Source organism: Triticum aestivum, chromosome 4D, assembly GCF_018294505.1.
Source record: "Triticum aestivum cultivar Chinese Spring chromosome 4D, IWGSC CS RefSeq v2.1, whole genome shotgun sequence".
NCBI lineage: Eukaryota > Viridiplantae > Streptophyta > Magnoliopsida > Poales > Poaceae > Triticum > Triticum aestivum.
In genome coordinates this window covers 511,034,283-511,106,371 of record NC_057805.1, presented here as the reverse complement: position 1 = coordinate 511,106,371, position 72,089 = coordinate 511,034,283, and the positions used below count along the sequence as shown (strand labels likewise).

Genomic DNA, 72,089 nt, shown 5'->3' with positions numbered 1-72,089 from the left:
ACGACATCGCCGAGGGATTAGGGATGTAGTGAGGACCCCCCCTCCCCCCCTCCCCCCCACCCATTGGTGAAGAAGGCATGCGGCGGCGAGCACGCCGATACTGAAGGATGCCGTTACCTATATATTTATAAGATGAAATCATGTACAAATACAAGGTTTACAAGGTATACGAGAAGTTATAAACTAATACAAATACGAAGTCTTAACAATCAAGATTGGCCTGGAGGATTCACTGCTTGTCCTCGCCCGGTTTATGTAAATGTATCGTACTTTTATTTATTCGGTTTGCATGAAACTCATTTGGTTTACGTAAAATTCCTCTGTTTGGTTCATTTTTATGTTTGAAATGCATGCAGGCGTTTCGGGTATAGTAACGAATGGCCGGCTCCCGTATGTGTGTTTGCAGACGCGTCCGTGGACAGATAGTGACATCATTGATCTACCACTGGCTTTATATTTTTTATTAAAACTACGTGCATATTACTTCTTACACGTATATTACCCCATAAAGTTTGATCTTGTTTGGAAAAAGAACTAAGAATGCAGATTTATCCGGTAAAAATAAACATAAAAATATATTTATCCATATATGTGGGTACTTGGCGATCCCAAACTATTTGCACTTACAACCAAATCTGAGGTTCCCAGATTATTTTTGCTTAATTTTTTTGGCGCGTTCTTTACCGCGCAAAGATTTCCCGCGTCTCATTTTTTTTATCTCCATATATGTGTCCGGATAATTTTACTCGCCACCATCTCCCCCACCTCCCATTTATCCAACTTCCCGATTCCAATCTACGCCGGCATCACCACCATGCGCGCTGCCCATCCCCGCACCCCGCGCGCCGCCCATTCCCGCACCCCGCACAGTGTAAGCCTCGCCCTCATGGGGTGCCCTCCGCCCCTTGCTCCGCCCACCGGGGACTCTCGTTTTCCTCCATCGGCAAGCTCGCTAGTTGGAGCCGTCAACGCCGTCACGAAGCCATGCTCCTCCCGACATCGTCCTCGCGGTCACGAAGCCGCAACCACGCAGATCTCGTTCTTCACCCGAAGCTCCGCCGCACGTTCCGTCGGTACAACACCACGCAAGCAGGTCTTGTCTCCATCCAGCATCTTCAGCCTCAACCACGTCAAGCAGGTGATCCTTGATTCCCATAGCCCCTACAGTTTTATCATCAAATCAACCAAACTGGCCTCCTTCATTTATGCACCTAAAGTCTGAATGATCTTCTCCTTCGTCTCCTTACTTCCTTCCTGTAGGCAATGCACTCTAAGTGTTCGGTGAATTGTTTGCTTGCCTAGAATTCTATTCTGACATATGTGAGCAACTGTTTGGTCCAATCTAATTTTACATGGAAAAACTCAACAGTAGTAGAATTGATCTTAGATAGTCTGACGGAGGAAGGAGAGGGTGGAGGCGGCGGTGGTTTCGACCCGTGGTCTGACTCGACGAGGGAGGCGGCAGATCGATTCAGTCGAAGTGGTTGTCAGAGGTGCTGGGTGGTAGGAGCACCAGCCGACAGCGCTGGTGAACGATGATGGGGCCTCCTGACGAGGACGACGAGGTTGCTATTGACAACTGCAACGAGAGCTCGAAAGATCCGTCATCGGCGTTGTTCTTCCGCTTGAGGCAGTCATCGTCCACGTGGCCTCCTCGCCACCACTGGTGGACGCCGGTGAGGCCAGTCTTCCCTCCATGCACAGATACTCCCTCGCTCCCCTCGGCGCTGTCTCCCTTACCCTATCTCTCTTCCCGAACCTCTCTCAATTGTACACAAAGAGAGCCATGGTGGCAGCACAACAAAGTACAAAATTGGAGGCTAAATATAGGCAGATTTGTCCAATTCTCAGACTAGATTTAATGAATGAAGCTGCAGTTGATTACTTATCTGGGCACTATCAAATAGAAACACGATGTGATGAATGAAATCTCTTTGCTGATAAACTAATTACACTGGTTAGTTATTACACGTTAGGCTCAGGCTCGCTTCTCTCAGTTTCCTATCTAGATCTTAATTTGTGGAGTAAGGCTACTATCTGTGCTGCTGGCAGATGTGTGTGTGATGCTGGATGTATCTGTTCGGTGTTGTTGTCTTCTGCTGGTTCTGCTGCGGCTGCGATGTTCTACTAACTGCTGATGGTTATTTGTGAAATTGAAAACTCCATTTATCACAAGTTTACGCTTGCTTGCGTCTATTTTGTCAGTTCTTGATTCCTTGTATATATCCATTTGTTGCCGGAGAACATGGCAAGATTTCTCCTGTTTGCTTCGCATTTATTGATCGATCTGCAAGATGTGTCATAGCCTCATAGTAGTGGAACGAGGAACACACGGTTGGAGAATATGACATGGAGGATCTGGAACCTCACAAGGAAGAAGGAGGTGAGCTCTTTCTCTTGTATTGTAACCTCCTCGTGTGAGATTCTATTAGGTTAGGTTTCTGTAAATTATGTACATGCTTGTAACTTCATCAACGCACAGGAAAGATTTCAAGCCAATGAGTTGTGGCTGGTTCTTTTCAAATTGCCATGATTTTAACCAAAAATTAGTGTAGATTCTAATTTGTGTGGTAAGGGCATGACATTTTTTGTTTTACATGTTTATTTATAGCTTACATCTCTTATTGCAATTTGCAGGATGAGAATCGGGGCATGGATCTGTACTATGCCATATGGATTTATGATCTTATTCATGGAAACAGTGCAAAATAGCGAGTCGGTTATTATTTTGTCCCACTAAAGCTCCACGTGTTCCTGATTGCTTGGGATATGAGTTTCAGACTCTGTAGAAGAAATATGAAAGAGAATTAGGCTCGACTAGATATACATATTATACTCCTTGCATTGCCTTTCATTAAACAATTATTTATACGACATTGTGATGGGGTCAGGGAAATATTGAGGTCGCCAAATCATGATGTGCAGCGCTGAACTAATTCAATGCGAAGGGATTTGAGAGATGATGTCAGCGTCGCAGTGTCTGATCTGATCTCCAACAATCTACTGCTTATTTCTTCACCTGGTGCTTCTTTTTCTTGGTAGCTAATGGTATTGGTTGTTCCAATATTCTTAACCAAGCCTAACCACACCTTCTGTCTATACCATTGCCTCTTGTTGGTTCTTTCTCTAGAAATCTTAATTTCCAGATTACAATTAGAATGTGCGAAAATTACTGCCCTTGTTGGTTAGGATTCCTTGTTACGGACCTCCATTTCTTAATTAAGAGTAATTTTATCTTATTCTGTTATTTGAAGTGTAATATTGTGTTTCTTTCCTTCATAAAAAATTAGTATTGGATTGAACATGACTGCAAAGATTATTGTGTTTTCCAATGCATGAAAATTTGACGGAGATCAATTACCACTGTGTCTGAGCAAAAAGAATTTTCAGTCCTTCCACCAAATACATGTGGTTGTTAACAGGTAGCATGGCAGCCATGCAACATTTGTCCGGGACTTCAAATTCTACAAGAAAGGTGAATGGTTTATTTTGAGTGATTGAGACATGCAATTAGAGACAAAAAGATCATATACTATACTGCATGGTGTACTAATATGCAGAGACGTACCATGCATGTTTTTGTTTATAGAGATGCAATGTACCATGGAGTATGTGTTTATCCTTCTACTGATTGCATATATCCATCCATCAGCTAACAGTCCAATTACCAGTTATTTATTTATTTTGACAAAGTGGTCAGTTGAGTCTCTGTGTTGCTTTTGCACAACTCTGTCCTATTACTTCAGTTACCAATTTGCACGTACCAATACTTTATATTCCTGTACTTTGAGTATGATGGAATAACACCATGTAGTACAAGTAGGAAATTGGTTGGGGGCGTTTACTGCTTTTCTTCCAGTATTGAGTACCAAACATATTCAATGCATGCTAGCCTAATTTTGTACATTTTTCTAATCTAGAACCTCATATTTCTTTGTCACTGTACTGGAACTATACAAGGCTTCAACAGTCAGTGTATCAGAACATGAATTAATCCTAGACAACATATGCTATTGGTCTGGCAGCTTATTCTCAAGTTATGTCTAATTATGTGCTTTGATAATTTCAGATGGACTATGTCCTTAAGTTTCCCTTCTGTACCATGCTGGAAACGTCTAGACCACAAGAGGAATGTCAAATATTTTGATGCTAGAGGTTCTCACATCCTGAAGACAAAATACTTGTAAGATTCTTATTTTGTAAAAAGAGCTGTATTTCAAATCATTTTAATTAGATATCATACTAAAGTTTCAAAAAAATACTGAATTGAGCCATATGGTAACAACCCTTTTGCTTTGACTATTGAAGATTTCACATTTTCTCAATCTATCTATCAGGGTGAACTCTTGCATCTTCATAGGTCTGGGTATTCTGTTGTCTGGTCATGCAAACTTCCTTTGTCCTATAAGATTTAAGAAAAAATTGTTGCAACGAGTGGGTGAAAGAAAATAGGTTGGACCAGCTACAATTTGCATGGCAACAGCCCCCCCCCCCCCAAATTTTTGATGCTTGCATATGTTGGGCCAAAAATGGTGTGCTCAGAACCATTGTTGATGACTTCTTCAATGTTGGAAGATCAAAAGAACTACAAAACCCCATAGCATTGGTTGAGAAGTACAGTCCTTCAACTTGACGTCTTCTGTCCGCTCTTTCTCAATTCGTGTGTCTTGCACATTGCTAATGAGTCATGTTTCTTGTTTTGACAATGGTAGATTGCTATCATAGAACACCCCTTAAAAAACCTACTAATGTTTGCATGTGCAATATAGTATGGGCAAAATTCATGAAAAATTAGTCTGTCTGTATTAAGTGCAAATTGCAAACATACATATGTCCGAAAAAATTAAGTGCAATTTTCTTTTTGTATATAAGCTTTGGGTTCAATCTTGCTGTGTCCTTTCCCAGTGACAGTAGGGGCAGCAAGGCACATATTGTATTGTTGCCATCGAGGATAACAAGATGGGGTTTTTATCATATTGCATGAATTTATCCCTCTACATCATGTCATCTTGCTTAAGACGTTACTCTGTTTTCATGAACTTAATTCTCTAGATGCATGCTGGATAGCGGTCGATGAGTGGAGTAATAGTAGTAGATGCAGGCAGGAGTCAGTCTACTTGTTTCGGACGTGATGCCTATATACATGATCATACCTAGATATTCTCATAACTATACTCAATTCTGTCAATTGCTCAACAGTAATTCGTTCACCCACTGTAAAATACTCATGCTCTTGAGAGAAGCCACTAGTGAAATCTATGGCCCCCGGGTCTATCTTCATCATATTAATCTTCCAACACTTAGTTATTTCCTTTGCTTTTTACTTTGCTTTTATTTTACTTTGTATCTCTATCACAAAAATACAAAAATATTATCCTATCATATCTATCAGATCTCACTCTCGTAAGTGACGGTGAAGGGATTGACAACCCCTTATCGCGTTGGTTGCGAGGAGTTATTTGTTTTGTGTAGGTACGAGGGACTCGCGCGTAGCCTCCTACTGGATTGATACCTTGGTTCTCAAAAACTGAGGGAAATACTTACGCTACTTTGCTGCATCACCCTTTCCTCTTCAAGGGAAAGCCAACGCAGTGCTCAAGAGGTAGCAAGTGCAGGCCCGAGGGTCCCGCCGGTCGCGGATCGTCTTTGTTGGCGACGGCGACGAGGCTCCGGATGGTGGCCCTCCACTCGTCGAGCTTCTCCGCAGCAGGAGGGAAGTCGAGGAGCAGCTGCGCGCGCGCCAAAGCTTCTGCTGGCGTGGGTGGCAGCGACAGCTGCGTGGACCGTGGCGCGCTTCGACTTCTAACCACGTTAGAAGGAGCTCCATCACGTCCCAGCGGCTGCGCGCCATTTTTGCCAGCACTTCGGCGCGCATGCTGAACTCCTTCATCCCGCGGACGACGCACAGGGCTCTTCCCATGGCGGTGCCCAGGGTCACCAGCGTGGTGACGCTGCTCGTCGCGCACACCATGGGAAGAGCGCGCAGTGGTCGCAGGCGTGGGCGTCTTGGAGGTTGCTGCGCCGCCTGCGGGTGGCACAACGACACTCCAGGATGGCCCCGCGCCGCCCGCGGGGGGCCCAGCCCCATCTTTAGACTTGGTGACGTGCGGCCCGTCGCCTGGCGCGCGAACGGCGCCACTCACCAGGCTCTGACTGCCAGGGTGATGCTGGTGCTCGCGGACTGCGGCTCGGGTTCTGTCAGCGACCGGGTCGCTGCTCGCCCATACTGGCACGGGCCGTTCGGCCCCCGACAAGCCGATCGCCGTGGCCGTCTTCTTCTTGGGGGCCATGGCGATGAAGAAACGCTAGGCTAACTACTAGACCAGATTCTCACAATTGCGCCACCCCTGCGTGGCGCGCCAAAGATGTCGGTGGGAAACGACACCTATGGGATCACAAGAATCCCTACTATGGTTGCCGGGGCGCAGGGTTGCAAGAAGAGCAGGATTAGTAATCAGCACAAGGATCGTTTACCCAGGTTCGGGCCGCGAGGATGTGTAAAACCCTAGTCCTGCTTTGGTGGATGTATTGAGTGTTCTTGAGCCTTCCAACTAGCTACGGTGGCTGGGTCGTTCCAAAGAGCCGAATCCTTCTCCAGTACGCCATGGGCCTCCTTTTATAGTCGAAAGGGGCTACCATAGTGGCACACAGGAGGTGGAAAGGCGTACAGTGCTACGAGCTTATCGCTCGTATTACAGGACAAGACGCATTTAATGCATCGCTTAGGTGTCCCCTTGCTTTATTGGAGACGGGAACGAGGCCCGTCCAGTCCGTCGCCGCTCCTCCTTGCTTCGACACGCGCCCTGGTCAGCGATGCATGCGGCGCCACGTAGGCAGGCAGGCAGCTAAGGTGGCGCGGTGGCAAAGTCTTCACGAAGATCTGCATGCCGCCACGCAGGCGCTTACTGAGTTGGCCTGGGAGCTGCATGTTGCCACGCAGGTGCCTGCCCAGCTAGTTGGGCTGGCAGCTGCATGCGAACGGCGGTGGAGACTTGGCTGGTGCGGGCCTGGAGTTGGCCTTGCTGGCGCCCTTGGCGAGGGCGTTGCCGGGTGGCCCGGCAAGGGCCTCGCCGTGGCGTGCTGTTGTCCCCGGCAAGGATCTTGCCGGGGGTCTTGTGGCTCCCCTCGACAAGGATCTTGCCGAGGATCGTTGTCTTTTAATCCTCATCTAATCTTGAATATTCCTTGTCTTCACAAAGATCTGCATGCCACCATGGAGGTGCCTCCCGAGCCCCTGGCCCAACGTGGTTGATGGTGTTGGAGACCGTGGGCTCAAGGGTAGTGCGCTCCGCTGGTGTTGGACGAGCCGCCCCGACAAGGGCCTTGCCGGGGCCGCGGAGGCTGCCCCGGCTAGGGTCTTGCCGGGGGAACCTGCTTCGTCTCTCTGCTCTTTTGTGGTCTCGGCCTTGGTGTTGCTCTGGCTGTCTTGGGCTTCGGTTTTACCTCGGTTCACGTCCCCTGTTCTGCTTGGTGCGGTCGTGGGCGCGGCTCCGACTGTCCGTGCACAGGTAAAGGGGTACAAAGGTGCGCCCCTTCTTTTGTACACCGACATGTTGATATCCTTTGCGTCCAAGAAACCAAATGGAGGGGACAGAAGGCGAAGGATGTTGAGGATACCGGCTTCAAACTGTGGTACACGGGGACGGCTACAAACAGAAATGGCATAGGCATCTTGATCAACACGAGTCTCAAGTATGGAGTGGTAGACGTCAAGAGACGTGGGGACCAGATTATCCTGGTCAGGCTGGTAGTTGGGGACTTATTCTCAACGTTATCAGCGCGTATGCCCCGCAAGTAGACCACAATGAGAACACCAAGAGGGAGTTCTGGGAAGGCCTGGAGGACATGGTTAGGAGTGTACCGATTGGCGAGAAGCTCTTCATAGGAGGAGACCTCAATGGCCATGTGGGTACATCTAACACAGGTTTTGAAGGGGTGCATGGGGGCTTTGGCTATGGCATCAGGAATCAAGAAGGAGAAGATGTCTTAAGCTTTGCTCTAGCCTACGACATGATTGTAGCTAACACCCTCTTTAGAAAGAGAGAATCACATCTGGTGACTTTTAGTAGTGGCCAACACTCTAACCAGATTGATTTCATCCTCGTGAGAAAAGAAGATAGGCGCGCGTGCCTAGATTGTAAGGTGATACCTGGAGAGAGTGTTGTCCCTCAACATAAGTTGGTGGTTGCTGACTTTCGCTTTTGGATTTGTGTCCAGCGGGATAAGCGTGCCAAAGTCACCAGAACGAATTGGTGGAAGCTCAAGGGGGAGGTAGCTCAGGCGTTCAAGAAGAGGGTCATTAAGGAGGGCCCTTGGGAGGAAGGAGGGGCTGCGGACAATGTGTGAATGAAGATAGCAACATGCATTCGTAAGGTGTCCTTGGAGGAGTCTGGAGTGTCCAGGGGAAGGAGAGACAAGGATACTTGATGGTGGAATGATGACGTCGAGAAGGAGATTAAAGAGAAAAAGGATTGTTTCAGACCCCTATACTTGGATAGGAGTGCAGACAACATAGAGAAGTACAAGATGGTGAAGAAGGCCGCAAAGTGAGCTGTGAGTGAAGCAAGGGGTCGGGCTCATGAGGACCTCTACCAACGGTTAGGCACGAAGGAAGGCGAAAGGGACATCTATAAGATGGCCAAGATCCGAGAGAGGAAGACAAGGATATTGGCCAAGTCAAATGCATCAAGGACGGAGCAGACCAACTCCTGGCGAAGGACGAGAAGATTAAGCATATATGGCGGGAGTAATTCTACAAGTTGTTCAGTGGGGATAATGAGAGTTCTACCTTTGAACTTGATGACTGCTTTGATGAGATCAGCATGCGTTATGTGTGACGAATCCAGGTGTCTAAGGTCAAGGAGGCTTTAAAAAGGATGAAAGGAGGCAAGGCCATGGGCCCTGATTGTATCCCCATTGAGGTGTGAAAGGCCTCGGGGACATAGTGATAGTATGTCTAACCAATCTTTTCAACCTTATTTTTCGAGCAAATAAGATGCCAGAAAAATGGAGATGGAGTATATTAGTACCAGTCTTCAAAACAAGGGGGATGTTCAGAGTTGTACTAATTACCGTGGAATTAAGCTGATGAGCCATACAATGAAGTTATGGGAGAGAGTCATTAAGCACCGGTTAAGAAGAATGACAAGCGTGACCAAAAATCAGTTTGGCGTCATGCCTGGGAGGTCGACCATAGAAGTCATGTTCTTGGTACGACAACTTATGGAGAGAAATGGAGCAAAAGAAGGACTTGCATATGGTGTTCATTGACTTGGAGAAGGCCTATGATAAGATACCGCGGAATGTCATATGGTGGGCCTTGGAGAAACACAAAGTTCCAGCAAAGTACATTACCCTCATCAAGGACATGTACGATAATGTTGTGACAAGTGTTCGAACAAGTGATGTCGGCACTAATAACTTCCCGATTAAGATAGGACTGCATCAGGGGTTCATCTTTGAGCCCTTATCTTTTTGCTTTGGTGATGAATGAGGTCACAAGGGATATACAAGGAGATATCCCATGGTGTACGCTCTCTGCGGATGATGTGGTGCTAGTCAGACGGGGGTAAATAGGAAGTTAGAGTTATGGAGAGAAACCTTGGAATCGAATGGGTTTAGCCTTAGTAGAATTAAAAAAAAGTACATGATGTGCGGTTTCAGTACTACTAGGTGTACGGAGGAGGTTAGCCTTGATGGACAAGTGGTGTCTCAGAAGGACACCTTTCGATATTTAGGATCAATGCTGCGGAGAGATGGGGGTATTGATGAAGATGTGAACCATCGAATCAAAGCTGGATGGATAAAGTGACGCCAAACTTCTCACATTCTTTATGAGAAAAGAATGCCACAAAAGCTAAAAGACAAGTTCTACGAGACATATGTACTTGTGCAAGATTATTGCCTGTGAGTGCTGTGACCATGCCGATGCAAGCGGAGAGATACTCATTGAGAACGGCTGAGAAGTTGAAGAAGAGTACCAGTAGCACGAGGTCGTAGCCAAAGCGATCCCCGGAATCAACCGCGGCCACCCATTCGCCGAGATCGATGTACCCCACCGAGATCAGCAGGGTCGTCCCAAGGGTACGGGAAACATGATGCCGCCCGTCTCCACCAGCCAGGGACTCGATGCTGCGCACAGCTTCCATGGCGCGGTGTCGGCCGGCTGCAAAAGACCTTAGATGCAAACAGTCAGTCCAAATAGTTATCCATTGGGAAGTTGGTAGGGACTGCAGAGATAAAGATGAAAGTCTAAAGACTTTGAAGTTGCACACTCTTCTTTGAAGTTGCACGTAAAAGATGAAAGTCTCACAGCCACGCGCAGCATATATATCATCTAGTTATATTAGTACGTAATAGCTTGCTTTGAGTATCCAACATTTTTGTAGACAGGAAGACATCTCTACTCTATTTGCTTATGTGGCCAGCTAATAAGCGACTGTCCATTAGCACCTTGACTCAAAAAGTTCATTAAATCAAAATCACATCTCTAAAGACTTTGGATCAACATCTAATCATCTTTGAATCGAACTCACCACAGGATGCAGTTACATGTTATTTATGTCACACTTGCTAGCTACATCATAAGGCGGAGTGGTATTACATGAGCCTGATACATCAAATTTTCAAGCACCTGAACATTAGGAAATAAAAACAATAGAACAATAACCTGAAAAATACACAGGTGAACATGGTTTCACACGCACCCACATGAATAGTAAATTCAAAGTATACTAGAAAAAAAACTAAAATTTTGGGATATCAAACTTGGTTGACCATTCTAATCACGCGTGAATTTTCACGAAGAAATGATACCCGTGGTGATGAATTTGGTCTGGTTTAAATGAAATAAATTTGGTCCGGTTTAAATGTAATTAATTTGGTCTGGTTTAAATGAATCTGATATGCGTGAAAATTATTTGGTCTGTTCAAATACCGTTTGAAATTTATGTTGACACGGTTGGACGGCCGGCTCCTGTATCACTATCCGCGGACGCATCCGCACACGTATACCGTCTCTGTTTTAGGGGTCTGCCTTGGAGATACCTTAGATGAGTGTGATACAAAATTTCCATGTACCGGAAAAATATGAAATGACAAATAGAACAAGAGTGCGAAAATAAAGAAATGAACACGATTCCATCGCACCCATATGAGTAGTAAATTTGAAAAAATACTAGAAAATTCCAAAAAATCAGAATTATTGGGGTATCAAACTTGGTAGACCACTCTACTCACTTGTGAATTTTCGAAGAAATGAAACTGGTCAAAATACAATTGGAACCAGACAAATACAATTGGGACCATACTATTCATCAAATAGTGTTTTTAATATGGCTTTGATTTTGTCATTTTTGCCCTGGATAGCACATAAGTCACTTTTTGGTGAAACTTCATACGCGAGTACCGGTCGTGTATAAACCCATTTTTTTTATTTCATGTATTTATCTCTAATTTACTATTCATAAGGGTGTGTGTGGAACCATGTTCAACAAATTCCTTGCCAACATGAGTGTTCCTAAAAAAATAAGTATGAATTACCACATATTTCTGATAGTTTGAAACACCATTAGTGTTTATACCACATCTCGACCCAGGATGACTTGGTGGCACTAGCTGCAGCTAACTATCTAGCTATCATGTACTTGACAAAAGATGAGGTCAAACCAGAGTGTCCTCAGACATCACAGTAAATATGATGAAGTAGAAATAAATAATATGCGGTAGAGTATGGTACAGAACAAACCATTCACCAGATTTGATCAGAAGGGGCATGGGGGTAGGCTGGATCGAGTAGTACAGTTTTTGCCGCTAGCTAACTGGGAAACAACCATTTCGTATGGGAGTGCACGACAACTTATGTTTTCAGTAGGGTCTAGGGTGTATGGGACACATGCGATGTGACCCAGAAGGAACTTCGCAGTCTACTTGCTAACCTAACGACTTATATTTAGGAATGGAGGGACTAAGAAGTAGTGCATATTTCTGACAGTTTGAAACACCATTACTGCTTATACAACGTCTCGACACAGGATGACTTGGTGACACTAGCTCCAGCTAACTAGCCAGCTAGCATGTACTACTTGACAAAAGATGAAGTCAAACCAAAGAGTCCTCCGACATCACAGTAAATATCATGAAGAAGAAATACACAATATTTTGTAGAGTATGGTAACCAGTTCGCCGAGTTGCACAAAATAAACAATTCACCAGCTTTGATCAGAAGGGGCATGGGGGTACGCTAGGTAGGGTAGGAAAGAGTTGATGGCAATTCAGTTCCATGAATTCGACAAGATCCTCCGTTATCGTCTCGCCTTCTTCAGCCATCTTCTTCATCTGCTCCTTCATGGACATCAACCTAGCGTTAGCCAGTGCCACGTGTACAGTCGCCACGCTTTCCATCTCAGCAAAATGACTGTCAAGTAGTGCACGCAGTTCTGCATCCTGAAGCTTTCTTAGCTCTTCTAAGTGAGAAGTTAATTCTGCATACAGCATACGGTCTTGTATCGATGCCCCGATCTTAGCAAACTTAGATTCATAATACCCATGTACTTCCTACAGAGGCAAGTTAATTGGGCAAAAGAAGAACCTGTGAGATATAATCAATATCCAGCAAAAGGAATCTATTCAACATGTTACAACTGAGCATAGCAATTGAATTCTTAATGTCCCTTCAGCAACCAACCGAAGATAAGGCGGTTTACAGGACATTGGTTGGTTGAGTGGTTTTCGAATGGGGACGCAAACATAACAGATGAAGTCCCAACCATGATAGTTTGCATCACTACATATTAACACATAATGGGCTTAATATATAGAAAAACAAATGAAAAATTTATGTCAATGCCGCCAGTCATTCTGCAATTCTGCTTATGCCACTGCTTTTGTCTAATTATCAAAATGCCATTACTCCGTTGAAACTACATGCATCTTTGCCACTGACATCTCAATCTCATGTTGGCCATTATCTTCCATTTTACGAAACAGGCTTCTGTCCTGCTTTATAGATAGGTAAACGAATCTAATTGGTCGGCCGGCCAAAGCTTCGGCTGGTCGACTCGCTTGTCACGCGCGCAGCACTCGCGTACGCGAGCCACGTCGTCCCCGTGGGCCCACACAACTGCCAGTAAAGTATCTTTTCTCCCTTGCCAGATGTTTCGACACAGGAACCGTCCCCCTTCCCGATCCTTTCGTCCATCGCCGCTTCGCCACTGCTACTGCCGCTCCTTCACCCGGTCGCCCCTTCCCAAGAGCTACTGCACGGACGTGTCCCCCATGAAGCCTACCGTCATCATGTGTGCCACCGCGAGCGCCGCGGTGGTGGCTGAAAGAGGTCAACACGCAGAGCTACAACCAGCGCAAAAAGAAGCTACAATTGGGCGTTGCACCCGGCGATGCGCTGTTAGCGCCGATGCTCGAACCAAAGTAGTGTCCGACAGATCACCGGCCATGCGTGTAGTAAAATGGCGGCCGTCACATTGTTTTGTGCTTCAACCCGGCCATCGGAAATGCTGAACCCGCCATCGAAAAGATGCGACGACGGCGACCGGCGGGGATGCAATGGTTCTGGAACCAAGGAAGCCTGATTCTGGAACCAATGGTGTCTTTTTGCTACGGTGGCGGTAATTTTTGCTGGAACGATGATGGTTTTGCTCGCACCGGCGGTGGTTTTCGCTGTGATGGCCTTGATTTTTGCTGAAATTGTTGATTCAATTTTGCTGGAATTAGTGATTCGTTTTCGCTGTGAAGCGGGACAGACAATGCTTCGATGGCAACGGGGGGGGGGGGGGGGTGGAGTAACACACACAATTGCTGCAACTACAGGGGGCAAGCGCTACATCAGCGAGATAATGTGTGCTCTGATGGCCTCCAGCAGCAAGATAGAAACGGCAACAGCGGCGACCGAGAGCTGCAACTGACAGCGGAGGCTAGGAGCGCCATGACGATGGCGCTGCCGAGAACAAAGGCGACGATCACAGTCGATCCAACCGTAATGAAGGAGATGATAAGGCAAAATCCAACTGTGTTGGGATTGGGGCTCAAATCAAATGGCCATGCGGTGACCGTTTGAAATTTCGTCCGGTCGACCGGCGCCCAACGGCGATCAGTATATAAAGCACAAACCGAAGTACATGGCCGAACGATACTAGCTAGCAAGGAGGCCCTCATGCAGAGCAAATCATGGGATAACCGGACAACACAGACGCACGCGGCTACATTGCCGAGAACAAATACAGGAAGGCCTAGATAGAATGCCATGATACGTCCTAGACAACCTAAGCTCCATGATAACGCCTTCATGAGGGAAAATGGCACAAAGCGTCGCCACCACAAGGCACCAAGGACATCAACGACGAGCACAGACCTCTAGATCTATATCCGGGTGCCACCACTGTCAATAACAGAGTGTGATCCCGAGGCCCCCACCACTACACCTCTTGCCACCCACATGACCTTGAGGCATAGCCACCGCCACCACCAGGATGCCCGCCGGAGAGAGAAATATGCGGACCTCCACCCAGTGTAGCCTCCCCGGCATCCAAGACTCAAGCCACCACCAATCGTCCACAACCCAGCACACGAACCACAATAGGAAGAGAAAAGGTCACTTCCTTCTCATCCTCGCCCGTCATCAGCCACCAAGTCGACATACAAGCCTCCAGAGTAGGAAGCGTTGACACCCGCGGCTCCACCTAGCCCTGCTGGATGGGGGGAAACACTACCCAGTTACCGCCGATGGCCGTCATCGAGCAAACCCTCGGACATAGTCCACTAGCCATGGCTCGAGCGAGCTCACACAACGCCATGCTCATGGCTACCGACATCAATCCGACGACAACATAGTTTCACCAGGACACCTCACGTCTCCCAAGGGAGCCCGCACGCCATAACACCGGTGCAGCCTGCCCGAGCACGCCGGAGCACAACTTCACACCGCCACCATAGCATCCGCCCGCAGCCCGGTCTCACCCGTTGCACCCAATACCGGCGCTGCACACCCGCCCACACGCGCATCGGGATGCCGCCGTCCACCTCCAAGGACCATAATGGATATGGGTTGGATCACCGGCCACCATCGCATCGCTCCACACGTACTGCACCCACCGTCCCACCCAGGCGCATCCAGAGTAGAGCCTAGGCAGCTCCCATCGCCACCATCTAGATCTGGCAGAACCATATCGAGCCGCCATGGCCACCCACCACGCACCATCCAGGCAAGGGCGATGATGCCTCCACGTAGGAGGACATCACCAGCCAGGCCCGCCACCGTTGAGTGTTGTCGGGCCGCGACACATTCCTCCACAAGGAACACCGCCACTCTGCGCATCTCCCCGGAGACCACAACAGAGAACACGCGTGCCCCGCCAACACGTTCCCCGCCGCTACCATGGCTTCGCTGGCAACTCCTGAGGTGGCAGCAGCTAGAATTCCTCCATGTCGCTAGATTCGGGCGACGCTGGGGACAGTATAACATTTTTCTTATCTTCCATTTCTTCGTTAGTGCGACATGTATTGACGAAAATAACTCTACCCAGAGAGAGAGAGAGAGAGAGAGAGAGAGCGAGAGAGAGAGAGAGAGAGGTCGGGGCCAACAAAACAGAGCATCATGCTCGGGAGGGGTGCTTAGGTGATGGGGTCCATCACAAAATGGAAAAATTTACAAAAAAGGTGTACATTAATGGTGTTGTCCCAAAGTTTTGTGAAAGAGAAATTGAGCGAGCAACTAGACGAAGGTGGAGATCGACTACGCTGACGGCGGGGAAAAATGCCCCAATTTGGATACTAGTATGCAGGGAACATGACGATAGCAGGGTCATCTTCCTCGTGACTGGATGTGTGTACTGCTCTAAAGCAATGGCCTCAAAGCAACAGCAGTGCCAAAAAGCAAAGGCATTTTCGTAAATAGCTGAAATGGAAAGGCATAGTGAAAATTGCACAGGAGATTAGTATCACTGACATAATTTTCTCATCACTATTAGTGTCTAGTGTAAAAATTATGTTCACAAAGTATAACTTTTGTTGTTGAGACATACGGTATTGAAAAACAATCTGAACACTTTATCAACTAAAAGCTATCGTGGATCAAGCATACAGTTTGAGAACATTTATAATGCTGAATACATGTCATAACTATCCGGTCATATTTACTTTTAAGACATGGATTGATACAAGTGCTGTCGCCATGGCAAAGTCAATTTTTTTTAGGGTTGGCAAAGTCAAATGCTACAACCGACATAGCACAAGAGTGTGGGCCAGCAGTTAATGGATTAGAATAGGAGCTGATCCGGACTGGTGATAGAGGCAACTATTGTTTCTACTATAAGAGATACCAAATAAAGTAATGATCCACAATGCAATACCCTATGAGAGTACAACAGAAAAAAGAATCAGAACCTGACAAAATGGCGCATGGAGGTTGATTGGCATGGCTTCAAATCCTTCCCCGCATTGAGGGCACTGATTAGAAAGATAAATATTCGTGCATAAGATTAGCAATTTCATGTGCACATATCATCATGCATCGTGAAATCTGTTAATATGACGTATTTATCCAATAATGCATGTTACCTTTACACTCCCATTGTCAGAAAGCTGGTACTTGACCCACCTTATGAGGCATGACCAGCCGTAGACATGTCCACAAGGAATGCAACTGCATGTGGGAGATAGGAGATGATCTAGAGCAGCCGCATTTATGCGTACATGTGTAAAATCTAGCACCAAGAAAAATAGAAGAAAAAATGGCTGATCTTATCACGAAGACACAAAATACAACAAGCACCATGAAAGGTCCAACAAAGCTCTACCAGCGGCAGCTTTGGTGTCGTACACTAAGTGATCGCCTGCTGCCACCTCCTCAGAACCTCAACCCAACCTTCCTAAACTACATACACTGAGATCACCTAACCAAATTACGTCACGTGGATAATGAATTCATGATCTGCAATAATTCAACTAGAGGAAAGAGATTAAGCCAAAATTGAAACTATGCCCTATAGTAGTTGTCTAGTTGATGGTGAGAAAGAAACATTCTCACTAATCCATTGGCTACAGATAACCTATCATAAAATTAAATCTTAACTATTACTCAAAACACAAGTGGTGCTCTTTTCAATGAGGAAAACGTATCGCAAAAACAATGGAATGTTAAAGCTGGTGCATTATAAAAAATTCAAAGTACGTCCACTAGTAGTAGTAGTTACTGTGATGACCCACAAGCGATGGCTACTAGCGTATACTGTGATGTTCACATTTCAATCCCAACATGGGGAAGATATAACCAAAGTTGGACATCTCAAAATAGGCTTTCGCCCCACTTTAAATTTAAAGCAACATCCGAACAGAGTACAGAGCTGGATGATACAAGATGGTGAGGCAGCCCCCACAATACCGATCTTCGGATAACCGGATCACGCAACGCCACCGGAAAAGAAAATAGGAAGAACGGAATACAATGTCCCACTACGCCCTAACACACCTAAGTTCCATGACAAAGCCCTCAGGAGGAATAACGGCGCAAAGTGTCGCCGCTCCCGAGTCCAGAACGGACAAGGGTCTTCACCCGGAACCCTAACAAAGATAGGAGCACCTCGACAACGTCTTCAGGAAGAGAACGACGCCCTCGAGCATCACCATCGTTGGTGCCAAGGGGCAGAGCTTTCACTCGGTAGCTCCCCGTGCCACCACAAGGTCTTCAAGGAAAACTCGATGAGACCAGCTCCCTAGGTCCAGATCAAGGTGTCGTCCCTGCAAACGAACACCCGAGCCACCCACCACTGCACCTTTCACCGCCCACACGACCAAGAGGGATAACCACCACCACTAACATGGAGCCCACTGGAGATCCATACACGTGGACCTCCATCCGGAGCCGCCTCCCTGGCATCCATGTCCGAGAAACCGCCAATGACCCCCAACAAAGCAACCCAACCACGGTAGAAAGAGTGAATGGAGACTCCTTTCACTCCTAGCCTGGCATCAGTCCCGGAGCCTGGGTGGACAGGAGGTGTCCACGCCTGCATCCCCCATCAGTCCTCATGGACCGGGGGGAGGGGGGGGACAGGTCCCTGTGACTACCAATGGCCGTTGCCAAGCAAGCTCACAACCCATTGCCGCGAAAGCCAAGCTGGCCGACCATGTAGTAGTATTCCGACAGCCACCGACGACCACCGCACATGGAGAAGGACCTTGTCACTCGTGAGTACCACTCGGACCATGCCTAACCCAGCCTACCGGGAGCGAGACCTCCGACCCGCATCGGGTCCAAACTAGTCCACGTGAGCGCAAGCCCCAAATCCGAAACAGCCACCACCACATGAGTAGTCGGTGCCGGCCGTTCGGCACAAGGCCGGCGACATGCATCGCTAGCCCTTCAACAGGAGAAGGGGGGCGACCACCACTCCCCTACGCCACCAACAACGACCCGGCAGACACCACAACATCACCGCGCCTACCACTAGCCCGCAACCCCTGCCGCCACACCATCGGAGGCAGGCCACCACCACCAGAGCCATAACACCCATGCTGCCAGCACCGGCGGCCACCACGAGGCTCCCCTTGGATCTCAACGGGCGGATTTGGGTAGAGCCCCTACCGGCCGTCGCTCCCCAGGCCCGAACAACCGCCTAGCCAGGCCTCCACGCTTGAGACGGCCCGCTAAGAACCACCCCCAAGCTCGCATGTGCGCCTCCACGCCCTAGCCCAGCGTCGCGTCTCCGCCCTTGACCGTCGGCCCACGCCGAGCCTCTGCGCACGGAGAGGAGAAGAGGCCCCGGCACCGCCAGCACCGACCGGGCTTTGCTCGGCAGCACGGACCGGCGGCAGCCAGGGGGGATGGGGAGGTGGGAGAACAACTCCGGCGGCTAGAGTTTTCCCCCTCAGTCGATCGCGGGAGCGACGCGAGGGGGGAAGGGGAGAGCACCAAAGCAACACATCACTGAAGTTATTTCCACATGGGTCTCAATTTGAACACAAGATCATGGTCTCTTGGTAGACAAAGGGGCCGTTCAGTAGTATGTATCCAAAAAAATAAACCGATAGTTGAAAGTATCTTCCTCACCAGATGTGATGCACTCCAGTGGAGGTCCAAGGTTCCATACAGATAGAGCAGGTTGGCCTTGCTGCTGGCTTGGTCTCGACGCATTCACCACCTTCAGCTGCAGCCTCCATATTCATACTCGGCAACATCCCATTTGCTTCTTTGTTGGAGTCACTGACATTATAGTTCTCAGAGTTGGCACTGTCACCAAAGTGCCTGCTGTCCACTTCCTCAACCTCTCGTCTATATGAGCCATTGGTCACGCCACCCGAAACCAATGTGGTATGGTTCACCTCGTGGCCTCTGCTACCCTGTTCATTGACTTCCACAGCATGGTTATATGGTCCCTCTCTGACCACTATTTCGACATCTGCAAGCTCCATGTCTTCCATACCACGTGTTGACGAAGACGGGAACAAGCACGACATACGAATCATCAGGTGAGCGCAATTCTGCTCCAGGAAGTCTATCACATCCTTCGGTACCATCTTTTCTTGTTCAGCCATCTTCTTCAATCGCTCCTTCATTAACATCAAGTTAGCCTTAGCAATTGTCATTTGTTCATTCACTGTTCCCTCTATCTGAGCCATCCGTTCTGTAAACAATTGCCGCATCTCATTACATGTAGAATCACTGGATGGTTCCTCAACAACATTATAGTCTGGATGTTCCCTAATTACTGCAGCAAATATAGGCTCGTAGAACTCTTGAATTTCCTGCAGTGGCAGGTCAATTGAGCAAAAGATGAATTTGTGAGCTAAAATCAATATGAAACTAAAGGAACATCCTAACAATGATAGTAGTTGTCATAAAAAATCTTGTTTCATGCGGAAAATGTTACAGTTGATTATAAGTTTAGAGCACTGTTCTTCAGTGTCTGGTTACCAAATCAAAAAATGAAGTAATTTACTTTTTCATTACTACTAAGTACTAACTAGATAGGGAGAAATCTTCAAATGTAATATCAGGTATAAGGATGGGTTTAGAAGACATCCAACATGAAAAAAGATGAATCCAACCTCCTTTTCCAAAAAAACCCACAGAATGGTGAAAAGATCAACATGTCATTTTTAGACCAGAAAATGGTCAAAAGTGCTGCAACTATAAGTGTTGGAAAACAGTATCAACCCAAGCACGCCCGAGTCCTACGGCGGCTCAGTCAGCGCCAGCACCAGTCGCCACGGCCACCACAGCCCATGTTGTGCTGGCCCTTCGCGCCTAACGCGCTCTATTGTAAGTTGTAACTATCTGATATACATGTATATAATGCATTGCCCTATAATTATTATGTCTTCGGAGAATTCACAATTCTTCCATATGGGCAAAGAAAGATATGCTACTTTCCCACTAGGCTTAGCAGTGAATACTTGTATTTTCTGTAATAAATTTATTTGTATAACTATGCCCACATGCCACAAGCGAAATCCACCCTTGCTTAGAGGGACTGTATATATGGATGCATTGCTTAATTTTTTATTTCAAATGAAATACACCACTACTTCACCAACATGATTTTGTACCAAAGAGAAAGTAAATGATGTTTAGGTCAAAAGTTTTCATATGTAATCAGAAACCAAAGTGAGAGACCAAGGACTGAGAAAAGCATTGTTGGCCCTATTCTTCTCCATCGCAGATTAGGTTTCTGCTTCAAATCAAGTTACGTATACGTTACCTATATATTCCTGCTGTAAGCCGTACAGGATGAGTGGAAACTATTTTTAATTGCCTTGATTATGAAGATTCAAGACTGCTATCATGCATCCGTGTTTTTTTTTCGCAAAGCTTATTAACATAAAAATTTGGTGCCTCATGCTGATCTACTTTTGTTTGTTTCCTTGCCGGTTTCAATGAGAAAGTAGACTAATCAGATTGATGTTAGGAAAACTATCGTTTCTACTATTAGAGACGCACAAAACAGTGATGCAAAATATGAAAGTTTTAAGATATTTTACAGTGCTCCACCTTACCACACTAGAGGTAATGCAATATTTAAATATGAGCAGTTGATTGATAGGCCCAGTCCGCATAAGTAAAAGTATTATGGAAATTATCTACGCATTAATAAGTTGTACATGAAATAGCACAGTATTAATCAGAATGTCCTTCCATATCGAGTAATAGGTGACTGATACCATTAAAAATTGGTCGGGATTCAGGTTAAAATCACACAATTTAATGCACAACTTCTGAACTTTGTCCAAACAGATACAAATTTTATTACATTCTAGATATTTAATCCTCGATAATTAACAACAAATATCGAATAGCGCATACTTTTAAAGTTCATACGCATTGTTTCAATTTATTTATTTTTGAAACGGATTAAACTACAAATTAAGTCATATATTAAATAAACTATCAAATTTGAAGCTTAATACACGATAACGACGTTAGATTTCAACTTCTTACATAGAGAGAGATAAATCAACTTCCTACATCTAAAGTGTATATCTATAAACATGAACTCGGAACATCTCTATGGAGATGTACAATGGATGAAAGAAACAGAACCTCTGGACTGCAGCAACCCTCCAACATGTTCTCTGGTGTGTAGAGGTTGACGATAAGCATCTCCACAAATTCTTTGTCACACTGAGGGCACTGATTAGAAAGAACAACATTGATGCATAAGTTGAGCAATTCGATGTAGGTATCTTCAATTGAATCTGTTCAGTGAGTATGTGCAGAAACACTCATGGTACCTTGGCACTCTGCTCGCCAGAACGACGCAACAACTCCTCGAGACATGATCGGCCATACACATGGCCACAAGGAATGCAACTGCATGTATGTAGTAGATATATAGGAGATGATCAGTGATCCCTAATTCTCACTAGTCCCATAGTTGATACCTAACATATAGGTGCATCTAACATGGAAAAATGGGAACTAATATGCCTAAACATAAAACAGGAAAACCCCATCATCAGAGCAATGGTTCCCCACAAGAATAATAACAGATGCAGGCTTCTTCAGTATCCAATTAGCAGCCTCGTATGTATGGCCCCCAAACCCAACACAGAGACGATACTGCGCTACTGGCCCCCATTCCATTATAGAGACGATAGACACTGTGCTAATCCTAAAGGAGACCGACATGGCTGATGGCTGCCCGCGAGGCCGCGCGACAGAGAAGACAAAAATTAGCAACGATAATGCATGGGGCCGTCGGGGTGGAGGCCCTCGCTCACCAGATCCGATGTGGGCCGTAGCTGCTCCAAGGCACCATGCAGCCGGGGCAGATCATTGCCTGGACCTCACCGCCGGACGAATCGGCACCTCGGACGTCTCCCCTGTGCCTGCAGTGTCCGCGGCGTGAGGACGCGACGCGTCCACGTCGGCGGCCTCACCCATACGGAGCGAGGGCGGCGGGGACGACACTGGATGGAGCCGGAGTAGGAGCAACCGAGGATTTTCCGGGGTTTGGAATTCGGGAGGAGGGAGAGCGGGATGGGGATGAATAGGACAGGTGTCGTCTTTTGACTCCTGAGAGAAAGTAGTAGTCAACTCCCTCCTTCCTCACTAAGCTTTCGGCTAGAGTTGGGTAGGTGGGTATTAATTTCACTAAAGTACTACTCCCTCTTTATCACAAAATATAAGAATAATTTATATTTTTTGCAATCATTGACTCGTAGCTAGACGCGTCCAATAACCTACTACCCCCATTCTAAAATATAGTGCGCCCGCGCTTCCCGAGGTCCAATTTGGTCATAAATTTAACCAACGAGACCGACAGCGGCGGAAGAGAAAATTATATAATTAAAAACTTCTTTGAATACGAATTCATTGGTATAACTTTTACTCCCGTCGTAGTCGGTCTCGTTGTTTAAATTTATGGTCATAGTTGAAGTACGGGAATAGAAGAAGCACTATATTTTGAAACAGAGGGAGTATGTTTTTAAGAATAGGAGAGTTTTATTGCATCAAGCATCTCCAATAGATGATTTAAATGTATAAATAATCACTTTTTACATCACCAACACCTAAAAACGAAGTTCCAACAGATGATGTAGATGTAAAAAAAATACATGACCTATTGCAAAAGATGTAAAATACAACACTTGAAGATATAAATATACATGACCCGCTGCCGCTTGATGTAAAATAGCCAGCCGCACGCGAAGCCCTAGCTGCCATTGAGACACTTCCCACCGCTCGCCGCCCATTGGTCCATCCTCGACCCCGCTGAGTATCCCCACCACTAGTCCCGCCACCATAGTCGCCGACGACCAACCGATTTGGATCCGCCCGGCCACCAAATTTTTCGGGTGATTCCCCTGTGCGCAAGAGCTCCGGCGGCCGTATGGCTCTAACAGCTCACTGCCGCCTTACGTGGTAGCACACCCGTCATCGGAGCTAGCAGTGGCAGCCTGCGCGACCACCGCATCCCCGTCAAGCGGCGGTTCTTCGGTCCTTGCCGCTAGAGTTGCGTCGCTGCAAGCAGAGTCCTCCGATAGCCACTAGCCATCCAAAATCCGTTGAAGCAATCGTCGCCCACCCCCGACGGTCTACGTGACTAGCATCAAGGCTCCGACCAGCCGTCGGCCGGTTTCTTCCACCTCACACACAACGTGTTCGACAAAATTCCGGCAACCACGTAAACTAGGTGTTTATTTTTATCAGGCATGAAGATGTAGTTTGAAGGTGATTTCATTATTGTAGATGAGCTCGTGCCACTCCTCTTTCATGGGAGATTGCTCACACCACCCGTTTTTCCATAAAGGTAGTTTCGTCGCCGGCTCGGGATGTCCAGGATTTTGTTCATTCACATTTGCAATTCCGTGAAGCAACATGATCCAGCCTTTCAGCATTGTTCTGGTTTGCTTGGACACAACACTGAGGTCACTGTAGCTTTGTGCATGATGGTCTATGATGTTCCAGCAGACTACATTGACGGCAATTTGGCAATGTCAGCAAGCACTTCTATCTTGTATGTCAAACAATTTGTAAATACTATGATAGATGTGTTTAGTCCAGAGTACTTGAGCGCACCCAATGCTCAGGACACTCGAAGGAGTCTGCCTATTATGGTTGAGATGGATGGTGCGGAGGCAATGTTGATGCTCAGAGAACACTTGACAGATAGATCACAACATCGTACGGGGTAGGCGGAGAGGAGCGGATTAGCCGCTCTTGATGCTAGGGACATTTTTATACTCATTGTAGTCGCTCATGGTGTTAGTCGTGAGCTGACCGCGTATGGTCGTACGTTGTACCCTCGTACCGCGGTCTGCCTTATTGTCGGGTTGGAATTTGTTGTAAACTTGAATCTAGCTGAGAAGCCTCTTTGAGTAATGAGAATCTCATTTCCCCCTGCAAAAAAATTTATATATCATGTGTTGGAGATGGGTGTTTTCGATGATGTAAAAAGCATTTTTTGATAATATAAATTATATATCTAGCACTTTTACATCTCCAAATATACATCATTTATGATGCTCTAATAGGATTACATTCTAGTGGCAGAAAGTCTTCAATACACAAGGTGACCCCTAATGCAATCACACAGCAGTAGCTACTTGTGTACGACTATTATTAGCCGATTGATCTGCTATCCTATTTTGATCTCGACTAAATATCTGAGGAACAGACTCCCTATCCTTCATAAGTGCGTTAGGCTGGTCGTAATGAGAGTAATATAGGTAGTATCATGCATGCATGCCAACTAAGCAACTTCGATGAGATGACATAAAATTAAATGAAGTTAGAGAGTGTTGGGTATCATATCTTGATACCATATCATAATAAATGCTATGCTACTATGTGTCATGCATGGCAATAAATAAGGTAATGTATAAATCTAATATATGATACTATGCAATAGTGAGGTAGTATCACACTAGTATCATATACCAGTATATGATACTTATCATATACTAATATATGATACTAATACTAGTGTATGATACTCCCATTACGACCAGCCTCTCAACAACTAGGTATCCACAAACCGAGGAAAGGCTATTACTTGACAACGTCTGTTAACTTGAGCAGCGTTGCAAAAGCGTACATTTTGAGAACTTGTTTTGCTACCTATTTGGCTGACCAAAAATCCTAACTATTTATGAACTAAGCGGTGCATAAATGGTTATGTTAAGCCGTACATCTGGATTCAAATATTAAACTTGACATGGGTGCTCATTTTTTTTCTGAATCTATTTCAGACATTTTGATGTTATTCTTTGGCCATGTTTATTGCCGGTCAACCGATCCAAACCAAGATCGATGCATGAGCAAGGATAAATTAGTAGATGTTTCTATAAATTTTGGTGTATGAATAAAGTATCAAAGTTTTCTAAAAAAAATAGAGCAGTGTCCATAAAACATGCGTCGAGATAGCTAGGGTTTGGGAGAGCCAAAGGCCTGACTGGAGATTTATTCGGTCCCTTGCCTCCGACTTCCGTTATCCCATCTCGGCGCTCAGAGGTGAGGGCACCTCATATATGATAATTTGTGGTCTTTGATGGTGTTTCTAGGAATATAATTTCTCTCTCTACCATGATGGTGCCATGGAGCCCAAGAGGTTTGTGGCCTCATGGATATGTTTATTCAAATCTGATAAATTTATATTATTGTGTTGTATTTCTTTTATTGTTTGATTCGTTATGGAGTTGACCTTATTCTACACATCAACTCCCCCCCGCCCCCCACCCCCCTCGCATTAAGTACGCTGTTAGATGGGCCAGGCCCAGCGCACGAGGGAGAACATTCACCTCACCTGCTCTTTGTCTCAAAATAAAAAAACACCTGCTCTAGTGTAGGTACGCAGATTTTTTGATAAGTTTTTTATTTAATTATTTTTTAGAAATTTTACAAATAAATATATTAATAATAATTTTACTAAAAATGTCTGATATATACCTAGAAATTTGCTTAGTCAGCTTAAGAAAACTGACTGTGCATTTTAAATAAAATGGTCACAAATCTAAAAATATGTTCATATTAATCAACAAAATGTTCAGACATTCAAAAAAACATGTTTTCTCATACACTCACCCCTGTGAACGCACGCACGCACACCCTAGCTCTACTAGCACCTCCGAGAGACTGAGCCGACATATCATCTTGAGAATGACAAAGTCGCCACAATTGCCTTCGTAGTCAACGGGAATGTCGCCTCCCGTTGAACGCACATCGCCGGAAGGACTGAAACAAATTCAGAAAAATGCGAGCACCAATGTCAATTCTAAAACATAAACTCTAGAGGGCTGGGGTCACCATTGTCCTCCTAACCATCCATTCATAGGCTGGTTACGCCCTGTTTTAGACAGTTCACTAAATTGTATTTGCACAATTTTTAAAATAGTTTATAACATATAAAAATAATATTTGTACCACATTAACTTTTTATAGAACTTAAAAGATGTTCAAACATATATTCAAAAAAATTGTTCAACGTGTTTATTTAATAACAATTCAATGTGTTCATGTTGTATTGGCGGGGGGGGGGGGGGGTTGGGGTCAATGAACCTCATATGAGAAAAAAAAATAGCAATTCAGGAAGAAGTAAATAAAATCCGAATTTTTTCAAACAAACTTGACCAATGGCGTACTCATATAAAAAATTCGCCAAAGAAAAATTTCCATCAGAAATCTTGGCGAAACCTGACAAAAAGATTGATTAGTAACTCTAATATAGTGTTGATTTTATCTTTTTCACCAACAATACCATGAAAGTTATTTCTTCACAAAAAGTTGAAAAAACTGCCAAGCTTGATCAAGTTTGAGCCAAAAACTTTCATCATTTTTCATCCTTCTTTGTAATTACTATTTTTTGTAAGCGGTGTACCTACCACCAGGTTCCAAACGTTTCCCTCTGAGTTTGGCCTCAATATATTCACTGAAGAAACATTGACTGACCAATAGAACTGGCTCTGGTTTATCGAAGAATATTTTTGTGAAGAATGACAACGGATAACTATTCTTGTTTATTATTCTATTGAGAACCTCACATCAACAGGGGAATATACACTGAGAATGATAGAAAACAGATATATGCTCAACAGTAACTTCCATCTGCACAGTAATTTAGCTGACACATTATCACATTTTATCCTCATATTAATCGGCCTCGAGCATGATTCACTGGAATCTTGAACTTAAATTTCAATGCCAAGACTGTTGGGGTCTAACCCTAGCTAGCTCGAACTAGTTTTCAGAGACGGAGGTAGACGAAGCAAGAAACGGAGATAGATTGTTTTTCTGGCAACAAACCACGGCGCCGAACGCCCTTTTTCTCTGTTATATATATAGCTGGCCAAACCAGATCGTATCTGGACTCCTAACCATCTACGCATAACAACCTGGACTAACAAACCAAATCACGGCCGGCTTTGTAGCACACGGGACGCAGCGCCCAAGCTTCCTTTCGTACGCACGCACGTACGAGCGCCCAGGGACTCTGCTCGCCTACGCCGTCCTCTACTACGCGTTCTGACGCGTCCAGCCGCGACTGCTGCTAACTGACTACGACTCGATCATGAGCACAGACTCGACACGCACCCAACGCACGCACACACGCACGCTCGCCACGGCTTCAGGCATGACCAGCACGCACGCACACACTGGTCACCACCACCGCCGTGTCTTATTCCTAACAAAGACGTTAAAGGATCTTCTCTACATGGATGAGCAACCTATGCCAGGATCCCTTTTCACTGCTCAGGGTTCACCATACCCCATTCAGCTCAGCACTTGGCACACCATACATTTATCCAAATGGATGCTGGGACCAAACTGGTGTTCATAATTGACTGCATAGAGCTATGGAACCTGGTCACTGTGTCCACGTCATGTGAACTTAGAGATTTCCAGGAGCTCTGCCCAAATTTGCTTTGTTTGAATTTCTGCTTGCATGGACTTGTCGAATTCGACAATTATGTCAAGTCCGATTATCCTTGTCTGTGCAAACATCTGCTTCTACTTCAACATTTCTCTCAGCCGCCCTCTTCATTTGGATATTTCCTGCTAGCTGACTTTGTTTTACTGCGGTGGCAGTAGAGACCTTTGGTGTTGAGTCTCTAAAGTCAACCCTAACAACTGATTTTGACTCCTCGAGGATGGCAGACGTCAAGGGTCTCAGGACCTGCACTAGTTTCAGAACTTTCAGTGTTTGTTCAAAGCCGATTTATCCCCTGGAACAACATCAATAGCTAGAATACCTTTGAATTTCGTCAGGCGCTTCTCTTTGAGAGTGCACAGACAACTCCTGAGTTTCGGCTTCCCTACTTGATGACTTAAGTGGGGTAACAGCCAGGAAGAGTGCAAAAGCAATAGATGCACAAGACATTAGGATTAGTACAGTATGTGGAATTAGCACAGGGGTTTCAGTGTTCCCTTTCAGGCTGTTTGTCCAGTCGCTGTCGCCGAACAGGATCTCCGCCGCGAAGATGATATTTATAAACAACGTAAGACAAAATGCAAGGGAGGCTAATATTTCAACACGCAGAGATACCCTGTAGTTTCCCATTATCCAACTTGATGAGGCGATGCGGAAAACAGGAATAACAGATGAAGGCAGGGTAAACGCCTGGATTACTGGACACAGAATGATTAACTGATATACCCCTTCAGAGCCTGCTACCTTTGCAGAATAGATAGCAGGAATCATGGAAAGAAGCTTAAGTAGCACATGATGCGCAACCAGAGACAGGTTGGCGCCAAAGAAATGCTCTGTAACTACATGGCTAGCAATAACAGATGTCAGTGCGATGATGTGGCTCGAAAAGAGAAGAACCGCTAACAACACAAGTGGTGCCATGGAACTCGTAAATATCTGCAGAAAACAAGAATCCAAATAAACTAAAGACTTTTTTAAACACGCCATTAAAACACCAAAAGTCATGTTTGTGATCCGAAGAGTTGGATTGATACTGTGGAGACAGGACTCACAAACCTCGTTCATTAGCTCGACAGCATCGTGAAAGGTGTGGATCACATTGTGACTAGATTCCGCTGCTGCTGAGCTCAACAGAACATAGTTCACAAGAAAAACCCCAGTAAAAGTAAATAATATTGAAAAAAGGTGGTCATGAAACAGGGCACCCAGTGTATGAACATGAGCCCTCTGAACCTGCATATATGACATTCAAATTAACATGAAAGGATACCTCAAATAAGAAGGAATAAATAGTAAAGTGGGATCCACATCCCATCAGGTGTGCAAAGTGCAAAGACAGTGCTCTTGTCCCATCTTCCGGAAAAAGAAGTATGCATCACCTGATATGTTTCAAAATATCTCTGAACCACCATAACCAAAATTTTAATGGTTTTTTCAATCTTGAAATAGGTGTATTAACAACGTCATAAAAAGCAGAAAATAAACAATGCTAGTTTTGCTACCATCATTCATTATGAACAACTCCATATGACTCACCATGAGTACATGCATCACCATTTGCAGAAATAACATGACCTTTCTTAATGGAAAACTTTGACACTAGTGCACCTTCAGATGTAAATCAATATTCATGGACAATTAACAATGTATGAGCAAGAAACACCGTGAAATACCTGAACAATGGACGAATGGACATAAAAATTGTGTGACATTATGTTTGCGCCCATAAGTGCCATCAGTGAGTAAGCACTTTCTCCACTCAACTTAGGGAACATCACATTCACATGGAGAGGAATCTCTGGTTGGCTGATTAATAAACCAAGCACAAAACAAAGAATCGTAAATCCAGCTATGCATGCATTTAACGTTCCAGCCATCCTCTTGTCCTAGAATGAGCAGAAATAATATAGCATAAGCACACAATATTAGAGGAACTAGAACAAGTCAACATTTTAAGAATTAGTGGATGCATGGTTAGTAATAAACTTACCCTGGGGGATAAAAGATATGGCAATACATTAATTACAACACATGCAAAAATAATGGACGTGATAAAGTCATCCACATCAAACACAAGGTTGTATCCAACTGCTATGCCCAAAATCTGAAACAGCCAAAATAATAAATATTCAGAATTAGATGGGAATCCTCACATCCTCACAACTTAGTTAAAAAGTCAATACGCATAATATGGCAAAATAAATATGGTACAATAGGGTATTGACAAAAACAGTTATATTGAAGTTTGTGTGCATACGTACCATGGTTAGTTCGGAAGTAAACAAAGACATCCCTGCCTGGAGACCAAGGCCAACACATATGAACTGGCTGTACTCCTGGCTGGAAATCTTGAAATTCATGTAAAAACATTCCAAGTAAGAACAGATGGTGGTTGTAACTGAAAAGTATGCAAAATCCAAGGTAGTATCTTGCAAAAAGAACCTACAGAGTCTTTCTCTGCAAGAAAAATGCAACATCTTTTGTCACGTTGGGATATTTGAGAAGGATGGTGTTTTGGCTCCCAAGCTCATGTGCAAATAATTAAGTACATGACATCCGACTTTTTCTGGCAACAAGCATGTTTATGTGTCCTAAGAGCATCTACAACCGGACTACCCATAACCGCCCCAAACACCTGAGCGGGCTGCCCAGTCAGTGCCCGGACAAGTTTTGGCCACCCAACCGGGCTCTCCATAGCCGGGCCAAACACCTGGAATGACTTGCACCCGTCCATAGCTTGCAAAAACGTCTTATATTGTGGGGCGGAGGGAGTATTCATCTACGAGCATATGAGCTCAGGCTCCGAATTGAATTTCCATTTCATGAAGAAATTAAATTTGTGGTTCTCTGGATTAAAAAGAAAGAGAATATGTGGTCGCCGACCTTTTTTCTTGCAGTACCACAAATCGTTTATTCAAGAAAAACTGAATGTAATTAGAACACACGAACGTATTTGCTTTTTGCCAAGAATCAGGTTATTTATTAGTGGATTTTTATAAAATTTACTATTCATCCGGGGGTGTATGAGCTCAGACTCAGAACTGAATTTTTGTTTCCGTAAAGAAATTCATTTATTTTTTCTTAGAGCACCCCAAATATTATTTATTCACGAAACTTTGAAGGCAGTTAATTAGAACACGCGAACATAGTTGTTTGTTGCCAAATAAATTCTGTTTTTTAATTATTTATTATCTCTTCGATCCAAATTAATTGATACAGAGTTAGTACGACTATGGAGGGATTAGTAGGTTTTTAATTTTTTTTTTGCAATTGACCTGGGGACAGCCGGAGCATATCAGCTCGGGCTCAGAACTAACTTCCATATTTGAGACTGATCCCTTCTCGGAAACAAGAGTAGCAGGAATTAGGGAAAGAATTGGGTATGTACCTCTGCAAGATTCTTGCCGGTGACCATGCCGATGCAAGTAGAGAGATACTGATTCAGAACCGCCGAGAAGTTGAAGAAGAGCACCAGCAGCACGAGGTCGTACCCGAAGCGAGCCCCGGCATCAACCGCGGCCACCCACTTGCCGAGATCGATGTACCCCACCGAGATCAGCAGCGCCGTCCCGAGGGTACGGGAGACATGATGCCGGCCATCTCCGCCGGCGAGGGACTCGACGCCGTGCACAGCGTCCATCGCGTCCGCCGCGGCAGCACCAGCAAGTTGGATGGAACACCAGCAGAAGCAGAACCAGTCGAGCAAGTTCACAGGGATCGATATATATCTTCAAGCAGGTGGGAGGAGGCGTGTTCGGCTGAGAGGGTTCGAGGGTGATGGCGTGGGAGTCTGAGACGAGCGGGGAATGTAGTGCGGTGATCGGCGAGGAGAAAAATAAAGCAAGGGGATAAGGGCGGAGGCTGGACGACAAGCGGCGAGGGTATTTCCGGTACAAACCTGTGGAGCTTTTGCCGCTACAAACCTACAAGCCACGTGGGAAACAGCCATTTCGTATGGAGGTGGCTGACTAGTTTATGCTTTCGCTGGGGTTCAGGGTGAATGCCACACATGTGACGCAGAAAAAGCCTCCACCGCTATTTGGTAATTAACCTTCGGGAACGGGAGTTTACACGAGGAAGTGCTAGGAGGGATTAGGTGTGGGAAATACTATATGTTTTTACTCTCGTTTAGCTGATTTTTTCGCGAATACGCGAAAGGCTTGCGTATCATTGCATTGATAGAAGGAATGGAGTTTAAATGTTACTGCGGTAGTCTCGCAAGCACATACGCAACAGGCGGTGTGAGCAAGATGTGCAAAAGCGCGTAAGAAGGGTAGGCGCAACCCTAGTACAACAGCCTACGTCTCGTCGATTAGCTGACCAAGGCCCTTTGGCCCTTGCGCGAGCCCATGCTCTAGCGTACGAACCGAAGGCTTGTCCTGATTGAACACGCAACCATTGCGGTGCTTTCATAGAAGCTAGGCCACAATGGAGCGAGTTAGGGGAGTCGCGGATGGAAGTAGAGAAACAGTCGCGGAACTCGTTTTTCGGGCTGGGAGGGAGTATGTGGTGTGACACCAGGAGAGAATCTCATGCCATACTTGGCAGGAGAAGGAGCATCCAGCGAGGAGGTGCTGCATCATCTCAGGCTCTTGGTCACATAGCAGGCACGACGGCGCGTGCGGGAGCCCACGGCGAACCAATCTATCGGTAGTCCAGCAACGACCCTGGTAGGCGAGCCAAAGGAACATCTTGACACGCAGCGGCGCCCAAGATTTCCAGGTTAACCTCCACGAAGGCTCGATGGTCGAGCCAGAGAAGAGGGCCTGGTAACAGGACCTGGCGGAGTACGCGCCTGAGGTCATCCATCGCCAGGAGATGCGATCCGGAGTGTCAGAGAGGATGATGTCGTGTAGCTGGCTCCACAGTGAGATGTACTGGAGAAGCGCCTCAGGACCCAGGATTCCATGGATGACACGGATCCAGGAGCGGTCGTGGAGGCCATCGTGGACAGACAGGCCTTGCGCCGACGCTTGGGGACCAGGGCATGCAGGAGTGGGGCGGTCTCAGCAATGGAGGAGCCCTGAAGCGAATGATCATCCCGAAACCTGCAGGTGTTGCCATCGCCGATGATCTAGACTGTGGAGGCACGGACTATGGAGTGCACCTCGGGCGCGCACGGGATATGCAGATGCTGCCAAGGTCGTGAGGCATCGGTTTTGCGAAGCCACAGCCAACGCGCCTGGAGAGCGAAGCCAAATCGCTGAACATCAGGGATGCCCAAGCCCCCAAACGCGAGCGGTCGAAAAACACGACCCCAACTCATGAGACAATGCCCACCATTTGCTGTCTTGCGTCCATGCCAGAGGAAAACGTGGACCGGTTAATCTTCTTCAGGATGGGGGGCGGGGGGGGGGGGGGGGGTCAGCGCCATGGCTATCATGATGTGAGTTTGCATGGCGGAGAAGACGTGGCACAAGAGCGCAAGACGCTCACCACGGGAGAGCTTGGAAGCCCACCAGGGAGAAAGCTTTTTCTCCAGCTTTTTGATGTACGGTGATACGTCTCCAACGTATCTATAATTTTTTATTGTTCTATGCTATTATATTATCTGTTTTGGATGTTTTATATGCATTAGTATGCTATTTTATATTATTTTTGGGACTAACTTATTAACCCAGAGCGCAGTGCCAGTTTCTGTTTTTTCCTTATTTTTGAGTTTCGCAGAAAAGGAATATCAAATGGAGTCCAAACGGAATAAAACTATAGGATGACTTTCCTTGGACCAGAATACACACGTAGGACTTGGAAACCAAGTCGGAAGAGTCCCGAGGCGACGGCCAGGTTGTAGGACGCGCCCCGGGGGGGTGGGGGGGAGGGACGCCCCCCTGCCTTGTGGGTCCCTCGGAGCTCCTCTAACCTATTCTTTGGCCTATAAATTCCCAAATATTCCCAAACCATCAGAGGCGCCCACCAAAATACTTTTCCGCCACCGTAACCTTCTGTTCCCGTGAGATCCATCTTGGGGCCTTTTCCGGCACCCTGCCGGAGGGGGATTCGATCACGGAGGGCTTCTACATCAACCCTATTGCCCTTCCGATGAAGCATGAGTAGTTTACCACGGACCTACGGGTCCATAGCTAGTTGCTAGATGGCTTCTTCTCTCTCTTTGATTCTCAATACCATGTTCTCCTCGATGTTCTTGGAGATTTATCCGATGTAATCTTGTTTTGCGGTGTGTTTGTTGAGATTGATGAATTGTGAATTTATGATCAGCTTATCTATGAATATTATTTGAATCTTCTCTGAATTCTTATATGCATGATTTAATATCTTTGTATTTCTATTCGAATTATCGGTTTTGTTTTGCCAACTAGATTGGTTTTTCTTGCAGCGGGAGAGGTGCTTAGTTTTGGGTTCAATCTTGCGTGATTTCACCCAGTGACAAAGTAGGGGTAGCAAGACACATATTGTATTGTTGCCATCAAGGATAAAAAGATGGGGTTTTCATCATGTCATCTTACTTAAGGCGTTACTCCGTTCTTTATGAACCTAATACTCTAGATGCATGCTGGATAGCAGTCGATGTGTGGAGTAATGTAGTTGATGCAAGCAGGAGTCGGTCTACTTGACACGGACGTGATGCCTATATTCATAATCATTGCCTTGGATATCGGCATACCTTTGCGCTTTTCTATCAATTGCTCGACAGTAATTTGTTCACCCACCATATTATTTGCCTTCAAGAGAGAAGCCTCTAGTGAAACCTATAGCCCCGGTTCTATTTTCCTTCATATATTTTCATATCTCTATACCAAAAATACCTTGCTGCAACTTATTTACTTTTATTTACTTTTACATTCTAGTAATCTTTTATATATATATATATATATATATATATATATATATATATATATATATATATATATATATATATATATATATCTATCTATCTATCTCTATCAGGTCTCACCTTTTCAAGTGACCGTGAAGAGATTGACAACCCCTTTTTCGCATTGGGTGCAAGTGTTTGATTGTTTGTGTAGGTGCATATATTGGGGACTTGCATGTTTCTCCTACTGGATTGATACTTTGGTTCTTAACTAAGGGAAATACTTATCTCTACTTTGCTGCATCACCCTTTCCTCTTCAAAGGAAAAACCAACGCAAGCTCAAGAAGTAGCATACGGCTGCAACACGTTGGAAGAAACCTTCCGGATAGAAAGAGGGAGACCCAGATATTCGGCGGGGAAGTCCACCATGGGGCACAAGAAATTGGCCGCAATGGACTAGCGGTGCAAGGGAGGGCACCAAATCGGCTGGGCGGAGCATTTCGCCAAGTTTGTGTGCAGCTCGGATGCCATGCCAAAGTTTGTGTGCATTTCGCCAAACGTCATGAGGATCTCGCGAGCGGCCGCCAAGTCGGACGCGTCGGGGTGGCAGAAGAGCATGACATCGTCGACGTGTACGGAAAGGCTAGAGGCCATATGCCGATCGGAGAGCCTCTTCATGACACTGGGGTCCATGGCCTTGCGGAAGAGTTGATTCAGGACATCGATCACCATGACGAAAAGCATGGGCGAGATAGGGTCTCCTTGACGTAGGCCTTTACGATGGAAGATAGGCGGGGCTGGAGCACCATTGATGAGCACCCATGTGCTGGCCGTGGATAAAAGGATACTGATCCAGTTCCTCCAACGGTGCCCAAAACCAATATGCTGCATGACCTCGAGCAGGAACGGCCAGGAGACAGAATCGAACGCGCGCGTGATATTGAGCTTAAGGAGCACGCACGGATGGTGAAGGTTGTGTAGCTGCCGCGCGGTCTGCTCAACCAACATACAGTTGTTGTGGTTGTTGCGGCCTGCGATGAAGGTGCTCTAGTTGGTGGAGATCATCTCATGGAGCCGAGGGGCGAGCTGGAGGGATAAAACCTTGGCCACGAGCTTGTCGGTCAAGTGGATGAGGCTGATCGGGTGGTACTCGGAGAGGACGGCCGCTTTCGACGACTTGGGGAATAGAGTGATGAACGCCTCGTTCAGCTTATGGAAGCCCATGCCATTAAGCTCATGAAGCTTGTGAAAAGCCTCGATCATGTCGCCCTTGACCACATCCCACGCGGCACAAAGAAACTCAGCACTAAACTGGTCCGGACAGGGAGCCTTGCCCTTGGGCATGCAGAAGACCGCTTGCCACACCTCGTCACCTCCTCCATGGTGAAGGGAGCCTTGATGGAAGACAACTCAAAGGAGGGAGCGTTGATCGCGCCAAGAGCAATGGAGGTGGTCCTAGAGTCAGTTACACGAAGCGGGCTCGAGAAGTGCAAGAACGCAACATCCGAAATGCTCGCCGCGTCAGCAACACCGATCGAGTCGCTGACACGTAGCTCGAGGATGTGGTTCTTCTGATTACGATGGGAGGCGCGCAAGCAAAGGAACGCGACGTCCATGTCGCTGGCCTTGATCCAGGAGAGACGCACGCGCTGGCGGGCAATGGTCATGTCGAAGCTAGCAAGGCCAAGGTACGCCCGCTTCAGGCTGGATCGAAGCCAGGTTTCCAGGGGCGATAGATGCATGCAATCTTGTGCCGTGTCAAGGCGCACGATCAACTCACGGGAAGTGGAACTGGGTGGCAACATGGCCAATTCAACGCGAGCTCCAACATTGGAGGTGGCGCGCGGTGCACTTAAGGCGCGAGAAGAGGCGGCGGAAGGGATTCAGGTCCACCGGTGCGGCATGCCACGCTTCAGAGACTGCGTGGTGCAAGCTATCGAGGGTTGTCCAGAAGCGCTCGAAGTGGAAGCGCCTGGGCCCTGGGGAATGCCGGGTGCAATCCACGAGAAAAGGAGCATGGTCAGACGCGACGGAAGACATGCACCGTAGGAGACAGTGGGGGTGCGTAGTTTCCCATCCGGGGGAGCAGAGGACACGGTCGATGTGCACGAACGTGGGTGGGACCCTCTTGCTGGACCAAGTATAGCTCCGACCATGGAGGTAAATATCTCGGAGCTCCTAGTCAGCGAGGAAACGTCTGAAACGGCGCATCGGACGGTGGCGCAGCCTATCATTATTCTTGTCGGCAGCTGAGGGTATCATGTTGAAGTTGCCACCGACGAGCCAAGGCCCGATACGGGAGGCGCGGAATTCATGCAGCTCCTGCAAGAATTCATCCTTGGCCGCTTCGACCTGTAGCCGTAGATGCCCGTGAACCACCATTGGGTGACGCTGCCTGACATGGAGATGCAGGCGGACAGGTGGTGCACCCCGACGAAGGGTTAGAGAGAGAGATGTCGGCGGAGCACCAGGCGAGAATGATACCACCCCTCGTGCCGTCGGCCGGGAGGGAGAGGAAGTCAGCGAACTCGAGGCCTAAGGTATCTGTGATAAGGGACGACGAGACCACAAAAAGCTTAGTTTCCTGAAGGCAAACAAGCGTCGGGCGCACGGAGGCTATCACCGAGCGAACAACGGAACATTTAGCAGGGCAGTTGAGCCCATGCACATTCCAAAAGACTACCCGAAGGTTGCAATCCATAAAAACAGGGAGGTGACGCAGTAGAACGGGTGTAGTCAGACCGCGATGAGGCAGTCGGAGCCCGAAGAGGCACGTGCCTCGCCCATCTGTAGAAATCTGTCAGGGCCTGGACAGTGTCAGTAGCTAGCGGCTTGGCGAAATGCAAGGCGGACTTAGCCGAGATCTCCAGTACGAGCAGCTCATCGTCGCGAAGTATGCTGAGGCGGTGGAGAAGGGCACGCTTCGCTTTGGACTCAGAATCCAGCCCTCGGCCTACACCTAGGGCAAGAGGAGGCTGCGGTGGGGGTGAAATTGGGAGGCATCGCGTTGCAACGGCGGGTGGTGAGTGTAGCCAAGATTGGCACGATCGGAGCCTAGACCAGACTGGTGAAACTGTCAAGCTCGAGGGCGGGGGTTGGAGGTATTGTGCATGGGCTACTTGCGGGGGTCACGCTCCGCGCCAGGGAGTTGGATTCCAGTTACGAGCGATTAACGCACAGGGCAAGGGCGGCACCGCACAATAGTGGATCATGGTGGGGGCACACGTCCATCTCAGGCGTCAGGCCCGGGCGGCATGGTCCCCAGGTTGGAATCATCGTGTAAGGGTTCCTGTCGGGAAATTCCGAGGGCGTCGGGGAGATCCTGGACAGGGGACGCGGGACTGTAGGGCCTGGACGGCTGGGCAGGGAATCCGAAGCAAATAGTTTCTCTCATTGATATAGTACGATGGGAATTTGTTTCGGATACAGCATGAGCACGACTTAACATGATCCTATGAAAATAAATCCTGGGAATTGGATCCCTAAACTATCATTCCCCCTCCCACTTAAACTCCTGTTCTCTTCAACTAATCAATGGATTTTTAGTCTCATCACCCCTCAACTCCAATTTCCATCTCCACTTCTCTTACAACTCACCAATTCAAGCTCATGGTAGTATTTGAATATGGCAACCGTGTTTCAAAATTGTATTTCTTGTTAGGTATGCTTTTACCCAGATGAGCGAGGACATAGTGTACAGATAGGCCCTACACCCTGTAGTCGATGCCATGCTGTGATGACGTCACAAGTCCAAAACCGAAATCATGATCGATGTTGGCTCATTGTAAATCTGCACTGATAATTTGTTCTTTTAGTGGTTGATCATCATGGATTTCTATCGAACATTTCAGTTAAGACAAAGGCAGCTATATTTCTATGGGCAGTGCTAGCCACAAGTCGACCCGCTGAATCCTAAATTGCTCTCCTCCTACGCCGTAAATTACTCTTTTCCTTGGTCGTTGGATCTCAGCACACGCGCATGAAAAAGGGAACGGTGGCCGCTAGAACGTGCAGCAGAGAAGTAAACAGTGAAAGTCAACCCCCACGCCTGTCCTCTCACTCCATTCTGTCCCCTTTGCCATGCTCTCAGTACTCGCCGGCGAGCTTGCAGTATACGCCGCCTCGTCGCCGACCATGGGACGCATCGATGAGCTGGCAAGGATCACCTCTACCTTGATCACCAAGGAGTTCACTGGCGTCTAACTGCGGGACGGGCAGCGACATCGGCCCTCCACCGCCAGCGTCGTATGGAATGAGCGCCATCGCTGGCGATCACCCCCATAACCGTTCTAATGCCAATTGTTGGGGTTTTCTTCGGCCCTCCCTCGCGCCGGAGCTCTCTCTCTCTCTTTCACTCTCCGTGCTCTCGCTCGAAATATCAGAGGAAGAAGAAGGACATAAGATAGTGAACAGGGATGGTTTTCCGGCGCTCAAACGCCAGCCACTCGAAGGGCCAACTTTCTTCCCAGAGCACGAACTCTGTTGCCTCAGCGATGACAATGATCAGCTCGGGGCTTTTATACCTGGGTCTGCACTGGGCGTGATCCCCACGCCTCCTACGTACCCAGCCAGGCGCCCGATCAGACTGCTCCGCCCGCGGCCACCACATGCATAGCTCGCGGCGAGCCCGCAACGATCACGCCCACCTCGCGATTCACTAACCGCCTAGACCTAGTGCTGCACACTCCCTCTGGACGCGCACACACACGCACACCCCCGAGCTACATCACGCACGCACACATGCACGCTATCTGGACACGCCCAGATAATGGCCATACACTAGTTGGACAGAGCATGTACAATGCCCAGACACAGGCTTGATGCGACCACGGACCGCACCCGAGACGCCCAGTGTGCGCGCACACACACACTGCACATGCCCGTCGTGGCTTATTTGCTAACAGATCTCAGCACACCCACACGGAAAAGGGAACAGTGGCCACTCGAACATGCATCACAGAATTAAACTGTAAAAGTCAACCCCCACCGCTGTCCTCTCACTCCATCATGTGTAGTGCTTAGTCCCCTTCGCCGTCCTCTCAACACTCGCCGGCGAGCTTGCAGTATTCGTCGCCTTGGACGCCGGTCACAACACCCATCCACGAGCTGGCAAAAACATGTCGCCACGGTCGCAGTTTGTAGCACCATGGCTTGCCCCCGTAGTAGCTCCAATAGTCAGCAGTCGTAGCAGAAATGTTTGTTTGTCCCAGCAAAAAATGGCTCATGCTCGCCAATCATGCAAAAACGACATGCTGATCCCAGGAAGAAGACTCGCCGGTTGTAGCTCAGTATCATGTCGGTTGCAGCACCTTGGCTCGTCGCTGTGTAGACAACACCTCACTCCAGCATCGGGGGTTTCCAGTTGCAGCACCGGTCGCCATCGTCTGGTGCTGGTTGCAACACTCGTCATCGGGTGGCACTGTATCCAACAACGGCGGTTGGCAGTTGCAGCTCCGGTGGTTGCCGGTTGCAGCACCCATGGAAATCCCCATCGCAGGCGGTTGCAGCACCCGTGGAAATCCCCGTCGTAACTGCTTGTAGCATCCCATGGAAATCACCATCGCAGCTCGTGTGGTCGTGGCCCCATCCAGCGCCTCTCGTAGTACATGCTCGCCGTGGCGTGACGGGATGACCAGGACAGGCTCACGACGTCTCCGGGGAATATGTTCATGCTGATGTGCCCGAAGTGGGAAGGAAAGCTGAGGAGGTGGCTCATCCGCCATGACAAGGATGAGGGTGGGGCGAGTGCGATCATGAAATCAAGACGTTGCAGTGGACTTGCTAGAGTGCGAGGTGGGATGGGATTGCGCCGGGAAGAAGGTGCTCAGGAAGAAAGTTGCTCTGATGCTAGCGTGCGAGAGGAAATCTGGGGAAGAAGGTTCTCTAGATAAAAATGGATGTATGAGAAAGATCGAGAAGGGATAAGGCAAGCTTCTACTCCCACTTGGGTTCGGTGGGCCAGGTGTCGTAAGCTGAGTAGGTGGGGCGACACGCGCGTGAAGTGACCGGTGCTTCGCGAGACTGGTCGCCTGATCATGGTTACTATGATGAAGCATTTTTTTCTTTTAATATTGTTTCAAATCTCTAGTCCACAACGGGTAGATCTATAGGGCATACGCAAACACCTACTTCACAAGCAATATATTGATCAAATTCGAAATTGATTCACCCTCGGAAACACTCTGGTGTGAATTTTCTAGTTATACTTGAAATAAGTGAACACACTTCTAAGGGCAACTTCAATACGGCTCATGAAAGCACTCGCAAATGTCCGGACTGGATGGTCCAGGAACTTAAACTCATCTGCCGGGAGGCATCTAATTTGTCCAGACCGATCACCAAATTGGAGGAAGGTGTGGGGGAGTCCGGACGTCCTCCCGACCCAATGTTAGTTGGACCACATCTTCGCGCAACTCATGTGTTGCACTTGGCGTTTTCCTCTCAGTCCACCACGCTCACTGTCAGTCATAATGCACTATCCTAATTTGACGACTACTGCTGGATTGTCGACACCCCGCCCGATGTCTGCTGACATTTGGTGTTATCTGTTTGGTGCTCCCCATTGGAGTTGCCCTAAGCTTTTGAATCTCAAGAGCAAATTAGACTTGTTGGATTTCCATCTTGAAGGTGTTGCTATCAGAGAATTCTTTCGTACTTCATGTGTTTCCAAGGGTGATCGTGGTGTTGATGCTTGTTTGCTTGTTGTGTGTCTTTGGTCACCTCTACTCTCTTTATTTTCTAATTTTCCTTTTTCTGTCTGTGTGCATACTCAATGTCTCGACTAGCTCCAGACATTGTATCGTTGTGATGACGAGATGGAATTGGTATCATCTTGATTTTAATATATTACCCTTTGTTGAGAAAATATATTGCTTTCTCTTTCTTCAGCCACCACATCGCACATGTAAGTAACATCATGTTGCTAGCTGCATTTTGAGTATGGACCGCAACTTTAGACATAGTGGTACGCCATTATAGTTGTGTGCTTGACTGAAATTTATATATTAAAAGTTTGCTCACGATTGCAAGAACCCCCCCCCCCCTCCCGCGGCTCCCGCGTCGTCCTCCTAGGGCGACTCGGGGGCGACTAGGGTTTCCCCCCGCGCCGCCACCCCCTCCAGCCCCTCCTCCCCTTGCCGCCACCAGAGGTACGCCTGCCTAGGAGGCTGCCGATGAAGGTGGCGGCGAGGCTCTCCGTCGTTTCGTCCCTTGGCGAAGGACCCCGGACGCCGGGGCGGCGGCCCCGGACGGCGAGGCGGCGCTACCTTCGCGGCAGGTGGCGGGCGCGGGATGCGGCGGACGGCCTCCTCGGCTGCTTGGGCGGCGAGGAACCGGCAGGAGGTGGTCGTGGCGTGGGCTTCTTCCACTCCAGATCTGAAGGTCGGGTCTCTCTCCTCCTCTGCTCCACTCCCCCCTCTGGCCGTGTCAGATCTGTTGCTTTGGCAGGTGCCGGCGGGGTGTCGGTGGTATACGACTGCGTCTGGGGTAATCCCTTGGCCGGTTCTCCGGCCACGGCGGCGACCGCGCGCGCGCGTGGTTTTCTCCCTGGAGGCGCCGCTGAGGACCTGCTCTATCCACCCCCGTCCCAGATCCCGGGTGGAAGCTCAAATCCCGTCCCGGGGTTGGGCGGCGGCGGCGCCCTGCGCGCCGTTCTCTTCTTGGAGACGCCGCCTGGGGTTCTCTGGTTCTTCGGGAGAGTGGTAGTGAGATTGGAGAGCGCTCGTCGGCGGCGAGCCCAAGGGGTGATTTTTTTGTGTAGGGTGTGCGTTCCTGCAGGTGTATGCCTCGACGGAGTCTTGCTCTGCGGCGGCAAGGTCGTGGTTGTGCCATGTTCGGAGGGGGATAGGGTTCCCCGTCCTGTGGACAGCCGTGACGCCCACCGCAGATGCATCTCCCCTTGTGCGGTCAATGGAGCGACTCCTAGTGCTTCCACTTTTCGCCCCAGGTGCTCTGTTGTGCTTCTTCGACGATCCTCCTGGCAGCTTTCCTTCTGTTTCTCGGTGTCCAAGGAAGGGGGCAGTGCAGCGGATGTGGTGTGTCTTCGGTGTGGCGAGGACCGATCGTGTGCTTGCTCAGGTGTGTCGGCCGACGCTTGTTCTAGCTCTCGGGTGAGCTCCCAACGATCCAATGGTACGGCGCCTTCGAGCCTAGGCGAGAGGATAGGGTTCCTCTTCGGCGTTGGAAGACAAGTGTTTGTTTTTGTCCGATGCTACATGGTCAGGCGACCCTCGGTGCTTCCATGCTACTGATTGCTCCTCGATGCTTCTTTGTTCTCCTGTATCTGGTCCCGGGGTGCAGCGGGCTTCGACATTACTTGCAGGATTTTCTCGTGTGTTGTCTTGGTGTGCAGTAGTGTGCGTTGCGTTGTTAGCTGTTCAGTCAGCTCTCATGTATCTTTCGGTCGCTCATGCTTGGTGGCCTTGTGTAATCCTGGCCGGTTGATGGCTTTGTTAATTCAAAGCCGGGCTCTTCTTGAGCCTTCGTTCCAAAAAAAAAAATATAAATAAAATGAAGCAACTCAAAAGTAGAAGACTGAGGTAATAAACAGACCAATGGTTCACCTTAAAAGAAGCAAGTACTACATATTTTCGACTGTTTGAAATGCACTTAGTGTTCACACGACATCTCCACACAGGAAGACTTGCTGACCCTAGCGCCAGCTGCCATGTTCTTGACAAATGATGAGGTCAAACCAGAGTCCTAGTACATCACAGTACATGTGATGAAGTACAAATGCATAATGTGTGTTACAAAGCAGACTATCCATCAGCTTTGATCAGCAGGGTCATATGGGTAGCTTGGGTAGGGTAGGAAAGAGGCAAGGGCAATGGCAAGTCTGTTCCATGTATCCGATCAGATGCTCCGTTGTCACCGTGTCTTCTTCAGCCATCTTCTTCATCTGCTCCTTCATCAACACCAAGCTACCGTTAGCCTTTGCCACGTGTTCCATCATCACTCTTTCAACCTCAGAAATTTCAGGGCTAATTAGTGCACGCAGCTCATCCCGAAACTTCGCTTGTGCACTTAGCAGATCATACTGAGAATGATATTTTGCAAATAGCATACATTCTTCCCTCGATGCCTCAAACTCAGCCAACTTAGCTTCATAATACTCATGCACTTCCTGCACCGGCAGGTTAATTGAGATGAGAACTTGTGATATGTATAATCCACATCCAGAAAAAGAAAACCTCTTCTATATACACCAAATTATACAACTTCATAGCACTTGAATTTTTAATGTCCATCACCAACCAGATGAAAATCCTGTGGTTTATAGGACGTTGGTAGGTTGAGTCGTTCTAGAATGGGGGATGTAAACATAACATAACAAGTCCCAGCAATGATAGCCTCCATCACTATGTGTTAACAATAATGTGCTCAAAATTTAGAAGAAGAAAAATAATGTACGGCAACTCTATGTCAATGCCACTAGTCGCACCTGCAATTCTGCTTATGCCAATACTTAGGTCTAATTATGAAAATTTCATTACTCCATTGAAACTTCTTACATCTTCCGAGATTAGGGAGAAGACCAATAATGAAAAGAGAAGGTTGCCTTTTTGGCAAAAAAATACTAACACGTGGGGCCAGTAAACCGGTTTGAAGGATGGTAACGGCCCAAGAGCAAAGGCGGTGGCAAAAAGGAATGACATTTTCATAAATGGCTGAAAAGCAACATCGTCCTACTGTATCCAAGTATTAAAAGTATAACCTGAACACTTTCATGTCTCAACTATAAACTATCATTGAACATACAACTTGAGCACACCTACAATTCTAAGTACAGGTTTTTCTTTAAGATGCGCGTTGGGATATAAGTGATGTGGGTATAGGCAAACGAACAATCAACATAGCATGGAGTGTGAGGGACAGCTGTTAATGATTTAGAGACAATATAAACTGATGTGGACTGGTGATAGAGACAACTATTGTTTCTGCTATACGAGAAAACAAAGAAAGCAATAGTCCACAATGCAACACCCAGTGAAAGTACAACGGACAAAAGAATCAGAACCTGACACAATGGTGCATGGAGGTTGATAAGATTGCCTTCGAATTCTTCCGCACATTGAGGGCACTGGTTAATATGCATTCATAAGTTGAGAAATCTCAGGTTCCCATGATTTGATTCATGAATGTAAGTTAATATGAAGTACATACAGAATGTGGCATGTTACCTTGAGATTCTCATTCCTTGAAAGCTGATCCCTGAGCCACCTTATTAGGCACGACCAGCCGTAGACATGCCCACAAGGAATACAACTGCAAGTTGGAGATGGGAGATGATCTAGAGAACACAACCCTGTCTATGGATACTGTATAAAATCTAGTAACCCCAAGACAAGAAAAATGAAAAACCTCTGATCTGGTCACCAAATGAAGTAAGCACCATGAAAGGTCCAACAATGACTGCCCTCCTACACTATATGATCATTTGGTGCCACATCCTCAGCATCCTCAACCCATACCCGCCTAATATGCATACACAGTGATCACCTAACTCGATCATGTCAAATGGATAATGAATTCATGATCCAGAATAATTCAACAATGGATTGCAACTATGCCTATAACAATTGTCTAGTTGATGGCGAGAAGGAAACATTATTACTAATTCAATCGCTATAGCTAACCTATCATAAACTTAAATCTTAACATTACTCAAAACACAAGCTTTATTCCTCTCGGTGAGAAAAAAAAAGGATCAGAAACAATGGATTGTTAAAGCTGTTGCATGATGTTAAAAAATCAGCTGCATCCACTAGGAGTAGTTGTAATGATCCCCAAGTGGTGGCTACTGCATATATATATTGTCATGATAAAATTCGAATCCCAACATGGAGATGGTATTAATCAAAGCAGGACATAACTGAAGTTATTTCAGTGAGCTAGCATATGGGGCTCACTTTCAGCACAATATTAAGACGTCAGTTTAGTAGCATATACCCAAAAAAATCAACAGTGTAAACCATATTCCTCACCAGATGTGATGCTCGTCTGTGGAGGTCCACGGTTCCATGCAGATAGAGCAGGTTGGCCGTGCTGGTGCCTTAGCATCAATGCCTTTCCCCCCTTCAGCTGAAGCCTCCATGTTCGCACTCACCAGCATCCTATTTGCTTCTTTGTTGGAGATGTTCGCATTATATTCACCAAAGTAACTACTCTCTCTGTATGAGCCATCGGTCTGCTCGCCCGGACCAGATACAGTATGATTTAACTCATTGCCTCTGCCATCCCGTTCACTAGCTTCCACGGCATGGGGACATGGCCCCTCTCTGACCATAATTTCGACATTGGCAATCTCATCCCCTCCTTCCATACCAGGTGCTGGTAAGGACGAGAACACGCACGACACACAAATCATCAGCTGAGGGCAATTCTGCTCCATGAAGACTATCATATCCTTTGGCACCATCTTTTCTTGTTCAGCCATCTTCTTCAATCGCTCCTTCATTAACATCACGTTGGCCTTAGCCATTGTCACCTTTTTGTTTACTATTCTCTCCATCTGAGCAACCCGTTCTCTAAACCATTGTTGAATCTCAATACACGTTGCCCTTACTGCAACAAATATATGTTCGTAAAACGCTTTAATTTCCTGCAGTTCAGGTCAATTGAGCAAAAGAAGAATTTATGAGATGTAATCAACATTAAAACTAAAGAAGCCTCCTAACAACGATACTAGTTATAATAATAAAAACATTAAGGTGGATACTGCTACAGTTGATTATATGTTTATAACATTTTTTCCTATGCCTGGTTACCAATTCAATAGGACCTAATATAAAGTAATTTACTACATCGTTACTACTATGCACTCCCTCTGTAAATAAATATAAGAGTGTTTAGATCACTAAAGTAGTGACCTATACGCTCTTATATTTCTTTACAGAGGGAGTACTAACTAGTAAGGGTGAACATGTTCAAATGCAATATCATGCATAAGGATGGTTTTAGAAGACATCCAGAATGAAAAGGATGAACCTACGTGCTTCACTTTGTTAGTAAATCTAAATTCAACAGGTCGTATCCAAAAGATAAACTGAATGAGGTCGAAAGTCTCCAACATGATCGTATCCAAAAGATAAAATGAATCAGGCATATATACATGCATATAAACTGAATGATGATTAGGTCGAAAGTCTCATATATACATGTATTAACTAAAAAAATAGACAAAACACCACAACTTCTCCAACATGATCGTATCCAAAAGATAAACTGAATGATGTTTAGGTCGAAAGTCTCCATATATATGAGAAAAGGCATGTATATATGCCTGATTCTTCTCTATCGCAGATTATGTTTCCTCTTTGACTCAAATCTGATACATGCTACCTATTGTAAGCCGTAAGGCCGGGATGAGGTGACAACTACTTGTTGATCCCCTAGATTATGAAAGGATCCTATCATGCATCCTTGTTTTCTCAGAAGGGTTATGGACATAAAAATTTGGTGTCTCATGTTGACCATTTTTTTTCTTGTCGGATTTTAGCAGCAATGAGACTAACCAGGGTGATGGTAGAGAAAACTAATGTTTCTACTATTGGAAAGCCACAAAAGATAGCACGTAATGTGAAAAGGTTCTAAGAGATTTTGCAGCGCTCCACCTTACCACACTAAAGCTAAGGCAATATTAAAATCTGAGCAATTGATTGATAGGCCATTGTTAAAATTTAATGGCCATTAATGGTCAACTTCTGAACATGGTCCAAATTGATGATTTTTCATTATGTTTAGGTACTTACTCATGGATAATTAACTGTAAATTTCAAACAACTAATATTCAGAAGTACATAGGTAATGTTTCAATTTATTTTTTTGAAATAGATTATCTACATATCCAGATTAAATTGCTAAATAAGTCAGATATTGAATTAACCAGCAAATTCTAAAATTAATACTAACTTTCAAAGTACCAAATATATGTGTTTCTTTAATATGTAAAGGTTTAAATTGGAATGGGGTATCATTTTGCTGCCAAATTGTACTCATGCAAGACCCGAATTGTGAGAAAGAAATAGGGAGAAATGGATGCTATTGATTCTAGTGAATTATTTGTTGCCGTGCCTATTATCTTGATTCTATGTAATTTTTCGCTATTAGTGGGGGTTGAATATGAAAAGATACTATTATTGCTTATAGAATTGAACCAAAAGGTCCGGTTATCTCATAAAAGGTAGGAAAAATATCATCATATATATAGATCAACATAAACCAACATCCTACATCTAAAGTGGATGTCTTTAAAAACAAACTCGACACATCTATAGATGTACAGCCGATGAAAGAAACAGAACCTCAGGACTGCAGCAACCCTCCAAAATGTTTTCTGGTGCGTAGAGGTTGATTATAAGCTTCTCCTCGAATTGTTTGCCACACTGAGGGCACTGGTTAGAAATAAATATCAACAGTCATGGATAAGTTGAGAATTTCCATTCAGATATCGGATATATATCTTTGATATAGTCTGTTCGCTGAGTATATGCAGACCCACTCACAGTACCTTGGCACTATTCTGGCCAGAACGACCCAGCAACTTCTCCATACAAGATCTGCCGTACACATGCCCACAAGGAATGCAACTGCATTTAGAGATAGATGATGATTAGTATTCCAAAAGTATCACTAGTCTCATATAGTTAGAATACAAGCCATGCATATGTATGTAGCGTGAGTGCATCTATTTGACATGAATAATAGAAACTAATATGCGATGCTATAGCGGAAGCTAAACCATTTAACGGATTTTGAAAAGAAAATATGGACCATAAACAAGGAATTTTTAGATGAAACATAGATCCACAAGCTCATAAATATTTATTGTGGTCGGGTGTTCAGTGAAGGGCCAGAGTCCTGATTAGAGCCCTCGTTCCAAGATGCACCTTCCAGCGAAGCAGACATCTCTAAGACACCGAATTAATTGATGGTCCGAGAGGTGCGAACTGGCAAGGGCCACGACGTTCACGCTGGTTCACTGATTAGGTCTTGACTCGAGCTGCCGCGTGATGGAGAACGGCACGGCTTCTTTTCTGGCGATTTGACAAGCAAATTTTCAAATAGCAGCGCTAAGCTCCTCCGACTGATATGGATTTTAGCGGAGGTTATCAGCCCTTTTGCGCTTGTGCTGCAATAGCCGTAGAATTTACGTCATTGTAGCGAAAACTCATCTAGAAGGCTATTGTGGCGCCCACTACTTTTTCTTCAAGCATAGAAGAGAAAGAATAGAATAGCATTGTTAAAATTCTGAAGGGAAAGTTTTTGAGGTCCTGAGATTAGAGAAAATATAGTATTTGGCCCTCCCAAATATCTGTATTTTCTGATTCGCCCCCAAGAAGATCTTGGCTAGCTCGGCCACTGCAGGGGACTATAGAAAGGGAATGCAATCCTCTTCAATATCAGATTAGCAGTGGTGTATGGACCTTGCAAAATCAGATCTCATGCCATATCTAATTAGCCAGTGCAAAACAAATACGTTACTCTGTGCTGATAAGCCCCAATCCAAAAGGAAGCCAGCGTGATGGTACTAGGACCATGTCCCCCGCAGAAAAACCATGAAACCCTAGGCCCCAACAGAGACGCAACATCACCGCCCGAAAAAAGAAGCAGCAGCGAAATTGCACTAGGCTGTGGGAGTGGAGGCCCTCGCTCGCTCACCACATGCGATGAGGGCCGTTGCTGCTCCAGGGCTCCGTGCAGGCGGCGCAGATGGTCGCCGGCGACGGCGTCGCCTTGGCCTCACCGACGGACGATGCTTGGTTTGACTCGACAGCTCCGACGTATCCTGCTGCGCCGGTGGTGTCCGCGGCGTGCGGACGCGGCGCCTTGACGTCGGCGATCTGCTCCCTACCAGATGTGGGCGGCGGGGACGACATTGGAGGGAGGCAGAGGAGTAACGGAGACGAGGGTTTTTTGGGGGGAGGTCGAATTCGGGAGGAGGGGGTGTGGAGTGGGGTTTCTTCTTTTGATGGGAAGGACTGGAGTGGGGTTAGGTCAACTCCACGGGGCCGGCTCCATATCGGCTCATACGTGTGCGTTCCTGTGGGCTTATTTTTCAGACCAAAAATCCTTTTCAATGGGCTCCCTGCTCCTATATTATGTGGATGGCCCATTCCCCTAATTTGAAGAAATTAATTCTCAAAAATTGAAGAAACAAGGGACTTTGTCCACCGCCATGTAGGACTGGGCCTATATGCACGTGAGATTTCCCGTGTCTCTCTCATCTTCATTCTAAGCCTGACCCAGATCCCTCCTACCGCACGCCCTCGCCGCAGTGTTTCCCTACTCACAACTGCATTGGCTTTGTCACTGCCACGTTGCCCCCCCCCCCCCCCCCCCGCCCCCCCCTCCGGGTTCATTATCTGGATTCGTCTGACCCAACTATGCCGGCTCAAGCCCTCTCACCATGATCCGATCTCACCAACAATGTCCCGATCCCACTGGATACGTCCCAAAGTAGTCCTCCACTGCTACCCTCACCACACACACCACATGTTTAGTCACTTTCGGGCTCTGATCCTCCTCGAGTTCGTCCGTCTGGTTGTAGTCGACGGAGCTCCGATGTAGATTCCTGCCATCTCTTTGGGACGGTGAGGTTAGGATTTCTCGTCTTGTGGCGAGATTTGGTGTCAGATACTTCAGATCTATGCAAGGGTTCACGGGCGACTACTGCGGCTCCAAGGCGCTGGCCCTTAGGGGCCACGTGCATGAAGACTTCCCATTTGTTATGGACAAGGTCAAGCCGGCTCCAGTTGGGGAGCAGCGACAGCGGCGCATCGACGGCTCGTTCTGGCGACAGTAATGGTTGTTTGGGGTCTTGGAATCTCAATATAATTTTTATTATGTTCGAGATACTTTGTACTTCTTCTAAACTCTGATAATAGATCTGAATCATTTTCACACAAAAAAGGGAGTCGATTGCTGAACATATATCTAATTCTTTCAGTACACCATATACATTTTAGTGTACATATGAAACATTTTTTTTGGAACAGGTTACACATTTTTCGAATATACAATGTACATATTCTTTTAATAGATGTTTTGAAAACTTTTTTGAATAAAAGAAATACATTTTTGACATGCACGTTGAACATTTTTTATGGTGATAAACTTCTTTCTGTAAATAAATGCTTAACTTGTTTTCAAACATATGTTTTTAATGTCTACTTTTTCTGGACACATTTGAATATTTTATGTATACATTAGGAACAATTTTTTATACATGCTTATTATTTCCTAGTACATGATTAAAATTCTCTAAGTCTTATATTATTTTATGTAAAGTTTTTTATAAAGATTGTACATTTTTTGTATACATTAGGTACATTTTTATATGCTTTGAAATATGTAAAAAGACATGATTAAATTTATGAAAATCTATAACATTTGGCTTCTCCCTTCTGCATACACATTGTAAAAACTTTTAACATATCAGGAACATTTTTTCTATACACGTTTAATATTTTTTAAATACATGGGTGACATTTTTTTAATATATAAGTTCTGATGTATACTATTCTGAAGCACAAACATTTTGCATACATCAGGAACAATTTTTATATACGCATTTCACATTTTCAAAATACATGATTACTATTTCTTTCATACACATTTTTTACATTTTCTAAATTGTGATTAACATTTTTTAACTACCATACAATATTTCAATACATAGTCGCCATTTTCTCTGTACGCATTTTAAGATTATTCAATGCTTGATAAAAAAATTCAAATAATAGATTTACATTTTTTTATACATGGTCAACATTCTTTTGTGCACATTCATTATTATTCCAATGCTTGATTAACATTTTTTCAAATGCAAGATTAAATATTTTCGTATACATAGTATACATTTCCTCTATGCACATATAGCATTTTTCAAATGCTTGACTAAAATTTTTCAAATACCTATTTAGACCTTTTTCAAAACTTGATTAACATTTTTCATAATAGATTATCAAATTTTCATCCACATTGTACTTTTTTGTAAACATGAGAAACATTTTCTCTATATACATTTAGCATTTTCAAATGCTTGGTCAAAACTTTTTAAATATTTTTATGAAAAGTATTCATTTAATATATTTATTTCGAATAATTGGATGTATAAAAGAGTTTTTAAAAAGCTGAAAAATAACAAATCCGAGGAAAAACCCGAGTCGGTCGCGTCTTGTGCACCTGGGCCGGCCCATCTCGCGCCTTCCTTTAGGCGAGGCTTCCCTAAGCGAGACAGTGTCAGGAGGCTTGTAGGAAGGATGTCGAGCGGGCATTTGGTATGCTCCAATCTATGTTTGCTGTTGTCCCGTACCCCGCTCAGATCTGGTCAAAATCACAAATGTGGGAAGTGATGACTAGCTGTGTCATCTTGCACAACATGATCATTGAGAGCGAGTAGGAAGAGCCAGTGTTTGACACTGAAGCATATTAAAGGAAGGGTCCTCTTGCAACTGTTGATCACTAGGTACCGGCATCATGGGCTGCCTTCCTCAATATGCGATCCGAGACCCACAAGTGCATCTAGAACTGCAGCACGATTTGGTCGAGCACCTATGGAGGCTCAAGGGCAAGACCTACACTACTAGGGAAAACCTTACACACAGAAGCTTATCAATAGCGCGGGCTAAAATGAGGCGCTACTCCTCATTAGCAGTAGCGCGTGTATACAAAGAATGCTACCACTATACATGCCACACCGTTGCCAACAGGCTAGATATAGTAGTAGCGCCCCTGTGGGAACCGCGCTACTGCTAACTAGATAGTAGTAGTGCCGGGTCGTGGCTCGCGCTACTACTAAGCCGGCCATATCCCCCCGCCCCGCCCGTTTCCTCACTCTCCCTGTCTCACAGTCAACATCGCGGCCGTTCTCCTCCTGCCATCGCCACCGTCGCCGCATTGCCGCCGCCGTCACCGAATTGCCGCCACCGTCGCCGCATTGATGCCGGCGTCGCTGCCATCCCCGGGCTCGGTAAGCCTCCTCCTTCTCCTCTTCCTCCTCCCTCCTCCGTCCTCTAGCAGCCCCTCCTCCGTCCTCTGCCCCACTCCTCCCTCCTCTAGCCGCCTCTCCTCCTCCCCTCATCCCTCCCCCTAATCCTTCCTCCTCTAGCCGCCCCTCACTACTGCAGGATGCTGCTAACGGGACACTACGATCAGAGACCCTTTGACAAAACTATGACGCGACACTACGGTGATGTAAAAAATGTCAAAAAAGATGCAAAACGTTTGCGATGGCGGAGCCATCAAACACGGTTCTGATTTTAGTTGCCTGTGAGATGCACGGCATACGGTTCAGTTCAATTAATTATTTGCGATGAGGAAGTAGTATAGAAATGGGCAGCCAGATGAAGAGGTGTGCGATATACGACATACAGTTCACTCGGATTAACTGTTTGTGATGAGGCGGAACAATAGAATCGAGCAGCCAGATGAAGGTGTGTGCGATTGAGGGCATACGCTTCAGAAGGATTAACTATTTACGATTAGGCAATAGAACAGAAACTGTCAGCCAGATCAAAGTGTCTGCGATTGACGGCATATACTTCACACGGATGAACTGTTTGCGATTATCCACAACAAACAGAAACAGTTAGACAGATCAACGTGTGTGCGCTAGACGGGCACACATTCTAATTAAAAGAAGCATGCACGATGGTTATAACAAGCGCTCACGGTTGTTGGAACAAGAGGTCTGCTGACATTTCCTAGTGCGGCGCACCCTATAGTGCAAACGCCACGTACGCGGTCGAGAAAGCATGCCCACATTACGCCATCCAGGAATAGTGCCGCACTTAAAAAGTATAGAACCGTCAATAAATTTTGAGCCGGCGTCCCGTCACATAGGGGGGGCTAGAGGAGGAAGGAGTAGGGGGAGGGATGAGGGGAGGAGGAGAGGTGGCTAGAGGAGGGAGGAGTGGGTGGAGGAGGGAGGAGGGGCAGCTAGAGGAGGGACGAGGGAGGAGGAAGAGGAGAAGGAGGAGGCTTACCGAGGCCGGGGGATGGCGGCGACGCCGGCAGCAATGCAGCAACGATGGCGATGGTAGGAGGAGGACGGTCGCGACGATGACAGTGAGACAGGGAAAGTGATGGAATGGGGAGGGGGGATAAGGCCGGCTTAGCAGCAGCGCGGGCCACGGCCCGGCGCTACTACTATCTAGTTAGCAGTAGCACGGTTCCCACAGGGGCGCTACCACTATACCTAGCCTATTGGCAACGGTGTGCCATGTATAGTGGTAGCATGTTTTATTCTTGCCGCGCTACTGCTATGCACATAGCAGTATTGTTCTCTGTATACACGCACTACTGCTAATGAGCAGTAGCGCCTCATTTTAGCCTGCGCTACTGATAAGCTTCTGTGTATAAGGTTCTTCCTAGTAGTGATGGTGCAAATCAAAAGTACTACTAATCCAAACTAAAGTGATCAAGTTTGATTAGTAGTACTTTGGATCTGCACCATGTTGCCTCCACTTGAATCTAATCCACGTCTCTTTCACCCACTCATATAATAACTCATCATGATCATAAAATCATATGATGAGACTAATGTGTAAAACATGTATAAATTCAACGCCAATACGCAGAAGAAAAAAATACAGGAAATTTTAGTAGTAGCGCTGGTTGACCAGACGCTACTGCTAGGTAGGTTTAGCACTAGCGCTGGATGGACAAGCGCTACTACTATGTATGATAGTAGTAGCGCGTGTCCGACCCACGCTACTGCTAAACATTAGTTGTAGCACCGTAGCAGTAGCGCGGGTGCCCATGCTACTACTAGGCTTTTCCCTAGTAGTGTTAGTGGAGTAGCAGTCAGGAATAGTTCAAAAGCAAAAGATGCACAAGACATGAGGATCAGTAAAAAGTGTGGAATTACCATAGGGGTTTCAGTGTTCCATTTCAGGTTGTCTGTCGAGGCGCTCTCACCAAACAGGATTTCCGCCGCGAAGATGATATTTACAAATAACGTAAGACAGAATGCAATAAAGGCTAATGTTTCAACATATAGAGATATCCTGTAGTTGCCCATTATTGACCTTGATGAGGCAATGCGAAAAACGTGAATGACAGATGAAGGCAGGGGAAATGCCTGGATTACTGGACAAAGAATGATTAGCTGATATATCCCTTCAGAGTGTGATAATCTTGCACAATAGATAGCAGGAATCGTGGCAGGAAGCTTAAGTAGCACATGATGCGTAAATAGAGACAGGTTTGTATCAAAGAAATACTCAATAACTACATCGCTAGCAATAACAGATGTCAATGTGATGATGTGGCTTGAGAAGAGAAGAACTTCAAAGAACACAAGTGGTGCCATGGAACTCGTAAATATCTGCACGGAACAATAATATGGAGAAACTCGGGGGGAAAAATCAACATGCCATTAGACCCCCACAAGTTATGGTCTAATTTTAGGAGTTGCATTGATGTAACGGAAACCAGACTTACAAGCCTTGTTCATTAGCTCTACAACATCATGAAATGCGAGGATGACATTGTTACTAGATTTCGCTGGTGCTGAGCTCAACAAACCATAGTTTACAAGAAAGACCCCAGTAAAAGTGAATAATATAGAAAAAAAAGGTGGTCATGAAACAGGGCGCCGAGGGTACGGACAAGAGACCTTTGAACCTGCATATATGACATCCATTTCATAACTAAATGATAACTCAAATAAGCAGGAATAAATAGTAAAATGGCATGTTTTATGAATGACCATCTCATCATGGTGTGCAAAGTTCAAAGGCAGTGCTGCTGCCGGGTCCCTCGGGAAAATCAAAATTTTAATGGCCGAAATGTACAACACTAGTTTTGCTAGCATCAATCATTCTGGACATCTTTAACTACGTATGGGCGAGAGACGCTGGAAAATACCTGAACAATGGACAAATGAACATAATAATTGTGTGATACTATGTTTGTACCCATAAGTGCCATCAGTGAGTAAGCACTTTCACCACTCAACTTAGGGAACATCATTTTCACATGGACAGGAATCTCTGGTTGACCGATTAATAAACCAAGAACAAAACAAAGAATTGTAAAGCCAGCTATATGCATGCATTTAACGTTCCAGCCATCCTCTTGTCCTAGAATGAGCAGAATAATATATCATAAGCACACAGGGTCTTAGTGGAATTCAAACAAGTCAACCTTTTAAGAGTTAGTGGGTGGATGGTAGTAATAAACTTACCCTAGGGGAGTAAAGATATGGTAGCACATTAACTACAAGACATGCAAACCAAAATATTAAATGTTCAGAATTAGTTAATTAACAAGTCAATGCACATAACATGGCCAAAAATAAATATGGTACAATAATATAGCGCTTGCAAAAAATAGTTATGTTTGAAGTTTTTTCACATACTTAGTTCTGAATTAAACAAAGGCATCTCTGCCTGGAGACCGAGGCGAACACTTATGAACTAGCTGTGTGTGTGTGTGTGTGTGGGGGGGGGGGGGGTCTTGAAATTCATGTAGAAACATTACAATTAAGACCAGATGGTGGATGTAACTGAAAAAATACACAAAATCCAAGGGAGCATCTTGCAAAAAGAACCAACACAGTCTTTCCGCGCAAAATAAAAAATGTAACAGTTTTTAAAATACTGAAATTCAGTTCTGAGCACGAGCTCGTATGCTCTCCCAGATGAAAAGTAATTTTAATAAAAAATCAACTAGTTAATAGTGTGTTCTAACAGTGTCCAAATTTTGCGAATAAATAATATTTGTGATGCTCTCATGATAACAAATCAGTGAGCACATATTATGTTTGTTTTTACTGAGAGCACTCTGAATTTAATTTCTTCATGGAAACTGAGTTTAGTTCTGTGCCCGAGCTCATATGCTTTCGGGTAAATAGTAAATTTGTAAGAATCAGCTAATCAATATATAATATGAATTCTTTTTGACAAAAAAATATGTCCCAGTGTGTTCTAACTGCGTTCAAGTTTTCGTGAATAAATAACATTTGTGGTGCTCTAAGAGAAAAACAAATTGGTGAGCACATATTGTATTTCTTTTATCCAGAGCACCACCAATTTAAGTTCTTCATGGAAACAAAAACTCAGCTCTGAGCCCGAGCACATATGTTTTGTATGAACAGTAAATTTTAGAAAACTTTACTAATATATAAATAAACTTATTTTCTTGTCAACAAGCAAATATGTTTGTCTGTTCTAATTGCATTCCGTTTTTTGTGAATACATAATATTTGTGGTCCTCTAAGAAAAAAAATCGGTGAGCACATCTTATGTTTTTTTTCATTGTCTAGAGCACCTCAAATTTAATTTCTTCCATGGAAACATAAATTCTGTTCTGAGCCCGAGCTCAGATGCTCCTGGATGAATAGCAATTTTAGAAAAATCTACTAATAAATAAATAAACTGATTTTTTATCAACCAGCAAATATGTTTGTGTATTCTAATTGCATTCAGTTTTTTTTAATACGTAATATGTTTGGTCCTCTAAGAAATAAAATTGGTGAGCACATCTTATGTTTCTTTTCTTATCCAGACCACCTCGATTTTTTTCATGGATACATAAATTCTGTTTTGAGCCCGAGCTCCTATGCTCCTAGATGAATAGTAATTTTTAGAAAATCTACTAATAAATAAATAAACTAATTTTTTTGGAACGAAATGAATATGTTCGTTTTCTAATTGCGTTCCTTTTCTGTGAACAAATAATATTTCTGGTGCACTCTATTAAAAAAACAAATCGGTGAGCACATTTTATGTTTCTTTTTTATGGAGAGCACCACAAATTTAACTTCCTCATGGAAATTTTCACAGGGTTAGAACACATAATCATGCCAGGGACTCTGGATGCGGCACACAGCTTCCGTGGCGCCGCGCCGGCCGGCCGCAAAAGACCTTAGATGCAAACAGTCAGTCCAGATAGTTATCCATAGGGAAGCTGGTAGGGACTGAAGACATAGACAGCGAACCAGAGGAGAAGAGGTCATTACCTTGAGCTTCGGTGGGAAGAGACGTGTTCTGCAGAGAGGGACGGTTTGAGTGTGATGGCGTAATGAGGTGATCTGTGAAGGGAAGAAAGAAGGAAGAGGATAAGGCCGGAGGCTGGAGTCAAATTAAGCGGTGAGAGTATTTCTTGTACCTTGCGCCTGAATGCATGGGAACGAAATCTGTTGGGCCGTTTCTATGACTGGATCAAGCAGTACAGTTTTTGCCGCTAGAAACCTGCAAGCCAACTGGGAAACAACCATTTCGTAGGCAACTGCACGACAACTTATGCTTTCAGTAGGGTCTAGGGTGTATGAGAGGGACACATCACACATGTGACCCAGAAGGACCATCGCGGCCTATTTGCTAAGAGCATCTCCAACAGCCCCCAACACGCGGCGTGTTAAAAACTACTTGACAGCGCGTCCATCGCCTGGTTTGCACTAGTAGAAAAAGGATCTAATGTGAAACTCATTAGTTCCGGTTTGTAATTGAACCGGCACTAATGTTTCAACGGCCAGGTGGGCGGCGCTCATTAGTACCGGTTCGTGGCGAACCTTTAGTACCGGTTCGTGCCACGAATCGGTACTAAAGAGGTGGTGGCCTTTAGTACGGGTTGGTGGCTCCAACCGGTACTAAAGGGGGGGTCTTTAGTACCGGTTGGAGCCACCAACCGGTACTAACCAACCGGTACTAAAGGTGGTGTGCTGCCACCCGCAGTGCACAATGTTTAGTCCCACCTCGCTAGTTGAGAGGAGCTCACACCGGTTTATAAGCCCCGCCGTGGCTACCGTGTCGAGCTCCTCTCTAAGCAGGCCTTTGTGGGCCTATTGCAAGTCTTCTGCCCTGTGGGGCCCACTGGGCTGTACGGGTCTGCATCCTGGCCCAACTAGAGATTGGGTTTCTAGTCGTATGCAGGCCGGGCCGACCCAGTAGGCTGGCTATTTTTGCTTTATTTCAAAAATAAAAATAAAAAAATCCTTACCAACCGGGACTAAAGGTCCCCCAGACCACGGCGCGCCTCGTGCCACGTGGTGGGCCTTTGGTCCCGGTTCGTGTTGAACCGGGACTGGGGGGGGGGGCCTTTAGTCTCCACTCTTTAGTACCGGTTGCAGAACTGGTACTAAAGGTCCTTACGAACCGGTACTAAAAGTCGTTTTTCTACTAGTGTTGGTGCGGCGGGCAGTGCTGGCTCCAGCAGCCGCGCTAAAATGCAGCGCGCGCGCGTAGCTCCGGCAGCGCGCAAAAATACAGCGCGCACGACTCGCCGGTGCATGCTATATGTTGTATTTTGGACACAAAATGAATTTCAAACATTCAAAATGCAATGAACATGGCATAAATAATTTCACACAAACAAGTTGATGAATAAAAGTTCATGCCCACAAGTTCAAATTCATGCCCACAAGATCATCCAACCAAGTTCAAAATGCAAACCAAGTTCATGACACAAACGAAAGGCACATCAACAATCAAGCCTCGTCCTCCTCTTCGTCCTCATTTTCCTCCGATTCATCCAACTCCTCCGAAGACGATTCTTCCTCCTCCTCATTGTCGCGCGCCGCATCACGTGAAGCTCGAACGATGTTGGCAAGATCTTCAATGGCATCTTCATGGAAAGGTGTGTGAGGCACACCGGAAGACATTCCACCCATGGCGGTCGGAGGTGCACCCATGCCTCTTATGAGAGACGGAAAACTCATGCCTCCCATGCCGGCCATGCGCCCGGAGGTGCTCCAAAGCCACCCATGCCTCCCATGGTCTCCATGGTATCTCCAAAGCCACCCATGGCACCCATGGTAGCTTCGAAGCCACCTATGCCTCCCATGCCGCCAAGGCCACCGCCACCCATGGAGCGAATCATGGCTCTTTTTTGGATCAAGACTTCTTCACGGGCAAGATTGATATACTCCTTTTGCACCTCATTGAGGATAGATGTGTCCAAGAAAAACAAGTGCTTCTCCCAATCCAACAATCTAGATCGCTCCTCCATGCTGACCTTCCTCTACTCCAAAGCCACCTTCCTCTCCTCGGCCGCCACCCTCCTCTCCTCGGCCACCAACCTCCTCTCCTCGGCCGCGACATCTTGGTTCCTTGCCATTTTCCTCACCTCGTTGGCTTCTTTTCTTGCCTTCACAATAACTTCCATAGCATTTTTGAGCTCATCATCTCCTTTCCTCTTCTTCTTTTCTTTCGCATCTTTCTTGGTTCCATCCGGTCGTTTTGGCTTCGAGTATGAAACCGAGTTGGGTGTGGGGCTTCTCTTGCCGTCATCACTTGATGCGTCCTCCTCATCATCGTCATCCAACTCAATTGTTCGCTTGTGTTTGTTACTCAAATCCAAATCATCTATATCATCACGCTTCTTCCATTTCTCATCATCCTTCAATACGTCATAGCAAGGAGGCAAGGTAAATGGCCTTCCTTTCTTGATCTTCCACTTCTTCGTCCTCTTCTCCTCTCCTTTGAACAAGTTTTGTGCAATATTATACTACATGAAAACAAAACAAGTTAGCACTCAAACACCAACAACAAGCATGATGAATAAGGATGAAATTGCACTTACTCTATCGTCCTCATTAGCGCCACTTGGGTTCAACTTGTCAACCGCCTTTTCTGCGGCCGCCCATTTTTGACAATCCTTGTTGATTGTCGACCACCGGGAGCGAAGAGATCGACCGGAGCGGTCAATTCCACTCTCATTGCGAACATCAAAGTGTTCCTTCATCTGAAGCCAATAAGCATCTCTACTCTGATCTCCTTCAACGGATGGATCCCTCGACACTTGCAACCAAGTATTGCATAGTAAGATGTCTTCAACGTTGGTGTAATTGCCTGCTCTTCCTTTCGGCGCGTCGACAATGCCCTCACCATCCTCGTCCACCTCGAACTCATGGTCATCGAAATGCATGTCATTGGTTTGAGACCAATGCGAATTGTTGGAGCCAACACCCATAGTTAACATCTATGCATCATCGTTGAGACTACAAAGTATATAGAACAATGCAAATAAGCTATCTATATTTATGCATCCAATGCCAACCAGAGGAGAAGAGGTCATTACTTTGAGCTGGCGTGCTTCCGTGGGAGGACACGTCTTCTGCAGAGATGGCGTGGAGGGAGTCCGGAAAGAAGTATAGGTAATGGCGTACCACCGTGATCTCTGAGAGGGCAAAGAGGAGAAAAGTGAAGGAAGAGGATAAGGGCAGAGGCTGGACACAGATTAAGCGGTCAGGGTATTTCTTGTTCCTTGCGCCTGAATGCATCTGTTGGGCCGTTTCTACGACTGGATCGAGTAGTACAGCTTTTGCCGCTAGCGAACTGGCCACGTAATAGCGGTTAGGGTATCCAACATTTTTGTAACAGGAAGACATCTCTACTCTATTTGCTTATGTAGCCAGCTAATAAGCGACTCTCCATTAGCACGTTGACTCAAAAGTTCATTAAATCTTTGAACCGAACTCACCACAGACTGCAGTTAAATGTTATTTAACTCACACTTGCTAGCTACGTCACGTGGCTGAGTGGTATTACATGAGTGTGATACATAAAATTTTCAAGCACCTGAACATTAGGAAATAAAAAAATAGAACAAGAACCTGAAAAATACACAAGTGAACATGGTTTCACGCGCACCCACATTAATACTAAATTCGAAGGATACTAGAAAAAAATATGATTTTTTGGGATATCAAACTTGGTTGACCATTCTACTCACACGCGAATTTTCCGAAGAAATGACACCCGTGGTATGAATTTGGTCTGGTTTAAATGAAATAAATTTGGTCCGGTTTAAATGTAATTAATTTGGTCTGGTTTAAATGAAAATTATGAAAATTATTTGGTCTGTTCAAATACCATTTGAAATTTATGTTGACACGGTTGACCGGGCGGCTCCCGTATCACTGTCCGTGGACGCATCCGGACGCTTCAGCAGACATATACCATCTCTGTTTTAGGGGTCTGCGTTGGAGATACCTTAGATGAGCGTGATACATAAAATCTTCAAGTACCTGAAAAATAGGAAATGAAGAAAAGAACAAGAGTGCGAAAATACAGAAATGAACACGGTTCGATCCGCACCCACATGAGTATTAAATTTGAAAAAAACTAGAAAAATTCCAAAAAATCAGAATTATTGGGGTATGAAACTTGGTTGACCAATCTACTCACTTGTGAATTATGCGAAGAAATGAAACCGGTAAAAATACAATCAGAACCAGACAAATACAATTGAGACCATACTATTCATCAACTTCTATTTTTAATATAGCTTTGATTTTTTCATTTTTGCCCTAGATAGCACAGAAGTCTCTTTTAGGTGAAACTTCATACGCGAGTACCGGTGGTGTATGTTACAAAAAAAATCCAATTATTTTATTTCATGTATTTCTTTCTAATTTACTATTCATAAGGGTGCGTGTGGAACCATGTTCACCAAATTCCTGTCCAACATGAGTGTACCTAAAAAAATAAGTACGAAGTACCACATATTTCTGATAGTTTGAAACACCATTAATGTTTATACGACATCTCGACCCAGGATGACTTGGTGGCACTAACTCCAGCTAACTAGCTAGCTACCATGTACTTGATAAAAGATGAGGTCAAACCAGAGTGTCCTCGGACATCACAGTAAATATGATGAAGTAGAAATAAATAATGTGCGGTAGAGTATGGTAACCATTCACCAGCTTTGATCAGAACGGGCATGGGGGTCGGCTGGATCGAGTAGTACAGTTTTTGCCGCTAGCTAACTGGGAGACAACCATTTCGTATGGGAGTGCACGACAAATTATGTTTTCAGTAGGGTTAAGGTGTATAGGACACATGTGATGTAACCCAGAAGGACCTTCGCAGCCTACTTGCTAACCTACGGACTCATATTTAGGAATGGAGGGACTAAGAAGTAGTGCATATTTCTGATAGTTTGAAACACCATTACTGCTTATACAACGTCTCGACACAGGATGACTTGGTGACACTAGCTCCAGCTAACTAGCCAGCTACCATGTACTTGACAAAACATGAAGTCAAACCGGAGAGTCCTCCGACATCACAGTAAATATCATGAAGTAGAAATACATAATATGTTGTAGAGTATGGTAAGCAGTTCGCCGAGTTGCACAAAATAAACCATTCACCAGCTTTGATCAGAAGGGGCATGAGGGTAGGCTGGGTAGGGTATGGAAGAGTTGATGGCAATTCAGTTCCATGAATTCGACAAGATCCTCCATTGTCGCCTGGTCTACTTCAGCCATCTTCTTCATCTCCTCCTTCATGGACATCAATCTAGCGTTAGCCAGTGCCACGTGTACAGTCGCCACTCTTTCCATCTCAGCAAAATGACTGTCAAGTAGTGCACGCAGTTCTGCATCATGAAGCTTGCTTAGCTCTTCGAAGTGAGAAGTTAATTCTGCATACCGCATACAGTATTCTATCGATACCCCGATCTCAGCAAACTTAGATTCATAATACCCATGTACTTCCTGCACAGGCAAGTTAATTGGGCAAAAGAAGACCCTGTGAGATATAATCAATATCCAGCAAAAGGAATATATTCAACATGTTACAACTGAGCATAGCAATTGAATTCTTAATGTCCCTTCAGCAACCAACTGAACATAAGGCGGTTTACGGGACATTGGTTGGTTGAGTGGTTTTAGAATGGGGATGCAAAGATAACAGAAGAAGTCCCAACCATGATAGTTTGCATCACTACTTATTAACACATAATGGGCTTAATATCTAGAAAAACAAATGAACATTTTATGTCAATGCCGCTAGTCGCTCCTGCAATTCTGCTTATGCCACTGCTTTTGTCTAATCATCAAAATGCCATTACTACGACGAAACTACTGTCATGCAGACCTTGACGGCTCTGGCTCCGGCGATCACCGGAGTTTTACACGAAAGTGGGTGCGAGAGAGAGAGAGAGAGTCTTTGCGCTGCGAACTACTTGCAGCTTTTTCGTTTCTTACCTTTATTCAGAGTTTGCAACTGAAATTACAACGGAAACGCGGAGCTAGTGCGAGTAGTGGATGCCGCCATCCCAGCGCCCCTCGCGCGTCGCCCGCCATGGCGCCTTGACCGTGCTTTCGTGCCATCCCACGATCGGGTCAGGGCGCCGCTAAAAACTCTAACCAAACCGAGTCGCAGCTCGGGCTTATCTGACGAAACTGAAACTACTGACGAAACTGAAACTATCGACACCTAAAACCCTAAACCTGAACTTTGAAGTTTACCCAACAATCACCCCCTAAACTGATCGTTCAGGGTGTTGCCTCGATCATGCCGATGCTTGAGCGCAGCTGCTGCAGTCGAACACGACCAAGGGGCTTGGTGAGCATGTCTGCAAGTTGAAACTCTGTTGCCACATACTCAAGTTCGATCTTCTTCGTCTCCACGCAATCTCTGATGAAATGATACCTGAGCTCGATGTGCTTCGATCTGTCGTGCATCACAGGGTTCTTTGCCAGAGAGATTGCGGATTTGTTGTCGACCTTGAGTCTCACTGTCTTCTCTTCCTTTTCTCTGAACTCGCCGAGCAGGCGCGCGAGCCAGATTCCCTGACAGGCTGCTGTGGTTGCTGCGACGTACTCTGATTCGCAGCTGGAGAGTGCCACGATCTTCTGCTTCTGCGACTGCCAGGTTATTACTCCTCCTCCGAGCAAGAACAGGGTCCCGGAGGTGCTCCTGCATGTGTCCACATCGCCGCCAAGGTCACTATCGCTGTACCCAGTGAGTTCAGGCTCATCATCTCCTCTGCCGTACTTGCAGCCCAGATACAGAGTGCCGGCGATGTACCTCAAGATGTGCTTGACGGCGGTGCGGTGCTCTTCAGTTGGCGCCTCCATGAAGCGCGAGACGTACCCAACCGAGAAGGTCAGGTCAGGGCGCGTGTGCACCAGATAGCGCAGGCTGCCGACGACGCTGCGGTACTCCGTCGCATCCATTGGTGGCGCCGTGCTCTCTTTTGATAGCTTGAAACGAGGCTCCATGGGGATGTGACAAGGTTTGCAGCCAGCCATGCCACTCTTCTCCAGGAGTTTCCGTGCGTACGCGCTCCGTGAAATGACGATGCCATCCTCTGTCTGCTTCACTTCAATTCCGAGATACAAGCTTAGCAGACCCAGATCAGACATCTTGAACAGCTTCTGCATCTCTCCTTTGAACTTGGTGATCTCTTCTCTGTCGGATCCAGTGATCACCAGGTCGTCCACATACATGCCCACGATGAGGCGTGTGGTTATCGTGCCCCGTGCGTACACCGCGTGCTCTGACGGACAGCGCGTGAACCCCAGCTTGCTCAAACAAGTGTCCAGCTTGGTGTTCCACGCTCTGGGAGCCTGCTTCAGACCGTACAGGGCCTTGTTTAGGCGTAGGACAAGATGCTCCTTGCCGGCGACGACAAATCTCGGTGGCTGCTGCACATAGACTTCTTCCTGGAGCTCGCCGTTCAGGAACGCCGATTTGACGTCCATGTGATGAACGGCCCAGCCCGCGTTCGCCGCGAGTGCCAGCAGCACCCGTACTGACTCGAGGCGCGCTACTGGGGTGAACACCTCGTCGTAGTCGATGCCATGCTGCTGTACGTAGCTCTTCGCCACGAGCCGAGCTTTGTGCTTGAGTACCTCCCCGTGCGCGTCCTTCTTGACCTTGTAGACCCACTTCAAACCAATTGCGCGGTGCCCAGGAGGGAGAGAAGTGAGCTGCCATGTTTCATTGTCCTCGATCGAGCTCAGCTCTTCGATCATGGCGCCCCGCCAACTCACTTCTTGTTCTGCCTCAGTGAACGAGCTCGGCTCCTCAGCGGCCAGCAGATGTAGCTCTTCGTCTGGGTCGTCCGCCGGGCCGAAATCCAGCACGTTCTGCAAAGTGCGGAAGCGGTGCTCGCACTCTATGTCGTCTGCCGTGTCGAGCACGTTGTCGCTGAACGACGTCGGTGGCGACAGCAGCTCCACCCCTCCTGGTCTGACAGAAACTGGAGTTGTCGGTGTTGGGGTTGACGAGGCTGCAGTTGAAGGCGCTGGAGACGCTGGTGGTGTAGTCGGAGGCGAGGTGGCTGCACCCCCCCATCTATCGCCCCTGGAGGTTTGCTCACCAGGTGTTCGACCACGAACGTGTCGGCGCCACTGAACGTGTTCACGGCGCCCTCCTCTCGTGCCCAGTCCCAGTGCGCCCCTTCGTCGAACACGGCGTCGCGCGTGATGTGCACGCGCCCAGTTGTTGGGTCATAGGCTCTGTAGCCCTTGGTGCCGTGCTCGTAGCCGACGAAGATCATCGGCCGGTTGCGATCGTCGAGTTTCTTCAGTCCAGGGCGCGTGTCCTTCACATGCACTACACACCCAAAGGTGCGCAGATAATGCACGTTCGGCTTGCGTCCATGCCATGCCTCGAATGGCGTCACGCCGTCCAGGCTCTTGGTGGGCGCGCGGTTCAACAGGAACACCGCCGTCGTGACCGCTTCGCCCCAGAACTCACTGGGGACGCGCTTGGCCTTCAGGAGACTCCGGGCCATGCCGACTACCGTGCCGTTTCGGCGCTCCACCACACCGTTCTGCTGCGGTGAGTACGGGGCGGTGAGGTGACAGCTGACGCCCAGCTCGGCGCAGTACGCCGTGAATGAGCCGGACGTGAACTCTCCGCCGCGGTCCGTCCGCAGCTTGCGCCCTGATTCAGACTCCGCGAGAGCTTGTACGCGCTTGATCGCCGCTGCGGCCTCGTCCTTTGTTGCGAGTAGTACGAGCCACATGAACCTGGTGGCGTCGTCCACCAGCAGGAGGAAGTATTTCTTCCCGCTCGGTGTCGTCGGCGAGATCGGCCCGCAGAGATCGCCGTGCATGAGTTCCAGCCGCTCCTGTGCATGGTGCTTGGCCTGTTGTGCGAACGCGGAGCGCCGCTGCTTGCCCGCCAGGCACGCGTCGCAGAGTTGATCCACATGCTCAACCACGGGCAGGCCGTGCACCATGTCCTGGCGCGCTAACTTGCACAGAGCGTCGAAGTTGAGATGCCCGTAGCGCGCGTGCCAGGTCCACGCCGTGTCATCGCCGCTGTGCGCTGCAAGACGCATGGGCTGCGCGATCCGTAACGCAACAGAGTACAAGCGATTTGGTGCTCTCTGTACCTTGGCGAGAAGGCGACGCTCCCTGTCGCGCATGCGGAGGACGCCGTTCTGGATCAGCACCTGGCAGCCGCTCTCGTCGAGCTGGCCCAGGCTGATTATGTGAGAGCGCAGCCGCGGGATGTAATACACCCCCGTGATCGCGCGGTGCTCGCCGGTCTTGCACGCCAGCAGGATGGTTCCCCGACCGCAGATGTTGACGACCGAGCCGTCGCCAAACTTGATGGTGCCGGTGACGGCCGTGTCGAGCTCGGCGAAGACGGCATGATCACCAGTCATGTGGTTGCATGCGCCCGTGTCCAAGTACCACACGCCGCTTCCGGCGCCGCCGCTCCCCTCATGCCCGAGGAGAACCTGGACAGCGTCCTCGACGAGGTGGACCGGCGCGGCGTCTGTACTGACGGAGTTGTGGTCGGAGAGCCCGCAGGTTTGGGCCATCAGCAGGCTCTGCTCCTCGTCCTCACCGCCGGCCTGGACGAGATTCGCCTGCTCCTTGAGCCAGGCCTTGCACTCGCGCGCCCAGTGCCCCGCCTGCTTGCAGTAGCGGTAGATGTCTTTAGACTTGTCCCCGCTGCTGGTGCCACGGCCGCCGTTCTAGCCACGACCGCCGCGTCCGCGGCCGCGCCCTCCGCCGCACCCACGGCCACGGCCGTTGCTGCCAGACGATCTGTCCCCTTCACTCAGCTTTAGACGCGCGAACCACTCCTCCTCCATGAGGAGTAGTTTGCCACCGCCGCCATCACCCCCGGAGGGAGTGCCGTCCAGATCGTACCTCTCCTCGGCGGCCTTCAGCCGCCCGATGAGCTCCTCGAGCGCCAGAGTGTTGAGGTCGACCAGCGTCTCGATCGCACACACCATCTGCGAGTAGGCCTTGGGGACGACCGAGAGGAACTTGCGGACGACGGCGGGCTCGCCAATCTTGTCACCAAGCAGCTCAAGCTGAGTTACCAGAGAAGATAGGCGCATACCGAAGTCGTCGATGCTCTCGCCGTCGTTGAACTTGATCGCCTCGTACTGGCGGCGCAGAGACATCGCCTTGGCCTCACGAACACGCGCCACGCCCATCCGCATTCTCTTGATCGTGCCCCAGGCGTCCTTCGCCGCGGGCTTGACGGCGAGCGTGGACACCATCTCCGGCGGCACCGATCGCAGCAGGCACTCCATTGCCGTGCGATCTGTTTCTCGCTCCGGAGTCCCGTCGTTGACGGCGACCCAGAGCTGGCGCGCCTCCAGCATCACTTGCATCAGGAGGGCCCAGTCCGCGTAGTTAGTGCGCGTCAGCATGGGCCAGGCCCGGCCGGTGTCGCGGACGACGCGCTGGTGTACAACCATGGCGCCGCCGCCTCCACTATTCCCTGAATCCACCACGGTCTTGCCCGGGCTGTCAGGTCCTGCCATCTCCACAGGTGATCGAGCAACGGGGCTCTGATACCAATTGTCAGGCAGACCTTGACGGCTCTGGCTCCGGCGATCACCGGAGTTTTACACGAAAGTGGGTGCGAGAGAGAGAGAAAGAGTCTTTGCGCTGCGAACTACTTGCAGCTTTTTTGTTTCTTCTCTTTATTCAGAGTTTGCAACTGAAATTACAACGGAAACGCGGAGCTAGTGCGAGTAGTGGACGCCACCATCCCAGTGCCCCTCGCGCTTCGCCCGCCATGGCGCCTTGACCGTGCTTTCGTGCCATCCCACGATCGGGTCAGGGCGCCGCTAAAAACTCTAACCAAACCGAGTCGCAGCTCGGGCTTATCTGACGAAACTGAAACTACCGACGAAACTGAAATTATCGACACCTAAAACCCTAAACCTGAACTTTGAAGTTTACCCAACAACTACATGCATCTTTGCCACTGACATCTCAATCTCATCTTGGCCATTATCTTCCATTTCACGAAATAGGCTTCTGCCCGCTTTATAGATAGGTAAACGATTCTAACCGGTCAGTCGGCCGAACCTTCAGCCGGTCGACTCGTTCGTCATGCGCGCAGCACTCGCATACTTAAGTCGAGCCACATCATCCCCGTAGGCCCGCGCAACCGCCCACCCCGTGTCTTTTCTACCTTGCCACACATTTCGACACTGAAACTGTCCCCCTTCCTGATCCTTTCTTCCATCGCCGGTCTAGCATTGCTACTACCGCTCCTTCCCCTGGTCGCCCCTTCCCCTGGAGCTGCTGCATGGACGTGCCCCCATGAAGCCGACCGTTGTCGTGTTTGTCGCCGCGAGCGCCGTGGTGGAGGCTTTAAGAGGTCAACACAGGGAGCTACAACCAGCGCAAAAAGAAGCTACAACCGGGCGCTGCATCCTGTGATGCGCCATTAGCGCCAATGCTCGAACCGAAGCAGCGTCCGGCAGATCACCGGCCATGCGTGTTATAACAGCGGCCGTCACTTTTTTTTAGTGCTTCAACTAGCCGTTGAAAAATCTACACCCGGCCATCGAACAGCTGCGACGACGGCGACCTACGGGGATGCAATGCTCGTGGAACTGGGGTAGCGTGATCCTAGAACCAGTGCTGTTTTTGCTACGATGACAGTAATTTTTTGCTGGAACTATGATGGGTTTTGCTCGGACCGACGGTGGTTTTTGCCATGAGTGCCGAGATTTTTGCTGAAATCGATGATTCGTTTTTGCGGGAATTGATGATTCATTTTGCTGGAACCAGCAAATGGGGATGATGAGATGCTTGGATGATGGTTCTTGTTGGGACCGACGGTGGTTTTTGCGGTGACCGGCTGTGTTTTTTGCTGGAACCAACATTTCTTTTTTGCTGAAACCAACAAATGGGGGTGATGGGATGCTGAGGGTGGCACACATGGTGAGCTTAAACTGGCGATGCCCGGTGTCTCGATTTTGAACCGGCGACGGATGGTGCTTCAACGGTGATGGTAGGGGGATGAGGTAGCACACACAATTGCTGCAATTACAGGGGGCAGGCTCTACATCAGCGAGACAATGTGTGCCGTGATGGCCTCCGGCGGCAAGATTCAAACGGCAACAGTGGCGACCATAAGCTGCAACTAACAGCGTCAGGCCAGCAGCGCGAAGAAGCTGGCGTTGCCGAGGACAAAGGCGATGATCACTATCGATCCAGCCACGATGAAGGAGATGATAAGGGGAAATCCAACGGTGAGGGAGTTGGGGCTGAAATCAAACGGCCGTGCGGCGACCGGCCAAAATTTCGGCCGGTCCACTAGCGCCTAGCGGCGACCGTTATATAAAGCACAAAAGAAAGTACACGGCAGAATGATACGTCCTAGACAACCTAACACATGACTACTTTGCCGAGAACTAATAGAAGGCCCGGATAGAATGCCATGATATGTCCTAGACAACCTAAGATCCACGATAATGCCCGCAGGAGCGCAAATGGCGCAAACCGTCGCCACCACAAGGCACCTAGGACATCAACGACGAGCACAAACCTCTAGATCCTTTTCCGGGCGCCACCACTATCAACAATAGAGTTCGATCCCGAGCCCCCCGCCACTACAACTCTCGCCCCCCGTACGGCCATGTGGCCTAGCCACCACCATCGCCAGCGATAGGATGCCCACCGAAGAGGGAAACATGCAGACCACCACCTAGGGCAGCCGCCCCGACATCCAAGACTCAAGGCTCCAACCATCCACATCCCAGCACACTAACCACGGTAGGAAGAGAAAAAGTCACCTCCTTCCACTCCTTCCCTGTCGTCAGCCATCAAGTCCACGTACAAGCCTCCACTAAAGGAAGCGCGTTTGCGGTTCCACCTAGCCCTGCTGGATCGGGGGAGGCACTACTCAGTTACTGCCGACGGCTGCCGTCGAGCAACCCTCGGCCATAGCACACTGGCCATGGCTCGGCCGAGCTCACATGACGCCATGCCCTTGGCTATGGGCGTCAATCCGTACGACAACATAGTGCCACCAGTACACCCTGCGTCTCCCAAGGGAGCCCGCACACCATAACGCCAGGGCAGCCTCCAGAACACGCCAGAGCACAACGTCACACCACCACAACAACATCCACCCGCAGCCAGTCTCACCCATTGCACCCAATCCCGACTCCACACACCTGCCCGCACGCGCATCGAGAAGCCTCCATCCACCTCCAAGGACCCTACTGGATAAGGGTCGGATTCCCGGCCACCCTCGCTCCACCCGTGCTGCACCCAAGTACCACACACACCATGCGTCGTCCCGCCCAGGCTCCACCATACAGGAGCCCTAGGTAGCTCCCAGCGCCAGCGTCCAGATCTGGCAGAACCAGGTCGATCCACCATGGCCGCCCACCACGCACCATCCAGGCAAGGTCGATGCCACCGCCCGAGCGCCGCACCACGACGCATGCCGCCACATGGAATAACGCCACCATGCGCCTCTCCCCGGAGACCACGACAGAGAACAAGCGACCCCCGACAACACCTTCCCCACCGTTGCATGGCTTCGTCGGCAACTCCGGAGGTGGCAGCGGCTACAGTTCCCCCATGTCACTAGATGCGGGCGACGCTCGGGAGAGTGGAGCATTTTTCTTATCTTCTATTTCTCCGTTAGTGCGACATGTATTGACAAAAATAACTCTACCAGAGAGAGAGAGAGAGAGAGAGAGAGAGAGAGAGAGAGAGAGAGAGAGAGAGAGAGAGCGCCATAGGGTGAGGGCTGGGGGGGGGAGCTTAGGTGATGGGGTCCATCACAAAAAACCAAATTTTACAAAAAAGGGTCTACGTTAATGGTGTTGTTCCAAAGCTTTGTGAAAGAAAAATTGAGCGGGCAACTAGACGAAGGTGGAGATCCGCTACGCCGACGGCAGGGAAGAATGCCCCAATTTGGATACTAGTATGCAGGGAACATGACGATAGCTAGGTCATCTTCCTCATGACTATGTGTGTACTCTAAAGCAATGGCCTAAAAGCAACAACGGTGCCAAAAAGCAAAGGCATTTTCATATATAGCTGAAATGCAAAGGCATGGTGAAAGTTGCATAGGAGACTATTATCATTGACAGAATTTTCTCGTCACTATTAATGTCTAGTGTAAAAATTATATTTACAAAATATAACTTTTGTTGTTAAGACATCCAGTGTTGATAAAACTTTGTTGTTAAGACATCCAGTGTTGAAAAAAAATCTGAACACTTCATCAACTAAAAGCTATTGTGGATCAGGCATACAATTTCAGCAAATTTATAGTGCCAAGTACATCGAAAATCATTTTCTGAGCCTGGGCTCATCTGCACCTGTGTTGAATAAAAAAATCAAAACAAATACTAGAAAAATTCAAAAAATTCCATCTTTTCCCATGGTAGAAAATTTGATGCGAGGTCCACCCCAATTTTCAAATCATTTGGACAACTGAGAAAATTTCGGCAAAAA

At 47.1% G+C, this 72,089-nt stretch overlaps 2 protein-coding genes and 1 pseudogene across 4 annotated transcripts; all 3 read right to left on the bottom strand.

The window, feature by feature from the left end:
• Positions 1 to 27,080: 27,080 nt before the first annotated feature.
• On the bottom strand, positions 27,081 to 31,674 carry LOC123100725 (protein ETHYLENE-INSENSITIVE 2). 3 transcript variants are annotated; one of them, XM_044522611.1, is made up of 7 exons: positions 31,267 to 31,674; positions 30,140 to 30,226; positions 29,869 to 29,982; positions 29,552 to 29,764; positions 28,935 to 29,111; positions 28,201 to 28,814; positions 27,083 to 28,124 (listed from the first exon to the last, which is right to left on the bottom strand). In XM_044522611.1, the coding sequence occupies exons 1-7, from the start codon at positions 31,516 to 31,518 to the stop codon at positions 28,118 to 28,120; spliced, it is 1,464 nt and encodes a 487-aa protein (XP_044378546.1). In that variant the 5' UTR covers positions 31,519 to 31,674; the 3' UTR covers positions 27,083 to 28,117. The 3 variants fall into 3 exon arrangements, with proteins under 3 accessions (XP_044378545.1, XP_044378546.1, XP_044378547.1); XM_044522612.1 differs by having other exon boundaries at positions 27,921 to 28,003; positions 28,193 to 28,814; XM_044522610.1 differs by having other exon boundaries at positions 27,081 to 28,124; positions 28,201 to 29,111.
• An 11,639-nt stretch (positions 31,675 to 43,313) lies between these two features.
• LOC123100723 (uncharacterized) lies at positions 43,314 to 49,615 on the bottom strand. The gene is made up of 7 exons (XM_044522609.1): positions 49,313 to 49,615; positions 48,162 to 48,240; positions 47,956 to 48,045; positions 45,637 to 46,253; positions 44,833 to 44,917; positions 44,670 to 44,732; positions 43,314 to 43,775 (listed from the first exon to the last, which is right to left on the bottom strand). The coding sequence occupies exons 1-7, from the start codon at positions 49,528 to 49,530 to the stop codon at positions 43,437 to 43,439; spliced, it is 1,491 nt and encodes a 496-aa protein (XP_044378544.1). The 5' UTR covers positions 49,531 to 49,615; the 3' UTR covers positions 43,314 to 43,436.
• A 3,299-nt stretch (positions 49,616 to 52,914) lies between these two features.
• Positions 52,915 to 57,968, bottom strand: LOC123097210 (protein ETHYLENE-INSENSITIVE 2-like; annotated as a pseudogene).
• Between the last annotated feature and the right edge of the window lie 14,121 nt (positions 57,969 to 72,089).

Excerpts from the sequence above, each read along its gene's own strand:
- LOC123100725 (XM_044522610.1), bottom strand. The coding sequence starts at position 31,518 with ATGGACGCTGTGCACGGCGTCGAGTCCCTCGCCGGCGGAGATGGCCGG. Across the intron at positions 29,983-30,139 it reads TTACTTCCGAACTAACCATG|ATTTTGGGCATAGCAGTTGG; the intron begins GTACGTATGCAC and ends TGGCTGTTTCAG. Across the intron at positions 29,765-29,868 it reads CATATCTTTTATCCCCCAGG|GACAAGAGGATGGCTGGAAC; the intron begins GTAAGTTTATTA and ends TGCTCATTCTAG.
- LOC123100723 (XM_044522609.1), bottom strand. The coding sequence starts at position 49,530 with ATGTCGTCCCCGCCGCCCACATCTGGTAGGGAGCAGATCGCCGACGTC. Across the intron at positions 48,046-48,161 it reads CTGGCCAGAATAGTGCCAAG|TGCCCTCAGTGTGGCAAACA; the intron begins GTACTGTGAGTG and ends ATTTCTAACCAG. Across the intron at positions 43,776-44,669 it reads TCCATGCACCATTGTGTCAG|GAAGTGCATGAGTATTATGA; the intron begins GTTCTGATTCTT and ends CTGCCGGTGCAG.